Here is a 60,948-nt window from a genome sequence, read left to right as displayed (position 1 = left end):
TTATCAGAGCTCAATATCGCCTCTCAGTATTCTGGGCAAATGGTGCATTCGCCTTTTTATCAAAAGTGTGTGTGTGTGTGTGTGTGTGTGTGTGTGTGTGTGTGTGTGTGATGTGTACATGTGTGTTTTCTGAAGATTGACCAAGACCTGCTATCCCACCAGGCGCAGGAGTGTTCTTGTGCAATCATGGTGGACACCACCACCTCCATAAAGAAGACCACACTGGCCATCCAGAACCTGTTCAGCTATGTAGAGGAAGAAAACCTGTCTACCGTCAAGGCGCATTTGGATAAGTTCAAAGAGGTGGATGGCAGGAGTGATGTGAGTAACTAAAGGCAGGCTTTGCACAGGGAGCACATACTTTCCTGTAGTGTGGCTTTCAGTGGTTCCTGAACTAAATAGTAGGGATGGCTATGCCTTACCTTCCAGTACCTGAACTCTCTCTGTACCTGTGTTTTTCTAGCTCCCGCCTCCTTTCATAATTACACAGCTTGATGTAATGCACAGCATCGTATATAAAATGCAGATATGAAGTATATGTTTAAGTGGTAAAATACATGTGTAGATTCCAGATTTTTGTTCCGTATTGAAGATTTCTGTATTTCAGTATAGTTTTGTCAGGAAGTGCGTGCGTTAACAAGTAGTACTGACTGGGTCAAGGTGAATGAATTGAAAAGAAGATCAGCACACACAAACAAACATGTCACGAGAAAATCTCGTTGATGACCCTGCTTCAGTGTGCCTTAATAAAATAAATGGCTCCCTTGCTCCTGGCGTCCTGTCCGGGTTGTACCCCATCCCTTAACCTTGTGCCCAGTGTTACCGGGATAGGTTCCGGATCACCATAACCCTGCTCAGAATAAGCAGTTATTGAAATTGGATGGACTGGACGTTCCCTTGCAATGCATGTAGTAGTATTTTGGTTGTATGTTTTCATTAAACTCGCATCTTTGTGTAAGGCACCCTATATGTTAGGGTTATGTACAAAGCTATTTACCCATCTATGTAGCATGGCAGAGAATACTGATCCAGTTCAGGGTAAATACCTTTTGGAAGGGCTCTATAGTAGAAGCTGGACTGCACCCTGGGCCCTTTGACAGGAGTCAATGACCATTACACTGTATTCTGTCCTTTTTAAAAGCACAAATTAGTTGTTGGTATCGTAGCAGTAATAAAGACATGGATTCTTGTCTCATCAGAATGGACAGACTCCCCTGATGCTGGCTGCTGAACAGGGTAGCCTTGAAATTGTGCAGGTCCTCATCAGACGGGGAGCAAATGTCAACTTGGACGACGTGGTGAGTATGCCGTCACACATAGACCTTCTTGCGTTCTGATTGGAGCGTTCATGGTTAAGGCAGTTCTCCTTGTTTGAGTCTCTATGGAAACAACTGTCCGTTCTAGGTCTCTGTGGTAATAAGAACTTGTGCTCCTCTCCTTCTCATTATGCAGGATTGCTGGACTGCTCTCATTTCAGCATCCAAGGAGGGGCATGTAGAGGTGGTGAAAGAGCTGCTGGAGAATGGTGCTTATATAGAGCATAGGGACATGGTGAGAATCATATATATTGGATCGGGGGACTGTAGTGCAGCGCTCTGAGTGCCACATCATGCAAGCTGGGTGACCACTTTGGCTAGCAGTGATCACCATTCATTTAAAGCTTGAAGCAGCTGGTGGCACACTGAGTATGCCCAGTTCAGTGGGTCACCAAGTGTGAGGTGGTTTGTGGTGGACTTGCAGAGTTTTTATTGACACATAAACAGTGCAAAAAATGGATCAATTCCCAATAAACTCGAATAGTTGTCTGAGCTCTGCTTACCCATTTATACAGCTGGGTAATTTTACTGGAGTAATTGAGGGTAAGTACCTTGCTCAAGGGTACTACATCTGGAGGTGGGATTTAAACCAGCAACCTTTGGGTCCAAAAGCAGCTGTTCTAACCATTGTGCTATCAGCTGTTCCTTTTTATGTTTTTATAATTTTAGAGTGTGTAGTTTACACTTGTATATACTCATCTCTTCATTGGCAGGGGTGGTTTGGGCCAGACATCCCGCTCACCTAAGGAAAGTGCACGCACAATACATTGCCTGTCCTTCCCGGTGTAGTGAGCGCCGCGTGGCCACTGCCTCCTACACTACTGCGTCCATGGCAACACCTTCTCGTCGGTCTCCCCCGTTTTCACAGAGCTTACTACATCATGGCGCTACTGAGCATCCAGCGGTATAACTGGATGGGTAGGATGGACTCATTTGCCTTGGTTGGCAGCCAGCCTAAGAGAAGGACAACTCTGACTCCAAACCCAGGCAGATGAAACTTGTTAGCCCTGTCAGGCCATCCATCCACAAGAAGGACACTCTGATATAACACCTACGTCCCAGCTTGCTGGGCTGTGGCAGATAAACCCTAGGTATAAAGGGTGGGGCCAGTACTATGCACACTGCACTCCACCTAAAAACTCCGCTGTGCCAGCTTGAAGGGCACGCCTACGCCTATGAACAACATCATCATCAAGCCCTGCAGCGATGGGAAAGGGGTGAAATGGTAGGTGGAAGATGACACTGGAAGCTGCAGTTCCGATCCTGCAGATACGTGATCCAGCTGTAAGGGTTGTCTGTTGACCCCAGAGACGACGACATCATTTGGCAGCTCCCTGAACGACCAAGCAGCCTTCTGTAGGGACAGCACCGCTTGCTGCACATGGAGAGGAGCCTAGAAAAGGTGGCCTAACCAAAGCTCGTTTCCATTTCCCCCAGTTGGCAAGCCTTGATCAACGGGCATCTTCAAACGTGGTCAAACAACAACAAAGAACAAGGTGTGTTAGGACTAAAAAGCTCACCTGCTGGAACATCAGAATCATGCTTGATACAGCAGACAGCGGTCGCCCAGAATGACGCTCTGTTCTAGTTGACCATGACTTTCAAGGATAAATGTTGACATTGCTGCTCTCAGCGAAGTCCGCTTCCCAGAAGAAGGCAGCCTTCAAGAACATGGTGCAGGCTATACCCTCTACTGGTCAGGCAAGCCAGAGACTGAGAGATGCCTTTCTGGCGTTGGTTTCATGGTCAGGAACTCCATTGCCTCCAAACGTAAAAACCTGCCAACGGGTCACTCGGACCCCATCATCTACGTGCCTCCCACTTCGAAACAAGCAGCATGCCACACTCTTCAGCATGTATGCCCCAACTCTCCAAGTGAACCCTCCAGAAAAGGACAAGTCTTACACTGATCTGCGCAACCTTGTACAGAACACCCCTGCAGACAACAAGGTCATCATCCTTGGCAACTTCAATACCAGAGTAGGCAATGACTCAGAAGCCTGGAAAGGAGTACTTGGCAAACATGGTGTTGGAAACTGCAATGACAATGGGCATCTTCTGTTGGAATTCTGCATGGAGCAGCAACTTGCTATTACCAACAGCATTTTTCAACAGAACAACAGTCTGAAGACAACTTGGATACACTCTCGGTCCAAGCATTGATACCTCATAGACTACATCTTGGTGTGCCAGAGAGACCTTCGGGACATCTTACTCACCCGAGTAATGCCTAGCGCAGAGTGTCAGATGGACCATTGTCTTGTGTGCTGCAAAAATTTGTTTCCACTTTAAACCTCAGTCAAAGAGGGGAGGGGCTCCCAGGAAGAAGTTTCAGGTTGTCAATCTCCAGTCAGCTGAAGTGAAAGCTGGCTTCCAGGTGAATCTTCAATCGAAACTTCAGAGTCCTGGTTGTCCTGCAGACCCCTCTTCAGAAGCGCTTTGGGAACACCTAAAAACCACCATTCTGCAGACCTCTGAAAAAATCCTAGGGTTTTCTGCAAAAAAAGAACAAATACCGGTTCGGTAAAAACAGTCACGAGATCCAAGAACTGCTGGCAAAGAGGAGATGTGCCCACCAAGCACACCTTGCTCAGCCCTCCTGTCCTGATAAGAAAGTAGCCTTCCGCCTTGCATGCAGCAACCTCCAGCGCAAGCTTTGGGAGATTCAGAACAAGTGGTGAACCAACCTTGCAGAAAGAACTTAGCTTTGCGCAGACATCAGTGACTACAGAGGGTTTTACGAAGCCCTGAAGGCTGTGTATGGGTGTTCACACCAGGTCAATAGTCCCTTGTGCAGTGCAGATGGCCAAACGCTCTTCACACACAAGACGTCCATCTTGAACCGGTGGTCAGAACATTTCCAGACTCTCTTCAATGACAACCGCATTGTCCAAGACTCATCCCACGCATCCCACAACAGCCAGAGAAAACAACTGGACGAGACCACCACCCTAGAAGAGACTGTCAAGGCCATTAAGCAGCTGAAAAGTGGCAAGGCAGCAGGAGTCAATGGAATCCCACCTGAGATTTGGAAGCATGGGGTCCGGAACCACACACCAAACTGCAAAAGCTCTTTTTATGCTGCTGGGAACAAGGTAAACTACCTCAGGACCTCCATGATGCAATCATTGTCACCCTGTACAAGAACAAGGGGGAAAGTCAGACTGCTCTGTTTGGGGGATAACTGCAGGGCAAATCCTTGCAAGAGTTCTCCTGAACAGACTGGTACCCACTATTGCAGAAGAACTCCCAGAGAGCCAGTGTGGTTTTAGAGCAAACGGGAGCACCACCAATATGGTATTTGTTCTCAGACAGCTCCATGAGAAATGTAGGGAACAAAACAAGGGATTGTATGTGATGTTTGTCAACCTTACCAAAGCATTAGACTGGAATTTAGCATCTTCCAGAATAGACCGCGTTGTCATAGAGACTAATCCCAACATTTCGTTTCCTATGTTGGAAACATCCTCAGGGTTCTGCATCGTAAACCGTTAGACGTTATCTTTACGGATCATTGATGTAGTCTGTTAGGTTGGTTGAGGAGTTTGGGTATTTATAGTGGTTGGTGGGCAGGGGTGTAGCCAGTGGGGGGTGCGATTGGATCGTGTATCTGCCGGAGGGCGGGGTCGTAAGTAGTAAGGGGTCCTATTGTCAGCGTGTAGATTTCCTTGAGGGGCTGTGCCAGCCAGAAGCAGTTCGTCTATTGGCTGTTCAGCTTTGAGGTGGTTTGATGATTGGTCTGTGGTGTATCTGGTGGAGATGGATGAGATTAGTGGAGTCTATGTTTGTGACAACTTGAAACCATCTTCTTTGTTAAAGTTGTCTGGATGCTTTTCTATCTCTATGGCTTCTCTAACCAATCTGCTTCTGTAGTTGGAGACTGATGCTAGTACCCTTGTTTGCTCAAAGTTTACTAGGTGACCAGTCTCTAGTGAGTGTTCTGCTACTGCAGACCTGACGTCATTGTCTTTTGTTGCCCTGATGTGTTCCTGTAGGCGGGTGGAAATGAGTCGTCCCGTTTGTCCTACATAGATTTTGCCGCAGCTACACGGAATCTCAGACTCCACTGGTTTTTAACGGCAGATTGTCCTTGACTGTGCCTAGCAAACATCTCGTCATTTTTTCTGTGGTGAAGGTGGTCTTGATATCATGTTGTTTTAATATTCTCCTGATCTTGTCCGTCGTGTCTTTTACATATGGAAGGTAGGCTGTCCTTGACAGTTCAGCTGTTTTGTTTCGTGTGGAGCTAGTCATACCTTGGTTCTCGAAATGGTGGATGACTTTTTTTTTTTTTTAACTCCACCCGCCTGCGGCAGATACGTAGGAAACGAAACGTTGGGATTAGTCTCTATGACAATGCAGTCTGCTCCGGAAGATGCTAAATTCCAGTCTAATGACAACGGCCGCGGAAGCCTACGTGACTTGACTTACCAAAGCATTCGTCACTGAGCAGAAAAGGCATCTGGAAAATCATGGAATGACTAGGATGTCCTCCAGAATTCTTTAACATGATCATCCAACTACGTGAAGATCAGCATGACCAAGTCAGACACAGAAATGACCTCTCAGTCCTTCCCAATAGGCAATGGTGCAAAGCAAGGCTGGATCCTCGTGCCTACTTTTCATAAACTTCTTCAGCATGATGCTCCAAAGGACCACAGTAGACCTTGATGATGAGGATGGTGTCTATATCCGATACCACACCGATGGCAGCCTGTTCAACTTGAAGCGACTTAAAGCCCACACCAAGACAGCGGAGCATCTTATCCGAGAGCTACTCTTTGCCGACGATGCTGCCCTTGTTTCCCACACGGTGATAGCTCTGCAGCATATAACTTCCTGCTTTGCAGAGGCTGCAGAGCTCTTCAGGCTAGAAGTTAGCTTGAAGAAAACAGAAGTTCTCCACCAGCCTGCACCTCAGGAAGACTAGGACCCTCCCCTCATCACCATTGGCAAGTCAGAGCTGAAGACAGTCCGCCAGTTCAGCTGCCTGGGGTGCATCATCTCCTCGGATGTCAAGGTCAACAAAGAAATAGACAACAGACTGGCAAAGGCAAACAGTGCATTCAGCAGCCTGTACAAAAGAGCCTGGAACAACAAAAGTCTGAAGAAAGACACAAAGATCAGTGTGTACAGAGCTGTTGTACTGATCACCCTACTCTACTGCTCCGAGTCATGGGTCACCTACCGTCACCACCCGCAACTCCTTGATCACTTCCACCAGTGTTGCCTCTGCACCATCCTCAACATCCACTGGAATGACTTCATCACCAACACTGAAGTCCTCACACAGACGGAGGTCACCAGCATAGAGGCCATGCTGATGAAGACACAGCTGCGCTGGGCAGGGCAAATCTCCAGGAATGAGGATCATCACCTGTCCAAAATTGTGCTGTATGGCAAACTCGCCACTGGCCACTGCAACAGAGGGGCACCGAAGAAGAGGTACAAGGACTCTCTGAAGAAATCCTTTGGTGCCTGTTATATTGACCACCGCCAGTGGTCTGAACCTGCCTCCGATTGCGAGGCCTGGAGACACACCATTCACCACGCTGTCTTCTCCTTTGAGAACGCATGCAGGGCGGGTCTTGAGGACAAAAGGATATGGAGAAAGAAATGTAACACTGCAACACCAAACCCAGAACAGACTTTCCTTTGCAGCCACTGTGGCTGGACCTGCCTGTCCCGCATTGGCCTCGTCAGCCACCAGCAAGCTTGCAGTAGATGTGAGCAGCCCCCTTCCTAAATCTTTGTTCTCCAAGCCAAGCCATGATGGTGACTCATCTCTTCAGTGTAGTTTTCTATGCATTAATAGATGCTTTGTGTTCACATGTAAACATATTGGAGAGATTCTAGCATTTATAATTTTGCGGTATTAATGTAGTTTTCCAGCATACTGTCTTGTTGCACAGCCTTGCCTCCCTTGCCATGGTGACTGATATTTCTTCGCTACATATAGGTCTTCACGTCACGGTTTAGTGCCGAAGGTGTGATTGTGTTGTGTGTGTTGTGTCCTCCAGGGAGGGTGGACTGCACTCATGTGGGCTGCGTACAAGGGACGTGTGGAGGTGACTAAAGTCCTGCTTGAGAACGGGGCCAACCCCAACACCACTGGACAGGTGAGTGGTGATGCAGATGAGGCCGTGGGAGAGGTTGGGTACAGGTGGGTATCGTGCAACACTGAGAAACAGTCTAGTGCAGGTTTCCGTTTGACATTCAAATCCAGCTTGGAATTGCTGTATTTAAGTTTCAAGTTCAAGTTTTAAGTTTATTGTCATAGATACAAGTACCATGTACATGTATCATGATAATCTTCCTGAATGCTTCTCCACAGACTATGGACAAAGACAATAGAAATACTGCACAAACAAAACCATGACAATGACAGTGAGTAGTGCAATAGCAATAAATAATGGTAACAGTAGTAACAATAATGCCAGTTGACAGTCAGAGAACTCAGAATGAGAGAATGAGAATGCTTAAAGTGGCAGTGTAATTTATCAATGTGCTTGGGTGGAGCAGTCCAACTCTAGTTACTAAAGGTAGCACATTGGTTAGTGTTACATACTCTTACCGCAGTGGGGTAAAAGTTGTTCCTGTACTTAGCTGTGCGGGTTTGAATAGACCTAAGCCATTTTGCAGATGGCAGGGAAAAGAAAAGTGCCCGTGTGGGGTGACTATGATCTTTCATGATGCGCATCATCTTTCTGAGGCAGTGTGTGGTGTAGGTGTCCTCGACTGCTGGTAGCTGTGTGCCGATGATTTCTTGAGCCGTTTTGACCACCCTCTGTAGGGCTTTCTTGTCTTGTGTGGAGCAGCTGCCACCCCAAGATGTAATACACCCTGTGAGGACAAACTCCATAGCACACCTGTAGAAAGTGGTGAGGACTGTAGTGGACATCCTGGCTTTCTTCAGATGCCTGAGGAAGTGGAGGCGTTGATGGTCCTTTTTGATGGTTGATGCTGTGTGCTCAGTCCATGTGAGTCTGGCAGTGAGGGTGACCCTGAAGAATTTGAAGCTGTTGACCCTCTCTACAATGTCCCCTCCTATGTAGATGGGTGCCTGAACTGTATCCTGTTTCCTGAAGTCAATCACCAGCTCCTTAGTTTTACTGACATTGAGAGACAGGTTGTTGTCCTGGCACCACTCTGCCAGGAGCCTCACTGCCTCTCTGTAGGCCGTCTCATCGTTGTTGGTGATCAGACCCACAATGGTGGTATCTTCAGCAAACTTTATGATGGTGTTGGAGCTGTGACTGGCCACACAGTCATGTGTGAACAGGGAGTATAGCACTGGGCTCAGGACGCTTCCCTGTGGAGTGCCAGTGTTGAGGATCAGTGGGAAGGAGGTATTACTGTCAATCCACATACGCTGGGGTCTGTTGGTGAGGAAATCCAGGATCCAATTGTACAATGCGGCACTCAGTCCCAGCCCTAGTAGCTTGTGGATCAGCTTGGTTGGGATGACAGTGTTAAATGCCGAGCTATAGTCTACAAACAATAGCCTTGCATAGCAGTTTTTATTATCCAGGTGAGACAGAATGGTGTGAAGTGTGTGTGATATCTCGTCTTCAGTGGATCTGTTGTGGCAGTAGGCAAACTACAGTGGGTCCAGGGTGTCTGGGATGGTGTCCTTAATATGTCCCAGCACCAGCCTCTCAAAGCATTTCATTGCAATGGGGGTCAGTGCCATCGGGCGATAGTCATTATGGCAGCTCACTTTGTTCTTCTTAGGAACGGGGATGATGGTGGTGTTTTTGAAACAAGTGCGTACAGCTGAGCTTTTTAAGGAGGTTTTAAATATGTCCGTGAAGACAGTAGCCAGTTGCTCACTGCATATTTTTAAAACTCGCCCTGAAATTCCATCCGGACCAGCAGCTTTGCGGATGTTGACTCGGCGAAAAGTTTCTCACCTGTGCCACAGAGACGGTGAGACCGGCGTTGTCATGTACTGTGGGGAAGCACAGTGGGGGGTCTTTGTTCTCGAACTCGAAGCGGCCATAAAACGCATTCAGTTCGTCAGGGAGAGACGCAGCAGCACCTGTCAATGACCGCCTCTGTGGTTTATAATCTGTTAAAGTTTGGATTCCCTGCCACAGCCTACAGTGCGTCTTGAGTGCACTTAAACGCTGATTCCATCTTCCTGCTATATTCCCGTTTCACGCTGGCAATGGCTTTGCGAAACTTGTACTTGCTCTTCTTGTACGCGTCCGTGTCTCCGGACTGAAACGCGCAAATTCGCTCGTGGATCTTATTTCGGATTTCGGCGGTTATCCACGGTTTTTGGTTGGGGAATTAGCGGACTGTTTTATGGGGTATGCAGACACTAACACAGTGGCGGATGACGTCCGTGACCACTGTGGCATACTCGTCCAGATTGGAGGATGAGTTTCTGAACATGTCCCAGTCTACGGAGTCAAAGCAGTCCTGGAGCCTTTCCTCTGCTTCTGGTGTCCAGCGTTGCGCAGTGCGCGTCACAGGCTCCTCTCGCTTGAGTTTCTGCTTGTAGACCGGGAGCAGCAGAATCGAGACGTGATCTGACTGCCCGAGGTGTGAAGTGTAGCAGTGGTCGAGGGTGTTTGAGCCTCTGGTGGGGCAGGGGATGTGCTGATGGTACTTGGGGTACACGTTCCTGAAATCAGCTTGGTTAAAGTCCCCAGAGATAATGAACAGTCCATCTGGATGCTTGTTCTCATACTTAGTGATGATGTGGTACAGGTTGTTCAGCGCGCTGTGTGTGTTCCCTTGGGGTGGGATGTAAACTGCGGCCATGAGCACAGCCGAGATCTCCCTGGGCAGGTAGAATGGTCGGCATTTGATCAGGAGGTATTCAAGGTCTGGAGTGCAGTCCTGTGCAATCACTTTCACATTCGTGCCCTATGCGTTGTTAATAAGAAAGCATACACCCCCTCCTCTCTTTTTCCCCGATGAATCAGTCCGATCTGCACAGTAAATTGAGAAGCCCTCGGGCTGGACCGCATGGCCCGGTATGCTGGCGGTGAGGCACATCTCTGTAAAGCAGAAAACACAGCAGTTCCGTAAATCTCTTCGGAATTTAAGTCGCCCTCTGAGATCGTCCAGTTTGTTGTCCAGAGACTGAACGTTGGACAGGAAAATGCTGGGCATCAGAGGTTGTAGTCCGTGGCGGTTTCGCTCTCACCCGAACGCTGGCCCTGCGGCCCCGTTTCCGAGATCGCGTCTTCCGTGTGGTCTCAGGTGGCATGCGGTCATGTTGTTGTTTGCGGCAGAGCAAAGGTAGCGAGTTCAGCTCTCTAACTCTAAGAATTGCGTCCAGTCGCACTGTTTCACGTATTTGCAGAAGTGTTTGGCAGTCATAAGTAAAAGAGAGTAAACTGGCTGGAGGAATAGTGACACAAACAAAATAATATACACTAAAATAAGTCTGCGAGGAGAAGCTATCAACACGTCGCCTCGCACCGCCGCCATGTTTATTTAGCAGTAGGTGATGCAAAATGGAAATGAAGAAAGCGTTCAACTGTGGCTTAACACTCAAGTTTGGGCGGCACTGCTGTCTCACAGCCCCTGGGTGGTGCGAGAAAACATGGGTTCGATTCTCGCTCAGTCTGTGTGGAGTTCGCGTGTTCTTCCCATGTCTGTGTGGGTTTCCTCCGGGTGCTCTGGTTTCCTCCCACAGTCAAAAGACATGCTGTTCAGGTTCCTCTATAGTGTGTGAGTAACAGAGAGAGTGTGTTCCACTGACGTATGGATGAGTAACCCACTGTAAGTAGTGTATCTAGTAGTGTAAGTCACCTTTGTGAATAAGGTGTGTAGGCTGATAACACTACATAGAGTTCATTTGAAGTTGCTTTGGAGAAAAGCTTTTGCTAAACAAATAAATTTTAATGTAAATGTAAGTCTGGCTGGTTGTTCTGCTTTGTGTGCCACCCCAGCAGTACAGCGTGTATCCAATCATCTGGGCAGCTGGACGAGGACACGCACAGATTGTTCACCTCCTGCTATGCCACGGGGCCAAAGTCAACTGCTCTGACAAGGTGAGATGATGGGAAAGGTCTGATCCAGTGCCCTTGTGCAAGATACGGGGTGGGACTTTTCTGTTCAGTCTGTCGGCAAACTAGTGCCCTTGTCCTGGGTAGTTCCTTATAGTCAAGTCAGACTGAATGTGTATCACCTTTCCTATGCAGTATGGAACCACTCCATTGATCTGGGCGGCCAGGAAGGGTCACTATGACTGTGTGATGCACTTGCTGGAAAACGGTGCTGATGTTGACCAGGAGGGAGCGGTATGGAACACACGTGCACACACAGTTACTTCTTTCAGAATGCTCAGCAGGGCTTTTTGATGGTTTTTCCGCTCTTCATGCCATGTCGTCTCCTCTGCGTGGTCCTATAGAACTCGATGACGGCACTAATTGTGGCTGTGAAGGGTGGCTACACAGAGGTGGTGAAGGAACTGCTGAAGAGGAATCCCAATGTGAACATGACAGACAAAGATGGCAACACTGCCTTGATGATCGCTGTCAAGAAAGGCCACATGGAAATTGTGCAGGATCTGCTGAATTCAGGCGCCTACGTCAACATTTCGAACAGGGTGGGCAGGGAAGGGCAACGCCAACCCAAATTCACAGCCAGCCTTGATCGTTCTGTCAAAGGAAGTAGTTGCAATGTTCTTTTTTACTATAAATTAGTTACCATGTTTGTGGAGCCTAACCTGTGGTCTCCACATTTTTGTGTCACATATCCTTCAGAGCGGAGAAACGGTACTCATTAGAGCGGTACGAGGAGGCCATGTAGAGATTGTCCGGGCGTTGCTGCAAAAATATGCTGACACTGACATCACGGGGCAGGTAGGTGGGATGGGACTGTGGGGTGAGAGGGGTCTTGCTGTTCCATTCCTGCCCTTTAGATCCCCTTGATCAGATGGTACCCTCATCCTGTGAGCATAAGCAGCAGATGCAGTCATGGCTCTGTGTAAATAACAATGTGTAGAGAAGCTTTCATTACTGTATTTTGTAAACATACAGGGGGTGGAGAAAATAACAGAACAATCAAACAGTATATTGATATCAAGGACCTAATAAGGAGTAGGGTCATGCTTTGCCTTTTGAAAAGCTTCAGTCCTTCTTGGAATTATCTTCTCTGAGGGATGAATGATGTAGAAATCGACTTTAAAATCTTCACTTTCACAGCTTCCCACAAAGCTACAGCTGTGTTTAGATCTGGTGACTGTGGAGAGTATGGAATGCTTGTGACTTCATTCTGGTGTTCATGGGGGCACTATCATCTTTAAATATGGCAACATCATGGGGGAAAAGTGTTTGCACTATAGGGTGCACCTTTTCCTGCAAAATTACTTCATATTCTTCGGCTGTTACATGGCCGCGCAGAACAACCCGTGGACCGAATGACTCTTGCGTGATGACTGCCTGTACCATTGCATATGGTACGTATGGTCTGTGTGTTGAACAGCTGGCAATAGACATATGTTGGAGGCATCCTTTGGCTGTCTTCAAGCATAAACTCGTGGGGATGTAGGAAATAGAGTAAGGTTATTTGTCAGGCCATATTACTTTCTTCATTGCTCAGAAGTCCAGAGTTTGTAGTCCTTACACCAAGTTATGCATCTGTGCGTTGGCCTTCGATATAAGTGGTTTCCAAATGGCGTTTATGGCAATGCAATAAATTCCAACTCTGCAAAGCTGACACCAGACGTTTTTTATTGAGACTGGGACACAGAGGTCCTGTGGTAATTTTTGAGGCTGTATTTTAATTTTGGAAATTGTATTTTTTATACGTTTCTGACCTTCGACTCGCGACCACTGTTCCTCTTTGCCAGTGCAGTTTGTCCATGTGTTGAATACGTTAGTTTTTTTGAGACTGTTCCCTTGACACATTATCATTTTTGTAGTTTTTATGACCAATGCATGTGGCTTTGAAAACTCACATTATCCAAGTGATAATTGTCAGACCTGTTGTACAGCAGACACATAACTACCAATCAATCTAATATGAGTCACCTTTACAGCTACAAAATTAAGCCGTTTTATATGGAGTTTCTGTTATTTTGTCCATACCCTGTACATGACATACTGGTCCTGTTTATGTGAACTCAGCCATACCTTACAGATCCTGACCTTGCAGTTCCTCTGTGTGCTGTAGGACAACAAGACTGCCTTGTATTGGGCTGTGGAAAAGGGAAATGCCACCATGGTGAGGGACATCCTGCAGTGCAACCCCGACACAGAGATCTGCACTAAGGTGAGAGATGCAGCTGGATCATACGTGCATCTTTCTGTATTGCCATCTTTTGTTTGTGCTGGCTTGATGCGGGGACACAGCATAGATTTAATTACTTGAACTGCAAAAGAACTTGCTCACACATGTCTGACCCCTGGTTGTGCACTTCTGTATGTGTTTGTACCCTGTTTCTAGGATTGCGAAACGCCACTGATCAAGGCAACCAAGATGAGGAACATTGATATCGTGGAGTTACTTCTGGACAAGGGGGCCAAGGTGTCTGCGGTAGACAAGGTAGGACACAGAAGGCGCATCTCCGTCTAGGAGAGTGGCTGCTAAGAGCTCCAGTTCTTCTGCTTGTCCTTTCCTTTGACTCTCCAGCTGGATGGGAGCACTGATATAGCCAAAGGGAAGTGGCAGTTTGGATACTGTTGGCTCTCTTCTTTTTGCTGTTGGTAAAAGTGAATGAGAGGATGTGACTTCTTTTTCCCCTTACTTAATATTAATCTTTGTTGGTGGCAGAAAGGGGACACACCCCTTCACATTGCCATTCGAGGGAGAAGTCGTAGGCTGGCTGAGCTCCTACTCCGCAACCCTAAGGATGGACGCCTGCTGTACCGACCCAACAAAGCAGGAGAGACGCCCTACAACATTGATTGCAGCCACCAGAAGAGTATTCTCACGCAGATCTTTGGTGCCCGTGAGTAATGCTCCACCAGCCTCTCTGTTACTTCTTAGTCTGTAGTTGTGTTGCAGTGTATTAAGAATACAATTTAACTTCCGGAAATTAAGTTAAATTTAACGTTTGGTTCCTAACTGATACTGGGTTCTGCATTTCCTTTAGGCCACCTGTCCCCCACGGAGTCCGACGGGGACATGTTGGGCTACGATCTGTACAGCAGCGCCCTGGCAGACATCCTCAGTGAGCCCACCATGCAGCCCCCCATCTGTGTGGGCCTGTATGCCCAGTGGGGCAGCGGCAAGTCCTTCCTGCTAAAGAAACTGGAAGGTTAGACTTATCCACAGTGACACTCTGGAGTTTTTAATCAGACGCTACTGGCACTTTAAACGGGTTGAAAGACAACAGTTTTTGATAACCTTTTCCTTCAGCTGTACAGCGCAAGCCAAGAACATTGAAATAGAAAATTTTTAAGTAAGGCATTAAGAAATGGCTCCTTACGCTTTTGTGATGCATACATGGTAATCATTTGCTGGAAATGAGTGATCTGATTCCAGCAAGAAGCTGTGCAAATTTGACCCCAGTCTTACACGGCCGGGTGCCTTCTCTTCCTTCTCCTCCTCCTCTCTGAAGACGAGATGAAGACTTTTGCCGGCCAGCAGGTGGAGCCACTCTTCCAGTTCTCCTGGCTGGTGGTCTTCCTGTCACTGCTGCTTTGTGGAACTGTAGCCCTGGTGCTGGGCTTCACTGTGGACCCCCGGCTGGCAATCGCTGTATCCCTCAGCTTACTTGCCCTGCTCTACCTCTTCTTTGGTAACAACTCGTGCATCATTTAACTGATGTATTGATGTGTCTGTGTGTGTTCTTCTAGGCTGTTGCTGCTAAAATTCAATGTGGTGCTGAAATTTTACAATGTATTGTTTATGAGTAACTCCTCGTGGCTTGTAAAGCATGCAGAGTGGCGGACAAATGGTGATTATACCCGTTTCCTTCTTGCAGTGGTGGTGTACTTTGGGGGGCGCAGAGAAGGTGACAGCTGGAACTGGGCATGGGTCCTCAGTACCCGCTTGGCACGCCACATTGGTTACCTGGAGCTGCTGCTCAAGTTGATGTTTGTGAACCCTCCTGAGCTCCCGGAACAGACCACTCGTGCCCTGCCTGTCAGGTAACCATATCCCAACAGTACCATCGTGTTCACGTTATTAAATTTGTAGCGATGCTGCTTGTCTCATGCTTTCACTGATATTTTCAGCACAGCTGTGTGTGTTCTGCTCTCGTCATCTAACCGAATGAGGCTGAGTATGTTGTCTTCCCTGACCTCCGCCTTGATGCCGCAACAGGTTCCTGTTCACGGACTATAACCGGCTGTCCAGCGTGGGTGGGGAAACCTCCATGGCGGAAATGATAGCCACTCTGTCAGATGCCTGTGAGCGTGAATTTGGCTTTCTGGCCACAAGGCTCTTCCGGGTCTTCAAGACAGAGGACACGCAAGGTGATGGGGTGCTGGGGGCGATTTGATGGTATGGGAAACAATTGCAGAGAAGCGTTTTAATTTTAATTGAAGCTCTTTATGAATAAATTGGACATTATAGTAGCATTATGGGTCATGTTTTATGACGATTTTTTTCCCCACTATGTTGTTAAACTCTGCAGTTATAATACAATGGGGGAAATATACCAAGCTTTACGATCAGTCTATTTTAACAAGCTGTGCCTTTGCAACAAAGCAATATTGTACGAAAATGAAGCCTAAAGTAATTACAGTAATTTGCAGCAGGTGATAACTTTCTGTTTCATTATGATCAAATTCAGAGTAATTTTTAGCCTGAATCATTGTGTTGTTTTGTGCCCATCAGGGAAGAAGAAGTGGAAGAAGACGTGCTGTGTGCCATCTTTCATCATTTTTGCTTTCATCCTGGCCTGTCTCATCACGGGAATGGCGCTGCTGGCCGTCTTCAAGGTGGACGGCCGCAACAGGACCGTGAACGCGGTGCTGGTGGCCATGGCCAGCGTGGTGGGCCTGGCGCTGGTGCTCAACTGCCGCACGTGGTGGCAGGTGCTTGACTCTGTGCTTAACTCGCAGCGGAAACGGCTCCACGGCGCCGCCAACAGGATGCACAAACTCAAGAGTGAGGGCTTCATGAAGGTAAGCAGACGATAGCACAACAGCCATGTATACGCACCGTCTTAATCGCACATGTTCGCGAAGAAATGCTCCACCTCATTCTTTTAAGTAACGCACACATCGGCCGCCCCTTCATATGAGCGTTTCTGCTCAGACGAGTACTGGTGTATAACTTATGCAGTCCGCTCTGTGTTTGCCTCTGTCAGGTACTGAAGTGTGAGGTGGAACTGATGGCCAAAATGGCAAAGACCATTGATGGATTCACACAGAACCAGACGCGCCTAGTGGTCATCATTGATGGTCTGGACTCCTGCGAGCAGGATAAGGTGCTCCAGATGCTGGAAATGGTAAGCAACCCCCAAAGGTCTGATAATATGGGACAAGATACAAGGACATTCTGGAAGAGGCCACGCTCAGGCACTGTAAGTAAAGAGTCTGTACCGTCTGACCCAAGTGCTTGTAAATACATGTGGTCCCCGATTTACGATAGTTCGACTTGCGATTTTTTAGATTTTAGAATGGTGGGCTGGTGATAGACATTCAGTAGAAACTGTATTTTTGAATTTTGATTTTTTCCTGGGCAAGCCATATGCAGTGTGATACTCTCTCGCAATGCTGGGCAGCGACAGCGATCTGCGACTCCGTCTGTCATGCAGAGGTGTGTATTAAATGCATTTTCGACTTGCGATATTTTCAGCTAATGATGGGTTTCGCGGAAACCCATCGTAAATCGGGGACCACCTGTATTGTCTGTTGGAGAGTTGCTCCTCCTGAGTGAGGAAAAAGACTTTTCAGTCATTATGTGGTTGGCAGTTCCCTATTAACGGCCTCCTGCTCAAATAAGACAACTGTTTGATTCCCAGTCGTAAATAATTGCTTAATGATTGGAAAGATTTGAGAGGCACGTTTCCTTTTGTGTTTTACTTTACATCAGTGGCCTCAGCACAGAAAATTGCAGGAAAATTTTATCCTTAAATTCAGTGGAAAAAAGTTAAAATAGCAGATGGTGATACAGAATTTTAGGCCCATTGTTCCAAACTTTGAGCTTTTTTCTGGTTTTGCTCCTGTGTTTGTTTCTCAGCCCGGAATATGTCTCCTCAGGTGAAGGTGCTGTTTTCCAAGGGCCCCTTCATCACCATATTTGCCAGTGACCTGCATATTACCGTCAAAGCCATCAACCAGAATCTTAAGAATGTGTTGCGTGACTCCAGCATCAGTGGGTACGACTACATGCGCAACATGGTCCACCTGCCTGTCTTCTTCCACAGCCGGGGCCTTAGTGTCCACAAGATGTGCCCCTCTGTCCCTGCTAACGGGGGGGCTGCCAGTTCTGAAGGTACCATCGGCACCATCAAGTTCCTTGTTTTTTCTCTGTACCTCTGCTGTGTCAACATCTTTGCTCTGAGGCTTATCCTTCTGAGATCAGCATTTTCACGTATGGTGAAGCAGATTCGGTTTTTACTAGGGTAGTTTACCCTGATACTACACAGTCGGGGCATCAATTCCATTCACTTGCACTGTTGTTATACAAACATAATGAAATTCAAGTACAGGAATGCTCAGAACCATTGGCTTGCACTGAAAAGACCCTGGTTTGAGTTCCTGCTCCTGCAGTACTACCTTTGAACAAGGCAGAAATTAGTCCCGTAAAAAAATGTACTAGTTGTGTTGATGGATAAATAATAGATAATGGTAATACCTTAGTGTACAACCTAAAATTGCGGGTTGTCAGAGGTTGGAAAAAAGCATAAGCTAAATGAACAAATATTAATAATTATGTATGAAAACTTCTCATACATATAGTATATTTAAGCAAAGTGGTTTTGTGTGTAACAATAGAAATGTAGAACTTTTGTGTATATAATAACAAAAAGGGCATCTGTCCTCTCACCAGGTTGGCATGAAGACCTAGACAGGAAACTTTCTCAGCACAGCCTTGGGGAACTGACCAAATTTGGCAGCAAGACTACACTCAATAGGAGGGTAAGGGCTTGCTGGATTTCTTTTTTCTCCCTCTCTTGAGCAGATTTATTTTCTTTCCATACACTGAGTGTAATGTTAAAAACTCTCTAAACTTAACAAACTGTTGGGTCTGTTCTCTTAACTATCCAATTGTGACGTGCCAGATGTCCTTTGACCTGTTGAAGCTACTGGTGACCGAGGACTGGTTCAGCAACATCGGCCCTCAATTCATGAGGAGGCTACTCAGGATTGTGTCCATCACAGGTGACCCATCTGGGAAAGCTCTTGACCCTGCAGTGGAGAGATGCAGTGCTACTGTAGATATGTCAAGAATGCACACAAGTTGTGTCCCTGCATCGAGGGACAACCACTAGAAGTATTTATGTAGACAAGCTGTAGGTTCTGCTATGGCTTTTACTGCAGCAAGTCTCAGTAGCTGTCCTTTCAGTAAGAAAACAAAGTGGTTAAGCATCGGGGAGAGTATTGATGCTGAGCGGAGGTAGTCCCCCCCCCGCTTTTCCTTTTTCTCGACAGTTCTCACTCATCCATGGTAAACCTAAACCTTCCTGCTGTGTACTGGCAGGACGACTGCTCAGAGCAAATCAGATCACCTTCAACTGGGATCGCCTGGCATCCTGGATCAACTTGACAGAGCAGTGGCCCTACAGGACATCCTGGCTCATCCTGTTCTTGGAGGAGACAGACAGTGTCCCTGACCAGGCAACACTTAAGACCATCTATGAGAGGTGAGCCTGAGTTCAGCGGGGACTACAGTCCTTCGTGCCTGAGGGTCAGCTCTGCGTGTGTGTGTGTGTGTGTGTGTGTGTGTGTGTGTGTGTGTGTGTGTGAGCCACAATCAATTCAGAACGTATTGTGAACTGTGCTAATACTGGACAGCATTGCAGAAGCAGGCACACTGTGCTAGTATGATGCAGATAACCACCAGATAACCAGTTTTTATAGTCAGTTTACTCTTGCACGTTAATTTATGTCACTCCAGTGGGCAACTCCAAATCCACAAATATATCAGCCCAGTTCTTTTGGTTTTTTAGTTTTTACACTAGTGTCATGTCCATTACTTTATGCTGCCCCTTACTCGTTTGCTCAAGAAACCCAGCAAAAGTAGTTGTCAGAGTGGTGGGTCCTTTCAGCATCCAGTTTGATGTGGATGACTTTCTGTACAGCACAACCATCACTTTTACAAGTTTTAATAATTAGGTTACACTCTCACTGACTCACTCACTATCGATAACTGCATGTCCTCGACAAGGTCATGGTGATCGGGAGCCTATCCCAGAAGGATGGGGACAAAGCAAGTAAAGGTACACACCGGACGGGACACCAGTCTGTCGCAGCGTACAAAAGAGTTACAGAATGTGAAACGAAAACTAAAAGCTGCTATTGTTTTCAACGCTTGTGGAATTTCCTGAAGCAGTTCTTTTCTTAAACTCTTTTCAAGAGAACAAACCTATCAGAATGAAAGCTAGAAAATGATTCCTATAATTTTTACCACTGCCCCTAGATCTGCGTGGAGATATTTGCTTTAACATGATTTTAAATTGAGGCTTAACTTGATTATTCACTGTTGAGGGTAACGTTACAATGACCCAAGTCATTCCACTGTGCTCTAACGTATGTATGTGTAAGGCAAATATGTACTATGGACACATTTGAAAAATATTGAAAAGCAGTTCCCATGTGCCTTATCCACTACTGCATTTCTCTTTAAAACATGGGAAGAGTTTCAAAGAACATCCCAACAACAAAAGATGTGGAGCCATTTCTAGAGATTGATGGGGATGTGCAAAGCTTCGAAGTCGTCTTGTCTACACGGACCCCTGTCCTCACGGTGAGGGACATCAAGACCTTCCTGCCCTGCACTGTAAACCTGGACCCTAAGCTTAGGGAGATCATCGCAGGTGACGATCATGTGGAAGAGCCTCAAAATTGGAATCAAGATGTGCTTATGTTATTTTTCTAACCTTTTTTCCAAGGCATCTTACAGGTATACACAGATGTTGGGATTTCTATCTTTCTGCCAACTTAAAATAGTTTCATGTCATGGTGATGTGGAAGTTGGTGGATGGTACTTCAAAACTGTTGAGGCAGATATCCTACTGCACGACTTCTCAAACTTTGAAAAGCTTTTGAAATAAGTGTGAACGTAGTTTGACAAAGGTGCAGGATTAGTACATGCTGCAGTCCATTTAACGTACATGTGTGGGATGGTAAAATGCTTGCTGACTGAGATAATGGCGATAAGTCAGTGCGTTCCATCCTTACAAACCGGGGATTGATACCATTCGTCTGCCTCTTCGTCTCTCTCTCACTTTCCCCAGATGCGCGTGCTGCCAGGGAGCAGATGAATATTGGCAATGTGACCCGCCCCACATTGCCCCTGCAGGATACCCCTGTCTGAGCCCCGTCTGTCTACAGCCAGCATTTCTCAGCTTGCTGACCCACCGCTTCCTTCAATGGCCCTTACAACTCTGTTGGAGTGGTGTCCCCTCAGCCTCCAAGCAGTTACTTCAGTGGCATGACTGGGCCTCAGCATCCTTTCTACAACAGGGTGAGTCTCCACACCTCTCTTTTCACCCTTCCACCTCTAGATGAGTTTCTACACCTCTCTGTACCCCCTTATCATTTTTTTGCCATAGTCTTTTTTTCCTGTTTCACATGTTAATCTTTGAGTAAGATCCTACTGGCTCTGAGCTAAATGTGATCCTATCTATGAGGCTGCTATGGGTGTATTTCAAATCCATTGCCATGGTGCACATACGTGTGTTCATGTGCAACTGTCCACCCCCATGTAAGAGCTCTTTATTGTGGTTGCTTTCACTCAAGCTCAGTACCCCCTGCTCTTATCAAGAAACTAGCAATGAAACTGAAAGAGAAACACTCCTATACTGTCCTGTTCCAATCCAATGGTCGGGATGGTAAGAGTGCACAAAAGCACACCACAAATTGCAATTAGATGAATGTCCAACTTTCAGCCAGTCAGTTTCCTTCTATTTATCCTGGTGAGGGCTGTGCTGCTAGCAGGCTAAGCAGGCAGGCCCAAACCTTCCTCAGTAAGTCTCCAGGTCCTCCTGGGGGATCCTCAGTTATTCCCAGGCCAGCCAACAGATACCTCTCCAACGCATCCTGGTTCGGCCTTCGGCCTTCCTGTAGGATGTGTCTGTCATAACTCCGGGGGGGTGGTGAGGGCATTCTTATGATATGCCCAAACCACCTTAACAGACAATCCAGAGAAGCAGCAAGTTCAGTCTAAGGGACTCCTGGATTGCCAAGATTGTCACCTTGTCAGTAAAAATGAGGCCAGTGATCCTCCAGAGAAACCTAACTTCAGCCACTCATATCCACAATGAATTACCTGAAGCTGATGATAGTGCCTACAAAACTGCTGATGCTACAAAAAACGGCCTCAATCTTCTTTTCCCCTTTTCCATTACATGGCAGCAAACTGCTTCAGTGCACATCAGTCAGATGAGGTCGAAAGGACATCATCTACAAAGGGCAGCGGTGCCCCCTTTGTTCCCCCTGACTAGACACCCCCCGTGCCTTGGCTGCACCTTAATATCCTGTCCATGAACATCACAAACGGAAGAGGAGCTAAAACACAACACTCAACATTCCCAGGAGTGATCTGCACTTCCCAATCCTTATTTTGAATGCTTGGGCAAGATCATTCCCTCCCCTTTAAAGGCACCAAATGGTTTGCCGAACCAGAAGCTTTGAGGCCACCTGTCTTCCTCTGCGGCCTCTCCAATCTCCTTCCCTGCCCAAGTTTGGGGTTGACACTGTGGAAGGCACCAACTGCCTGCACCTTTTAGATGCAATTGCCACGTTCAACTGATGGAATGTAATAACTGGACCAAAAGACAATAGCTGAGTGTATTTTCCCATCTGTGATATTGGTTTGCTAATATTTTCTGATCCCTTTATCAGGACATATCCTTTCAGACAGAGGTACATTTTTGTTTAGTAGATGCTTTTCTCCAAAGCTCAAAAAAAGCTCCTTTTTTTCCCCTCACATCTGAACAGTGCAACACCCTAATTCATACATACATACAAAGTGCATATTAGAGTCAGCAGTTCCCTTTAATTCTTGTGTTTGGGCTGTGGGCAGAAACCAGAGCACACTGAGGACACCCTCAGAAACATGGGAACGGCGATTAATGGACTCAGTGAGCCAGATTTGAACACATGCCCAAGGTGCACGAATCAGGTGCTGTGAGGTACCAACATTTCCTGTTGAACACTATGCCACAGGACAGAGCTCTTTTGACTTGCTGTCCTCCGTCCTACTTTTTTTCTATTCTCATGGTTAAAAACTAACACCCTCCTGTATTCTGATATCCCAGCACGCTTTATGTGAATGTGCAATATCTTTCTGATCACAAGGATGTGAGACTAACTCATGTTCTGGAGGCAACATACTGCTTTGACCCTGACTTTACATGTGCTGTACATCTATTCATTTTGCAGATTCTTTCACCACTTGAGGACCCATCAGCAGAGGAGATATGAACGGCTGATCTGACTGTTTAGAAGGAAGAGGAGCGAACAAGAGAATTTCCTGTAGTTGGCCAGAATGGACTTTTGGATAACCATGTTTTGTTAATGGTTTTGTTGTGCCTTTGTTACATTTTCCTTGTGTTCTGCTTCAAGTGATGCCAGAAAATATGCTGCTATCATAATGCACAAGAACATTCACAATAAAAAGGAAAAAAAAAAAACTGATACTTGGATCACGTTTTTGTTTTATTTGGGCAAAAACTGATTTCTACCCTTTCACCTTTATCTCCACACTGAGGAAATTTACTTTTAAGTCAAATAACCAGAAGAAGTCCAGTAGATGTTACCTACAACTTAAGAACTCCAGTCTAATTGTACATCCTTTTGGGAGTTCGGGGGATTCTGTCATAAGTTTACAAAGCCAGCAGGCTGTTTGTTTGGCAGCAAGTGGACTTGGTGAACACCGCCGAGTTTCGCCCTTCTCAAAAAAGTCAATCCCCTCATGCAGGGATTCTATTCAATAACTCCATGATGTATATTATCCATCATTTGACCTTTACACCATGTACAACGTTAAACTTTGAACTGCCATATAACTGCATGTTACAGTTGAAATGGTACCATGGCAACCTGAGGGTATTTCGTAAAGAAAGAGTTCTTTTCATGCAAATACTGTATGGTGGCATTATTAACAAAAAGGTTTTTTTCTTGTTGAACAATTTAACATCTATTAGAGAAGTGGAATAAGTTTGTCATTACACAGCCCCTGAGTACTGTTGTAATGTTACATCTACAATGGTTATTTCAATAAATGCCAATAAATTGCAGGCAGTTGCTACAAAAAAGGGGCAAAATCTTGCAGGTTGGTTCATAGATCTCAGTCAGAAGCTGTAGGCTTGCAGCTAGTGATACCACGGTACAAGCCCCACGGGGTACAGCCCGTAGGTTCAAACTCCGATCTCCCGTAACAAAGGCCAAGTTCTTCCTGCCAGGCTTCTAGGATCCCTGTCATGTATCTGCTTGTGAATTTAAACAGCAGTTATTTCCTGAAATGCATTATTTCCACATGTTTGAAACACTGTGAAGACATGTTTGATCAGCTGGGGAGTTTGCTAAGTGAATAAATAAATGTAAGTTTAATTCCTGTGTGCACACAATTCTTGTCTGAATAGCAGAGCATATATATTTTGCTTGGAATCTTATGCAGGTGTGCATTTCAGTTGACGGGTTGTTGTTGGTTGTTGATGTTCACCAGCACAGGGTCTTATGTTTACCCAAGTCACGTTATTATTTATGTAAGACTTCATTACAACAACACCAGGCTGAAAGCCACTTTATTTTACTGTTGTAGCAAAGCTCGCCTGTAATACCGTAGTAATGACAGTATATGTAAGGTAACATCTGGTGGTGAATATATATATTTTAATTACGGAAATGTCACAATAACGCAAGAGAAAAATCTCTCGATTACAACTAAATTAATTCGTAAGGTCAAAATATATTGTTTTCAAGTCGGTGACGAAAAAAAATCCTTTTTATTAATATATGAAATTTGCACCAGGAAAGCTGGTTTTGGTGGTCGGCTATAAATCTAAGACAGGAAAATATATTATTTAGGCCGAACATTTTAAACAAGAAAGGTAGACAAAGGGTATTATGTCTCGTGCTCCTCAACGCGCACAATTTGACAATCAGGACTTACGTCACTCGATGGGCGGAGAAAAATGTGTTCGTCACAAACAACGCGAACGTTACGAGCGGATAGGCAGGCAACGCGGTTGACGTCACTTTTATGTGGGCGGAGACTAACAGCTTCCATCCCGGTAAACGGAACACGGCGGTGCTTTAGACACTTAGCCGATGTGTGTAACCCGTAATGGCTGTCGTTGGGTTTGACTAGCTAGACTTAATTCAGGTAGCGTCCTGGGGAGACTCATTTCACATCGTTTTCTTCTAGAAGGTATGTATAAAAAGGAATTTCAGTTTGTAAATTTATAATGGAAGATTATCGACGACGCGCCACAGACTGACACAGAGAGAGACAGTGGTGATGAGTAATATTTGCTCACCGGCGCAGAAATATTATATTCTAATTTCATGTTTTCACATTCATGATTGAGTTATAAGTTAATAGCTCATAAAAGAAACTGTATCGTGTTTATCTTGCAGCTACACATGTCATGTTCATGTCGTGTTCCTTGTCGTGTGATCTTCTTCCTCAAACATTGACAGTCAATATGATGTCTTACCTGGAATATCCATCCGATGATGACAATATTAAAACATGACTTTCTGGGCAGTTTAGGAGCCACAATGAAGTAGCAGACAAACGAGTCCAAAGTCATTATTGCGCCCCTTGTCTTTCAGCGCGTCCACCATGTTTAAATACCCCTAAAAACCTGTCAGCTGTTTACCCTGGTTTATCAAGGTGCATTTGGAGCATCAGACAGGCTGATGGTTAAGTGGAGTTGGACTTGTGACCTCAAGGTTGTTGGTTCTAGTCCTGTGCCTCACTGCTCTAGTGATCTTGTTTATCAAGATGCTTTAGCATGAGTTATTACAGTAAAAATATCCAGCTGCATAAGTGGGTCAATTAGAGTTTATATGGCATCAGCTAAGTTTAAAAAAAAATTGCATACAACATTTCACTGTTGGAATTGACACACCAGTGGGATTGAGTGAACTGAGTTATGTTCAAGGAACAGCTAGATGACAGTGGACAGTACTGTTAGACAAATCTGCATGTGGAGGGTGTGGTGGTGTGGCGAGTTTGGCCGGTGCCCGTTGTGTGGCGGGTCTGGGGTTCGAGCCTTGCCTGGGGTGCCTGGGGATAGCCTGGTGTCCTGTCCTGGGTGTGTCCTCTCCCCCCTCAGACTTGCACCCAGCATTGCCGGGTAAGGCTCCGGTTTGCCGTGACCCCACTCGAGACAAGCGGTTGTTAAGAATGACATGACAAATCTGCATGTGACACCATGACATGTGTATGATGGGCTGAGGAGTTTGTTATACTCAGATTTCAAGATGATGTGAAGTTTTACAACCCAAGTAGATTCGCACCGGTATCAAACTACGTAGTTTAAGATGTCACATACCTGTGTGATATCCTAATTTCTAATTGCAGGCATCTTGTACTCATGCTGTAGTTTAGTCTGTCAACTTAATGGTTTGCCAGCGGACATTTGAAGGAGTACTGTGGTCGGTGTCCACAGATTAGGTAAAATCTCAGTTTTTACTGTTCATTTTAGGAGTTGAGCTGAAGGATTTTGCTGAAAATAAGGAAAAGATGCCTCTGTTGCATGTAAATAGGTATGAGAGGTGATGGAGAACCTGAAGGCGTGTAAATGAGCGTCCATGGTACTATAGGACCTGGCTGTCTGGCCGTCGCACTGTTCTGTAAGCACCCACAAATACATTGCTGCTATTGTTTTTCTTTATTTACATTCATTAATTTATCTGACACATTTCTCCAAAGCTGCTTACAGTGTTAAGGTTACAATTATATACCCATTTATACAGCTGGGTAACTTTACTAGAGCAATTTTACAGTAAGTACATTGCTCAAGGGTACTATAGCTGGAGGTGGGGATCAAACCTGTGACTTTTGGATCCAAAGGCAGTAGCACTAACCACTAGGCTACAAGATGCAGGTGCTTTTCTCCAAAGCGACCTCCAATTTAGGTGACATCTCAACGAACGTGGCCTACAGTGTTAGATAATCAACTTTATAATGCTTTACAGACAATACGCCTCAGCTCAGGTTACCCGTACTGGAGTAATAAAGAAGTAAGATGAGATGAACCCAGTGCGTTGGGATTCAAACATGGGACTCTCAGGGTGTGTTCCTCCAACACTGTGTGGTAAATATACAGTGAATATTGGGTTAGATGATGGCCTGAATGAGCAACCTCAGTTAGTGTCCTGCTAAGCGGACCAGGAGCGGCTAGGTAGGTGCTACCAGACCATCCCCTTGACGGAAAGGAGGGAACCTTCCAGAAAACGTTTTTTTTTTTTGTTTTTTCTCTCTCTCTTCATTAAATACGCCGGTGCGTGTTGTCCATGGAAGAGCTGGGCAGCCGGGGACCCGTTTCTCTTTCCTTCAGCACCGCGTCTGTGTCTGACGTGATCCCTGAAGGGGATTTTTATCTTCGCTTTCTGCATGGCGGAGCACCTTTTTAATAAAATCGAGTGAATGACGTGCTTAGGCCTCTCTCTCTCTGTGTGTGTGTGTGTGTGTGTGTGTGTGTGTGTGTGTGTGTGTGTGTGTGTGTGTGTGTGTGTGTGTGTGTGTGTTGCGCGCGGTCCGCCCAGACACGGCGCCGTCTTCTCCGTCCTCCATTACGGCTCTGCTGTTCTCCGCTCCCCTCACCGCTGTGGGCGTCACCGCCCCCGCCGCCCCCCCTTCATTATTAATAATACACAATGAATAATTAATAAACCGCGTCTATTAACGGGCCTGGGTGTGGGGTAGAGGTGTGGGACCCCAGCCGAGCTGCAGCAGCAGGGGCGCTTTCTGGCGCTGTTCTTGTTTGTGCGCGGTGCTGCAGCGGCGGTAAGACGGGCGCCATCGCTCCTCTGCACCGTTATTGTCTCGCTCACATTTACTGAGGCACCGTTGTTGCGGTTGCTGCTGGGGTCTGTAGCGACGTGTGTGCGGTGGGACTAGTCGGGGAACTCGGCGCTCACTTTCTGTGTAAAATAAAAATGGCTGCAAGACGAGTGGTCCGAGCGAGGTGTGAGGCGTGCCGTCTCTGAACAGAACGAGTCCTCTCACTTGGCTATTTGTAATTTGTGTCGTTTTATTATATATTACACCAAGTTCTGCTGGACATTTCGCGCTCTCTCTTATCGGCTGTTTGTTCTCGTGTTTCCGCCTGACAATCTCCGTCGTCATTATTCGTATTAATAAAGATAAACAAAGACATGATGATTATATATTGTTAATGTTTGTCATAAATAAATTATCGTCATCGTAATAATGTGCCTAATGTGTTATACATTAATGGTAATATCATAATCCCTATATACACATTTTGTATTTTGTATGGTGTACTACGTCGCTTTGGAGCAAAGCTCCGCTAATGAATCAATGAATGTCAATGTAACACAGCTGCTGTGTAATGTCTTTGTTAGGGTCTTTGTGGACTCAGGGCTGTGTGGTTCCCAGTGCCAGGACTCCAGTACACTGTACCTGGCTGTGTTAGTGCAGACAGTGACACGCCATCGCTTTTTGGTCTTCGCACTACTGGACTGCCCACAGCGGGCAAGTTTTTTACCGAAGAAAGTCCAGGGCAAAATAATGCACAGCTTGCCATGAATCACATTCATTGAATGTCAGAACTGAACGTGATTCGTAAGAAGACGTTATTGCTGCAGTCTGAAATACCGTGAGCGTGAGCGGTAGGTGATGCTGGTGCCACACAGCTTACTGGATGTGGGTTTGAATCCAGCTCAATCTATATGGAGTTTGTATCTTTTCGACCACGAAAATATATGTATTTCATATCATGATGTGTGGCTATTTTGCACTCCGTGTGTTTTTCTGAGATTTACGCCGCATTGGTGAAAAGCATCTGCTAAATGGATAAATGTAAATGTCAGGTTGGCTTTCTGTGTGTGTGTGTGTGTGTGTGTGTGTGTGTGTGTGTGTGTGTGTGTGTGTGTCCGCCCTGAGATGGATTGGCTTCCTGTCCATGGTGTACCCTGACTTGCACTTTGACGCTGGTGGATTCATTTAACATATATGCTATTTACAGGTTTTAAGATTCAGTAGTTTGCATTCTGTGTTACTTTTATATCTTCAGCAGCTCAGGTGTACAGCTCTTTCATGTCTGAAAAATGATGTTTGGTTGGGAATGTGCCTATCATATTTAAATTGAAATCAGTCTGAGGTGATAAATTCAGGTGATGGTGTGGACCTCTACCACCTTTTCTTTAAGTTCTAATGAAATCTGATTTAGACTAGCTGGGGGAAAAAATTACGTTAAGCTTGACTCTTATTTCATTTCATCTCTGCTGCAAACTCACCTTCCTCACTGTAGTCAGGCTTTCACTGAGGAATGAAACAACAAGGGAAAGGGGGGAGGAAGCTTTTAAAATAAACAGATTGAAGAGGTCCGCTCGTTGGCATTTTCGGCTGGGCTCAGGCATCTGTGCCCAACGTTATCTGGTCCTCACAGCCTGTCTGACTGCTGACATTTAAAGGCCCAGATGATACATTTTGCCAGGCTCTGTCACTCATTCTGCCCTCTTTGGGGAAGTTTCATGTTTCCTACTCTGAGGATTAGACTGACTTATCTCCCTTGTGCCTGTTTGCTTATTTGTAAATGAAAGCATGTCACAGTATTCCAAATTACTCCTGATATGAAACTGCTGCAGACTGCTTTGAATAACCTGTACAGACATATTTACATTATTAAAGTTCCATATCTCTTTTGCCTGTTGTGTTAGGAGCGCTCTGTGCCAAACGCATGTTTATTCAAGGTTATCTGTGTACGCTTGTGGAACTTGACAGAACTCTCCTATCCTACTAGGTGTAGTGCTGTTGAAGTGCAATCATGGTGGACACCACCACCTCCATGAAGATGACCACACTGGCCATCCAGAACCTGTTCAGCTATGTAGAGGAAGAAAACCTGTCTGCCGTCAAGGTGCATTTGGATAAGTTCAAAGAGGTGGATGGCAGGAGTGATGTGAGTAACTAAAGGCAGGCTTTGCACAGGGTTCTACAAATGGTTGGTTTTTTTTTTTTTTTTTCCCCCTTTCAATTTAAAAATTGCATACTGGTGACTCTTTACTGGACAGGTCTATGTACACTTCTATAAAGGATCTGTTTGCACCCAAATTTTTTTTTCTAGCACCAGTCTTGTTTCTTAATTATTACCATACTTGATTGAATAGACAGCACAAAAATGATGAAACATATGATAAAACATTTTAAAATGCATATGAGTATAGCAGTTTTTTCCTTCTGTGTTCAGTGTTTTCTGTTTTCCACTGATTTTTGTAAGGGAAGATATGTAAATAAATAATACTAATTCCGCTGAAGGGAATGAATTGAAATGAAAACGGATGTCTTCAGAACATCTGTTGGACAACTGTGCTTTAATGTACCTACATAAAATAAAGTGTTCACCTGCAGTACAAGCTGTTGTTAGTAATGATGTATGATGTCTGGTTGGACTCATCAGAATGGACAGACTCCTCTGATGCTGGCTGCTGAACAGGGTAGCCTTGAAATTGTGCAGGAGCTCATCAGGCGGGGAGCAAATGTCAACTTGGACGACGTGGTGAGTATGCCGTCACACACCGACCTTCTTGCGTTCTGATTGGAGCGTTCATAGTAACCATGGGTCTCCTCTTTTTGTCTCCATGGCAACAGTTTTCAGGTTTAGGTCTCCGTGGTAATAAGAACTTGTGCTCCTCTCCTTCTCATCATGTAGGATTGCTGGACAGCTCTGATCTCAGCATCCAAAGAGGGGCATGTGGAGGTGGTGAAAGAGTTCCTGGAGAATGGTGCTTATATAGAGCACAGGGAGATGGTGAGAGTTATTTATATATATATATTGGATCAGGGGGGCTGCAGTGCAGCACCCTGAGTGTCACATCATACAAGCTGGGTTACCACTTTGACTAGCAGTGATCACTACTCATTAAAAGCTTGAAGCTGCTTTTTATCCCGATCAATAAGCTGTTGAGCTGCAGTTTTAAATACTGGGTTCCCTTGGAAAACTGGAATAAATTTCTGGTGAAAATCTCCTTGTAAGGTGAGTTGCTATATGGTGAATTGCAAAATGTTTGCCTGAACCAGCAAAGGATTATGGGTTTTTTTTCTTTAGAATTTTTTTGCTTTAGGGCTCATTATTTTGAGAGGTAATGGATTTAGACTATCACAGTTATGAGATTTCCAAAAGATGCTTGCAAGCAGGCATTTGGCTAGAAGATGACATGTGCAGCAGAGGCCACACCATGAGATTGGGGTTGAGTCACGGTGTATATGCTGCTTGCTTTCTGTGGAGTGTGACATCTCCAGTGCTCATTTTATGCTGTCTTGTTGCACACCCTTGCTACCCTTGCTTCCCTTGCCATGGTGACTGATCTTTCGTTGCTAAATATAGGTCTTCACATCAGTTTTTTGCCGAAGGTGTGATTGTGTTGTGTGTGCTGTGTCCTCCAGGGAGGGTGGACTGCGCTCATGTGGGCTGCGTACAAGGGGCGTGTGGAGGTAACTAAAGTCCTGCTTGAGAATGGGGCCAACCCCAACACCACTGGACAGGTGAGTGGTGATGCAGGTGAGGCCGTGGGAGAGGTTGGGTATAGGTGGGTATTGTGCAACACTGAGAAAGAGTCTAGTGCAGGTTTCCGTTTGACATTCAAGTCCAGCTTGGAGTTGCTGTATTTAGCAGTAGGTGATGCAAAATGGAAATGAAGAAGCGTTCAACTGTGGCTTAACACTCAAGTTTGGGCGGCACTGCTGTCTCACAGCCCCTGGGTGGTGCGAGAAAACATGGGTTCGATTCTCGCTCAGTCTGTGTGGAGTTCGCGTGTTCTTCCCATGTCTGTGTGGGTTTCCTCCGGGTGCTCTGGTTTCCTCCCACAGTCAAAAGACATGCTGTTCAGGTTCCTCTATAGTGTGTGAGTAACAGAGAGAGTGTGTTCCACTGACGTATGGATGAGTAACCCACTGTAAGTAGTGTATCTAGTAGTGTAAGTCACCTTTGTGAATAAGTTGTGTAGGCTGATAACACTACATAGAGTTCATTTGAAATTGCTTTGGAGAAAAGCTTTTGCTAAACAAATAAATTTAATGTAAATGTAAGTCTGGCTGGTTGTTCTGCTTTGTGTGCCACCCCAGCAGTACAGCGTGTATCCAATCATCTGGGCAGCTGGACGAGGACACGCACAGATTGTTCACCTCCTGCTACGCCACGGGGCCAAAGTCAACTGCTCTGACAAGGTGAGATGATGGGAAAGGTCTGATCCAGTGCCCTTGTGCAAGATACGGGGTGGGACTTTTCTGTTCAGTCTGTCGGCAAACTAGTGCCCTTGTCCTGGGTAGTTCCTTATAGTCAAGTCAGACTGAATGTGTATCACCTTTCCTATGCAGTATGGAACCACTCCATTGATCTGGGCGGCCAGGAAGGGTCACTATGACTGTGTGATGCACTTGCTGGAAAACGGTGCTGATGTTGACCAGGAGGGAGCGGTATGGAACACACGCGCACACACAGTTACTTCTTTCAGAATGCTCAGCAGGGCTTTTTGATGGTTTTTCCGCTCTTCATGCCATGTCGTCTTCTCTGCGTGGTCCTATAGAACTCGATGACGGCACTAATTGTGGCTGTGAAGGGTGGCTACACAGAGGTGGTGAAGGAACTGCTGAAGAGGAATCCCAATGTGAACATGACAGACAAAGATGGCAACACTGCCTTGATGATCGCTGCCAAGGAGGGCTACACGGAAATTGTGCAGGATCTGCTTGATGCTGGCACCTACGTCAACATTCCGGACAGGGTGGGGGATGCTAATAAGCACCAACCCTGATTGAAAGCCTGTGCTGCTCTTATCTTTTTGTCAGAATTAAATTTGCAGTATGTTCTGTTCACTACATTACTCACCCACAAATACTTACTAGTTGCTGTTTACTTTGGAGTTAATGCCACTACTCAAAAATCAGTAGCTTTAAGGAAGTTAGTATGTTTTTAACTTTTTTGTTTTGGTTTTCAGTGATTTGTTTTGAGGAAGCTCATTCCAGTGCACAAACCCTAAATTTTATGATCCTTTTAAAATGGGAAGTTATGATGTCTTGAGGAGTCACGCCTGTATTTTGTGTTTCTGTGTGACATGGCTTTCAGAGTGGAGATACTGTTCTCATTGGAGCAGTGAGAGGAGGTCACGTGGAGATCGTCAGGGCGTTGCTGCAAAAATACGCTGACATTGACATCAGGGGGCAGGTAGGAGAGATGGGACTGGGAGGGGTAGGGGGAGCTTGCTTTTCCAGCACAGTCCATTAGGATCTATTTGAGCAGATGGCCTCCTTGCCCTGTAACCATTAGCAGCAAATGCAGTCATGGCTGTTGTGTAACAAACATTGGATGGAGAGATTATTTTTTTGTCTCCTTAGTCCCCTGCATTCATGTTTCCTCTAAACATCCAGGTGACATACTATGTATCTGAATTTACCCATACCTTACACATCCTGACCTTGCAGTTCCTCTATGTGCTGTAGGATAACAAGACTGCCTTGTATTGGGCTGTGGAGAAGGGAAATGCCACCATGGTGAGGGACATCCTGCAGTGCAACCCCGACACAGAGATCTGCACTAAGGTGAGAGATGCAGCTGGATCATACGTGCATCTTTCTGTATTGCCATCTTTTGTTTGTGCTGGCTTGATGCGGGGACACAGCATAGATTTAATTACTTGAACTGCAAAAGAACTTGCTCACAGATGTCTGACCCCTGGTTGTGCACTTCTGTATGTGTTTGTACCCTGTTTCTAGGATTGCGAAACGCCACTGATCAAGGCAACCAAGATGAGGAACATTGATATCGTGGAGTTACTTCTGGACAAGGGGGCCAAGGTGTCTGCGGTAGACAAGGTAGGACACAGAAGGCGCATCTCCGTCTAGGAGAGTGGCTGCTAAGAGCTCCAGTTCTTCTGCTTGTCCTTTCCTTTGACTCTCCAGCTGGATGGGAGCACTGATATAGCCAAAGGGAAGTGGCAGTTTGGATACTGTTGGCTCTCTTCTTTTTGCTGTTGGTAAAAGTGAATGAGAGGATGTGACTTCTTTTTCCCCTTACTTAATATTAATCTTTGTTGGTGGCAGAAAGGGGACACACCCCTTCACATTGCCATTCGAGGGAGAAGTCGTAGGCTGGCTGAGCTCCTACTCCGCAACCCTAAGGATGGACGCCTGCTGTACCGACCCAACAAAGCAGGAGAGACGCCCTACAACATTGATTGCAGCCACCAGAAGAGTATTCTCACGCAGATCTTTGGTGCCCGTGAGTAATGCTCCACCAGCCCCTCTGTTACTTCTTAGTCTGTAGTTGTGTTGCAGTGTATTAAGAATACAATTTAACTTCCGGAAATTAAGTTAAATTTAACGTTTGGTTCCTAACTGATACTGGGTTCTGCATTTCCTTTAGGCCACCTGTCCCCCACGGAGTCCGACGGGGACATGTTGGGCTACGATCTGTACAGCAGCGCCCTGGCAGACATCCTCAGTGAACCCACCATGCAGCCCCCCATCTGTGTGGGCCTGTATGCCCAGTGGGGCAGCGGCAAGTCCTTCCTGCTAAAGAAACTGGAAGGTTAGACTTATCCACAGTGACACTCTCTGGAGTTTTTAAACAGACGCTACTGGCACTTTAAACGGGTTGAAAGACAACAGTTTTTGATAACCTTTTCCTTCAGCTGTACAGCGCAAGCCAAGAACATTGAAATAGAAAATTTTTAAGTAAGGCATTAAGAAATGGCTCCTTACACTTTTGTGATGCATACATGGTAATCATTTGCTGGAAATGAGTGATCTGATTCCAGCAAGAAGCTGTGCAAATTTGACCCCAGTCTTACACGGCCGGGTGCCTTCTCTTCCTTCTCCTCCTCCTCTCTGAAGACGAGATGAAGACTTTTGCCGGCCAGCAGGTGGAGCCACTCTTCCAGTTCTCCTGGCTGGTGGTCTTCCTGTCACTGCTGCTTTGTGGAACTGTAGCCCTGGTGCTGGGCTTCACTGTGGACCCCCGGCTGGCAATCGCTGTATCCCTCAGCTTACTTGCCCTGCTCTACCTCTTCTTTGGTAACAACTCATGCATCATTTAACTGATGTATTGATGTGTCTGTGTGTGTTCTTCTAGGCTGTTGCTGCTAAAATTCAATATGGTGCTGAAATTTTACAATGTATTGTTTATGAGTAACTCCTCGTGGCTTGTAAAGCATGCAGAGTGGCGGACAAATGGTGATTATACCCGTTTCCTTCTTGCAGTGGTGGTGTACTTTGGGGGGCGCAGAGAAGGTGACAGCTGGAACTGGGCATGGGTCCTCAGTACCCGCTTGGCACGCCACATTGGTTACCTGGAGCTGCTGCTCAAGTTGATGTTTGTGAACCCTCCTGAGCTCCCGGAACAGACCACTCGTGCCCTGCCTGTCAGGTAACCATATCCCAACAGTACCATCGTGTTCACGTTATTAAATTTGTAGCGATGCTGCTTGTCTCATGCTTTCACTGATATTTTCAGCACAGCTGTGTGTGTTCTGCTCTCGTCATCTAACCGAATGAGGCTGAGTATGTTGTCTTCCCTGACCTCCGCCTTGATGCCGCAACAGGTTCCTGTTCACGGACTATAACCGGCTGTCCAGCGTGGGTGGGGAAACCTCCATGGCGGAAATGATAGCCACTCTGTCAGATGCCTGTGAGCGTGAATTTGGCTTTCTGGCCACAAGGCTCTTCCGGGTCTTCAAGACAGAGGACACGCAAGGTGATGGGGTGCTGGGGGCGATTTGATGGTATGGGAAACAATTGCAGAGAAGCGTTTTAATTTTAATTGAAGCTCTTTATGAATAAATTGGACATTATAGTAGCATTATGGGTCACGTTTTATGACGATTTTTTTCCCCACTATGTTGTTAAACTCTGCACAGTTATAATACAATGGGGGAAATATACCAAGCTTTACGATCAGTCTATTTTAACAAGCTGTGCCTTTGCAACAAAGCAATATTGTACGAAAATGAAGCCTAAAGTAATTACAGTAATTTGCAGCAGGTGATAACTTTCTGTTTCATTATGATCAAATTCAGAGTAATTTTTAGCCTGAATCATTGTGTTGTTTTGTGCCCATCAGGGAAGAAGAAGTGGAAGAAGACGTGCTGTGTGCCATCTTTCATCATTTTTGCTTTCATCCTGGCCTGTCTCATCACGGGAATGGCGCTGCTGGCCGTCTTCAAGGTGGACGGCCGCAACAGGACCGTGAACGCGGTGCTGGTGGCCATGGCCAGCGTGGTGGGCCTGGCGCTGGTGCTCAACTGCCGCACGTGGTGGCAGGTGCTTGACTCTGTGCTTAACTCGCAGCGGAAACGGCTCCACGGCGCCGCCAACAGGATGCACAAACTCAAGAGTGAGGGCTTCATGAAGGTAAGCAGACGGTAGCACAACAGCCATGTATACGCACCGTCTTAATTGCACATGTTCGCGAAGAAATGCTCCACCTCATTCTTTTAAGTAACGCACACATCGGCCGCCCCTTCATATGAGTGTTTCTGCTCAGACGAGTACTGGTGTATAACTTATGCAGTCCGCTCTGTGTTTGCCTCTGTCAGGTACTGAAGTGTGAGGTGGAACTGATGGCCAAAATGGCAAAGACCATTGATGGATTCACACAGAACCAGACGCGCCTAGTGGTCATCATTGATGGTCTGGACTCCTGCGAGCAGGATAAGGTGCTCCAGATGCTGGATACGGTGAGCAAGACCCCCCAAAGTCCTGACAATATGGGACAACAGGAACATAGAGAATTGCCCTTTCTTTGGATGTTTTGGAGGAGGCCAGTTGCACGCACTGGACAAAAAATAAATGTTTTTGACTTTAATAAACAGTCCATTTCATCTCCTTCATATACTTACAAACCATTTATTTGAGTGTCAGTTTTGTTGTGCTAGGGGAGATGCTATGTTCAGAATCATTAGGTGGTTGATACTCCTCAAATTGCAGATGTTAAATTCCTCCTTAGATGCTCATGGTAAGCAGTTGTTTGATTTTCAGTCATAAATAATTGTGTAATGACTGGAAAGGTCAGCATAACATGACTTCCTGTGTTTGACATCAGCCTTCCCAGGAGTGTAGAACCTTTTAGGTTCACAGTTCGTATCAGTCAGAATTACAGGAAAATTCTAAATTCACTATGACAAAAACTTAATCTTGTTACTAAAGTTTGGGCAGTTCTGCTTGTTAGGTTTAGAGGTTTTGTTTCTGGTCTTGTCTTTTGGCTGTATTTTGCCTCCAACTATCAAAGATGTCTTTCCAGGTAAGGGTGCTGTTCTCCAAGGGCCCCTTCATTGCTATCTTTGCCAGCGACCCACACATCATCATCAAAGCCATCAACCAGAACCTGAACAGTGTGCTGCGTGACTCCAACATCAATGGACATGACTACATGCGCAACATCGTCCACCTGCCTGTATTCCTGAACAGTCGGGGCCTTAGCAGTGCTCGTAAGATGTGTGCACCTGCATCTACAGCTGCTCCTGCGCCTCCTAATGGGGAGGCCACTAACACTGAAGGTAATGTCTGCACCATCAAGCACCCTCCCCACAAGTACAGTGTATAGCAATTGTACATGTTTGCTGTGAAGCTTGGGTCTTCTAGTGGTACAGTGAGATCAGTCATTTTCATTCAGGATGATGTAAGTGCAATTATCATGGTAGTGTGTCATCTTATCTTGACATGTATTTGGCAACTCCTGTACTATTCTTGGTCATCTAACCTTAAACTTATATTGGGAATGATCAAGTTATAGATATTCTAATAAAAATGTTGAAATTCATAATAAAATGTACAGAAACAGAGTAGCAGTGTGGAACTTTTTTAATTCAGCTTGCCTTTGTTGATTATCAGTAACAAGGAAAAAGTTCTATATTTGTGGAATGAATTGTCCAACAGTTTTTAATATGAATTTTTGGAGTCAGTATACTTTTTTTAAATTAAAGCTATGTTCATGATTTTTACAGAATCTGACCTTTAGAAGCGATGTTTATATTATTATGCTTTATTAGTGGTGAATTTAGAGTTGAGGATCTAGTGTAGATATTGCATGTGCATATTTTCTATAGATGTATATTTATGCAAAAAGGAACTTTTGTGTGTATGATAACAAAAAGGTATCTGTCCTCTCACCAGGTTGGCATGAAGACCTAGACAGGAAACTTTCTCAGCACAGCCTTGGGGAACTAACCAAATTTGGCAGCAAGACCACACTCAATAGGAGGGTAAGGGCTTGCTGGATTTCTTATTTCCAGTGCCCTGTCTTTTTAGCCTGATCATGCTCTGAGATCCTCAAGTGGCAGTCTTACTAATTTGCATATTTTTGTTATGATTAGTGCTTTGACTCTGTCTTGATCTTTACTTAAAGGGTTTAAGTCCTGTTACGGAAGGTGGATGTGATATGTGAAATATGTGGGGGGCAGTATGGGAATTTCTGTACCAGGAACTTTGACACTATTATGATGCCATACTGAGGGTGAGAATGAAAGTATTAGAGAGGAAGGCAATGGTGGAGAGACAGGAAAACAAACCAAGATACTGGAACGGATAATGGAGCAAGAGATTTCGTGTTGAATCAGTATTTAAAAAGTTGCAGGTTGTGCAGATTTAATCTTGTTCCACATGCTGTGTGTAGTGTTTAAAAACATCAAAGCTGAACATAAACCACATGACCTTTTTGTTCTTACTTTTTTGAATTGTTCACATAATATGACATTTACATTAATATATTAAGCACTTCTCCCCAAATTGATATACAGTTACTGCTGTGTAGTACTTAGCTGAAACTTATGTACAAGTGACCTACAAGTGCTATATACTATACTGCATTAAAACTTATTATTATTCACCTCCTTTTCACTACAGCAGCGTGACACACATCCATACATGCACGCACTATCTGCAATTAAGAATCATTAATTCAACCGAAATGCATGTCTTGGGACTGTGGGGATGAAACTTGAGTACCCAAAGGAAACCCATATAAACACAGAGGACCTGAAACTCCATTCAGATTGAACAGGGATCAAACCCATGTCTGCTTGCACTGGCCTGGCACTGTGAGGCAGTAACACTGTCCAGTGCACTACTGTGGTGCCATAACATGATTGGATTTCCCTTTATTTCTACATGGGGCATACAGAGCCAGATGATAGAAGAAAGACTGTGAAGAGAAACTGGAAAGTAATTTACTGGGGGTGAAATGGATCAGATTATTTTTAATCTCGGAGGTTAAGACTTTGATAGGTTGCTTTGTGCAGCTCATACAGGTGAAAATTTTATACCACTTAGTACCTCCATCTGTTCTCAGGATAATGTTGACAACTAAGATCTCCTTCTATGTGGTAAACTTATATATATTTGTGTTTAAACATTTTTTGGCACGTATAAACTGGCCTCTCAAAAGATCGCTGTTGGCTGGTGCATATAAATACAATGTCTGCAATATTTCAGCTATTTCAAAGCAAGCACTTGAAGCATTGGAAATGTGGGTTGCCAGAGAGGATTTGTGCAAGCCAGAGTCTCTGGCCAGATTTTAGTGTGCTTCTATTTAAACTGATTCTTGCAATAGGAGCTCTGTTTGATGGTGCCCTTTGTACTGTGGTTCATTTTAATCTCTCTCCCCTCAGGATACGTACCGGCGTAGGCAGATGCAGCGTACTGTGACACGCCAGATGTCTTTTGACCTGTCGAAACTGCTGGTGACTGAGGACTGGTTCAGTGACATCAGCCCCCAGACAATGAGGAGACTGCTCAACATTGTGTCTGTCACAGGTGACCTTGTGCAGTTTTTGATTCTGGGAGAGCCACCGTAGATGCGTCAAGAAGATGTAAAGATACTGTAGTCTGGATGTCGCACAAGTTGTGTCCCTGCATCGAGGGACAACCACTAGAAGTATTTATGTAGACAAGCTGTAGGTTCTGCTATGGCTTTTACTGCAGCAAGTCTCAGTAGCCGTCCTTTCAGTAAGAAAACAAAGTGGTTAAGCATCGGGGAGAGTATTGATGCTGAGCGGAGGTAGTCCCGTCCCCCCGCTTTTCCTTTTTCTCGACAGTTCTCTCATCCATGGTAAACCTTCCCGCTGTGTACTGGCAGGACGACTGCTCAGAGCAAATCAGATCACCTTCAACTGGGATCGCCTGGCATCCTGGATCAACTTGACAGAGCAGTGGCCCTACAGGACATCCTGGCTCATCCTGTTCTTGGAGGAGACAGACAGTGTCCCTGACCAGGCAACACTTAAGACCATCTATGAGAGGTGAGCCTGAGTTCAGCGGGGACTACAGTCCTTCGTGCCTGAGGGTCAGCTCTGCGTGTGTGTGTGTGTGTGTGTGTGTGTGTGTGTGTGTGTGTGTGTGTGTGTGTGTGTGTAAGCCACAATCAATTCAGAACGTATTGTGAACTGTGCCAATACTGGACAGCATTGCAGAAGCAGGCACACTGTGCTAGTATGATGCAGATAGCCATCAGATAACCAGTTTTTGCAATTCAGACTGAAGCTGTGCTGCTCTTGCATGCTCAAATCTGTCAGCGTTGACATAGTGTTTTCACTGGATGTAAATCATTAATTATTTTTGAAAAATGTAACCAGAATAACCTCAACCTTTTAAATGCATGTAGCACAGTATTTTGCAGGAGACCTCACTTGTTTTACTGGGCTACTAACAACTGGCCTTGATCAACAAACGTACTTCCTGTTGGTAATGTCAGCTTCTCGATATACACAGGTATAGGGAAGGAAAGTATTTACTTATTTTTCCCTGTGGAATATGTCAGAAAACGGTGGTATTGTAATTACAGAAGAATATTGTGTAAATGAAATTCTGAGTCAAAACAAGACAACCTTATAAGTGAAAACATTTGTTGTACTCATGTAAGCAGCTGTGGAAGTCATATAGCTTTTAATGTTGTCACATAGCTTGGCTCAGGTTCGTAGTTTCATTATTAATACTTTTTTCCATGTGTTGAGGAAAATCACTTATCTAAGATTACAGTAGATATATACCATGGACACAGAATCACACCAGCAAGTTCCCCTGTGCCTTGACTTACTGCTACTGAATTTCTCTGCAAACCAACGGCAGGATTTCAAAGAACATCCCAACAACCAAAGATGTGGAACCACTGCTAGAGATTGATGGGGATGTGCGAAGCTTTGAGGTCTTCCTGTCCTCTCGGACCCCTGTCCTCACAGCAAGGGACATCAAGACCTTCCTGCCCTGCACAGTAAACCTTGATCCCAAACTCAGGGAGATCATCGCAGGTGAGGATCATGTAGAATGCCCTCAAATGCAGGACATGGATATCTTAACAGATTGTCTGTAGAATTAACTAATGTTGCAAATTTCTTTTTTCTGACAACTTGAAATAATGTCATAGTGGTATGGAAGTTTGTGGATGGTAATTTCCACAGCGCTGAGGCTGATAACACACTGCATGACCTCCTCTTCTCAGAAAGTTTTTGAAAAGCTCCTAAAATAAGTGTGTGAAAGTAGTTTGACAAAGGTGTAGGATTAGTACATGCTACAGTCCATTTAACGTACATGTGTGGGATGGTAAAATGCTTGCTGACTCAGATAATGGCGATAAGATAGTGCGTTCCATCTTTACAAACCAAGGATTGATCTTTTGTTTTAACCTCTGCCTGTTTGTCTCTCGCTTTCTCTCACTTTCCCCAGATGTGCGTGCTGCCAGGGAGCAGATGAATATTGGTGGTGTGACCTATCCCACATTGCCCCTGCAGGATGCCCCTGCCCGAGCCCCTTCTGTCTACAGCCAGCATTCCTCAGCTTGCTCACCCACCGCTTCCTTCAATGGCCCTTACAACTCTGTTGGAGTGGTGTCCCCTCAGCCTCCAAGCAGTTACTTCAGTGGCATGACTGGGCCTCAGCATCCCTTCTACAACAGGGTGAGTCTCCACACCTCTCTGCAAGCCCTTTCTAAAACTGGGTGAGTTTCTGTACCCCTCTCTTCCTCCTCCTACTCCAGAACAAGTCTCTACACAACTCTGTGTACTTTTTCCACCTGTGGGTGTATTCTTCTTCAAATTGTATACCTCTTTCCTGTTTTGTTTTGCAATAAAAAAAAAAAATCTTTCAGTGCTTTCTGGGGTAAACTCTCAAGTGCTAAGTTTCTGCCATTTACCACACAACACCTCACCTCTTTCCTTTTTAAAAACATTTTTTTACATTTGTTTCTTTTCCCTGTGTCATTTTTTAGTTTTCCAACCAGTTCTTCCAATGAGTTGCATGTGCTGCTATAAACCTATTTAATTTGGAACAATTTTTTTTTTTCTTTTGCATTTGATCCTCACTGGGTATTTTATTTCATTTTCTAAATTTGTTTTCCTTTTCCCTCCTTGGATCTCCCATCTGTAGCCATATTTCCCCCATCATGTTTATCATCTGCCAAGGCAGTACATTGGCAGCATCCATCATGCCCTGCCACGCCCTTCCATTAAAACCGGCTTTCCCAGAGATTGCAGCAGTGGACTTGTAAGTACAGTGGTGTCATGGAAAGTCACACACCACCTTAGTAGTATGTAGTGGTAATAGCCTAAGAGCACAGAATCTTTAAACGACATGTACGTGGTGGTGTTCTGTGTTTATTTTGGCATAACCTTAAATGTCATCCTATGGTGGGATGATAGTTGTATTAAACACTTTGCCCATGTAGTAACTGTTTTGCCGTAAGTAAAGTTGTCTAATTTTTATTGGCTGCTTCCCTTGTGCGTACAGTATGTGTTTATGGATTGGCATAAGATGTTCTCAGTGTTCTTTGACTACAGTATTCATCTTCTGGCGCTGGTCAGTTATGTCTAGCCAGTGTCCTTTCAAAGAATTCTCTTCAAGTTTATATTAAAAAACTTCAATTAAATGAATCATATCAGTTTTTCAGTTTCAATTTCAAGGCACCCACAGGATAAGAATTACTCTGTATAATCTAACTAATTGTTAAAACGTTGTTAAATGCTTGAACAAGTCTGTTTTATACTATAATGTTCATAACTGTCTACATCAGGGGCACGATAGTTGTGATGGCAAACTGCAGGTAGTTACTCGATTGCAACAGTAACCTGTAGACATGGCATATTCACAATTTAGATTATTATAGTTTGATTGAGAGCCTCCACATAGAAGTCACCTGAATGAGTGGATAGTCTAGTCAGAAAAGACCTGCAGAAAATACCTTAAAGTGGATTCCACTGAAAGAGAAGTTGGTTAAGGACATAATTGGCCAGAGTCTCTTCCTGTCTGATAGTTGGGGACCGGAAAGAATCTGTTTTTCAGCTTAAATGTTACTGGCTATGAAGTAAATTCAGTCTGGAGTCCTGTCTGTGAGCCTACCATGGGTGCCTTTCAAATATTTTGTCACTGTGTATGAGTGCACATGTTTCTGTGTGACTGGTCACCCCTACCCCCAGTATGACTGCATGCTCTTTGCCACTGTTGCACCAAGGCATAGCCCCCCCCCCCCCATCTTACTAAAAGGTTGCCAATGAGCCTGAAACTAAAGAGAACCACTCCTACACTTTCCTGTTTCAATCCAAGTACCATGGTAACAGAGGGCACCAGAGCACCCCCACAGTACTTAGTGCTCCTTAACAACAGTAGTTAAGAGTTTTAAATTAGATGTGGAGGTGTGCTGAATTGGAGAAACAAAATGAGCTGATCTAAAATGTTTGAATGTCTGAAGGCATCAGCTTACACATTGTATTCCACAGATCACAGACACTGGCTGAGTGTGTTTTCCCCTCCATGGTGTTTGAAATCTTAAGTGTTTCCTAACATTTTCTGCTCCCTTTCTCTCTCATTTTTCTTCCAAAGCACTTTAGGACACATTCTTTCAGACAGAAGCAGGTACAGAACCCCTCCAACGTGCTTACGCAAGCTTCTTGCCTCCCTTTTGCTACCCCCGATTCAACACTAACATCCTTCCTGTAGTTTGCCCACAGACATCCCAGCATGCTCTATGGGAAAGTGCAGTACATTGTCGGTTATAAGGAATTGTGATGATAACCAATAGTATTAGATGGAATGTCCAGCTTTGGCCCCGACGTTGAACTTTAACCTCCTGTGGGATAAAATTCAGAAGGGATCTTGGCTGGCAGTAGGTAGTTTCCTTTTGCCTTCTAGTTCAGACCCTGTGCTGTCACCTGTGCTGCGCTCCCTTCCTTTGCACCTCCTTAAACACTTTTTTTTTTTTTTTTTTTTTTTTTTTTAAATCAGCCTTGACCTCCTAGGAGCAATTTTATTTGGGGCATGGGGCAACATTTATTGAGAGCTACATGCTGATTAAATTACTGCATCTCATATCATTATGGTACCTGTAATATGTCCTTCAAATGTATTAGTATAGTATGCTGCTGAACTAGTTTAATAGATAAAAGATACATATTCATAGTTGATTCCATTGGTAAGTGATAAAGTTAAGTGTTAAGTTAATGTGTGGTGGTGCAAGTCTTCAGAATGGACTTTAACAGTGATGCTGTGCTTCCTGGCTCATCCCTGGTTGCAGTCACTGTTAGTTTGTTACTGGGTCATCTTGGCTGCCTGCCCTGTCAGGAGAAACTGGAAGTGTGTCACACAATGCCTTTTACATATTACTAGTTGATGCATCCATCTTAAATGTGATCCTGAGTTCTGTCAGTTGTACCTTAGACTAACTTTAGATATTCCTCCCCCCCCCAGTGTCACCACTTTGATACCACTGTAGCTCTGACTGGTGCTAGTGCTGTGTTCTTGCAGATACATACAAAAAAATAAAGTTTCCAGGCAACCGCTGTTGCTGGGTGATTTTCCTGTAAAGGCTAGGTAACTGTCACATCCTAGTCTGACTCTTTGTTTTATTTCATTTATGCTATATTGTTATGAATATTGTAATGGTATTCATAGGTATATAGGGGGGCGCAGTAGGTTGGACCGGGTCCTGCTCTCGGGTGGGTCTGGGGTTCGAGTCCCGCTTGGGGTACCTTGCGACGGACTGGCGTCCCGTCCTGGGTGTGTCCCCTCCCCCTCCGGCCTTACGCCCTGTGTTGCCGGGTTGGCTCCGGTTCCCTGTGACCCCGTATGGGACAAGCGGTTATGAAAGTGTGTGTGTGTGTGTGTGTGTGTATTCATAGGTATATCCCAGCTAATACAAAAGTATCAAAAAAAAAAAAAAAATTGCCTCTTTCCAAAATCTCAAAAAATGCTAAGTTTTGTAAATATCTTACGGCAGCTAGATACTGAAATGGTAACATTTAAATATTCGATAAAAGCCCTTCATTTACTGTAATTTCCACATTTGTTGCCATGAATATAGTTCTGACTTGCACTTCACGCCTAGTCTCTACTTAATGATTTATGTTGAGGACTAACAAAGAACTGGGACCTCTGTCTGGTTACAAGCTGTGTGTTTAGCCCAGCTCTGAACCAGGTCTTGGCACTGCTGCACAGCTCTATGATCTCAGCGGCCTTGCCTGTACTGTTAAACTAGCTTTGGCTCTACAGTAAGTACCACAAATGAACGATATAAATGGAATTATTCATTTTGTCTAAAAGTAATACCAGTACTTTCATTATATTCAAGACCACATTGTTCAATCAGGATGCCCCTGTACTTTCTTACAACTCTCTGAAATAATTTTCTGGCACTGTGAGGCATGTTTCCAGTGTTCTCCTGGTGTTTTGTGAAAAGATTTTAGCAGAGCTTATTTTAGCTGATTGCCTGGCTAGCAAATAATATTCTTTAAACATTGCTGCAATATTTTAGTAGTGTGATACTGTTATTTATGTGCTAACTTAATGTGCTAACCAATAATACTTGTTTTTAAAGATCATAATCCATTCATGAAGACATACCTTTATTTGCAGGGCTAAATATAGTTGTTCTGTTTATTATAGATAATCTTTGTTAGGATGCATGCTGGCTTCATTTGCTACTGTTCCCATCTTAAAGCTCTTTCTGCGTAATTACTGTCATCTGAAGAACTTATTTGAAGTGCACTGCTTGCTCAGTTTGGTTTGCTTCTGCAATTATGTAACTTGGGAGTGCATTCCATATGGATATTATTAAAAATGCTCAATCATATTTGTAAACAAAACAAACTGGCAGGTAATTAATACACCACTGTGATAGTTCAGCGAAAAACAAATATAATAAATGAAATATGAAATAATTTTAAAAGAACATGGCTGTTTTTAAATCTTACCTTGATTATAGAGAAATGACAAATTTAAAAATTGTACATGCCTGTGCAATGAAGTCAAAAGAGGATGATCTCTGCCAAGTCTTTTAAAGCCTTTCATCAACAGAGTGGAACTGCTTTTCCTCCATTAAATATAATTTGCTTAAATTATATTAAATATATGATGAATGATTAAAATCCCACTTGCCAAATGGTGCAGAACAAATGCAGCTTTATAGCCCCTTTTGTCTCTGCTCATCCGTGCCATTACTGTAATACCCTTGTTATGTAGCAGCATATTGAAACCCTCCCAGTAAAAGGACACACCTCTGACTGTCTGTCAGTGGCTCACTCAAGGGGTCACCTTATCTGCTCTGGTAACAGATTGTTTTTGGTGCCCTTTTCTAAAGCCCCAGTGCGCACATGCATCTGTAGCTGGTTCCTTGAGGTTCAGATAGGCTTTATTTCTTCTATTGCTTCCATCCATCGTTTCCATTAAAGGACTGGTTTAGTGCCCCAGACTGTGTGTGTACACTCACATACACGCATACATCCCATTGTACAGAGAAGCAAAGGACCTTGGAGAACTGCTCTTGATTTGGCACAAAACTAGACTGCAGTACTTGTTGCCTCATTTGGGTGCAAATGACTAATTGCTTGTCGCTGATGGTATTAAAGTTAACCTTTGAGCCACCTGCTTGGTGGAAACTGCAGCCCCAGAGCTGCCATTGTGTTTTATTTTCAGATGTTTGATTAAGTGCTCTGACATTCAACACCTCAACTGTAGTCTGTTGCGAATGAGCTTAGAAATGTGAAAATGAAAACCTGGATATCTTCACCAAACTAAAAATTATTGCAGCCCTAGAGTGTTTCTACCTACTGAGTGCGCTGAGTGTCACCCACTAGTTAATGGTCCTGTCTCGGTCTTCACTCTCCGTGTGGGACAGGGTCCTGCCTCAGTCGTGTCTGGAGCCCCAGTGGTTCTACTGAGCTCCATGAACACAGATGCAGTGTGTGAGCGGGTGAAGCAGATTGAAGGCATCGACCAGAGCATGCTGGGGCAATACACGACCACCATCAAGAAGGTAAGGGGAGATGGCACTTTCCCATGTTCTTAAGTTTTTGATCTTCAGCATCATCAGTATGAGGATGTTCACTTTCATCCATTCATAGATGTATTTAACTCCTTGTCCAGTGTAGGATTGTAGTAGACTGAAGCCTATCCAGGAAGCATAGGGCTTAAGGCAGGGTACATCTTCAATGTGATACAAATCCATGGCAGGGCAATCGCACACAGTCACTCATAAATAAACACACAGTGTCAGTTTTGAGTCTCCAATTCATCTGAGACACATCTTTGGACTGTGGGAGAAAACCTATATGTGGAAGCTTACAAACTGCACGCACACACATAGTCGGTTTCAAAGTTTCATCCAAGAACGCAGCCCATTAGCTATGAGGCACCATCACTATCTCCTGCTGCCCACTAACCATATTCAGTTCCATTAAATTATACCTTTAACTGGAAATCATATTTAAAATATCAAACCTTTTTACTCGTTCTTTTCAGTTTTCTGTAAAACTATTAAATGTGAGCCATAGACAACCAAGAAGGTTCCGTTTGATGCATTTAATTTAACTTGATAATGATTATTTCCAGTCAAGTACATCCAGGATGTGATATTTGGCCCATTGTGGCCTCGGTGAAACTGCATTCAACAGAGTTGCATGACTAATGTAAGCCTGCTAGTGGATAGGGTGCTACCGTCAAACAACCATCTGATCTGCGTGTTCTTGTCATGTTCCAGGCTAACGTAAATGGCCGTGTCCTGTCCCAGTGCAACTTGGATGAGCTGAAAAAGGAAATGAGCATGAATTTTGGGGACTGGCAGCTGTTCCGTGGGATGGTAGGTTACCACAGTAACTTTTTGTTTTCCAGTATAAAATGAGTGGAGGAATTATTCCACTTGCCTGACCTACTGAAGAAGCATCTCATGAAATCCATGCATTTTACCTGTTTAGTGTTGATGTGCTTAAGAGAAATATGTAGCCATTTTTCCTTAAACCTCCAGAATTTTTCTTCCTCCTCCTTACAGCTGCCTTAGGGGTTTTGCTTCCTCTCCTCTGCTGTCTTCTTGCTCAATATACCATCGCTGCCTCCTGCAGGTGATGGAACTGCGTCACACTGAGAACCAGGTGCTACACGAGGGGGCTCCCAGTGAGCCAGGAAGCAGTGCGGTGGGCCATGGTGAAATGCCTCGGCGTACCGGAGGGGTGGCCCATGACAGTTCGGTCAACCCAGATACGTCCCCCATGTACAACTTCAACCTGAGCTTTGAGGAACTGAGCACCGTTGGCCTGGATGAGCCACAGAAGCAGAGTAACTCCCACTGGGTTGTACGTACTCTCACCCCCCATTGAATATCATGAACAAATGGATTCTTGCCAGTCTGTTCTTTACTGGTTTTGACCAATAGTTTCTTTTATAATACCATTAGGTCCTGTGTTCTTGATCAGATACTTTTGATATGTTTTCATGGTGGTCAGTTGTGAGGAAATTTGTGGAAATCTTTTTCTCCCTCTCTTTTCTAGGCCACCTCTCACAGGACCCCCAGCATGTCCAGCCTGAATTCACAAGAATCTTCCAACGACATCTCCAAACTGACTGACAAGCAGCAGGCAGAATACCGTAATGCATATCAGGAGTACATTGCCCAGATGGCCCAGCTTGAAGGTACAGGAGGTGGGACTGAGAAGTCCATGCAGCCCCATCCTGGGCAGTTTATGCATCCCATAGATGATAAAGGAAAAGAGGCTGGCGAGCAGGACGGCCGCAAGCCTTTCACCAAGAGAGCGGGCAACAAAACGCCTGATGCTGTCGACTACACCCCCTCTGCTGCTGACGCTACACCGCTGGACCCAATCACTGAGGAGGATGAGAAGCCCGAACACGGCAGCTCCAAAACGCTACTGGGTCGCAAGATGTCAAGTGAAAGGGTCGGAATCTTCCAGGGTGCTGACCTAAAACTGAAGGCAGCTGGAGGGCCCCGGTACCAGAAGTTGACCAGTGACGACGAAGAATCTGAGGAGTCAGACAACACCCCGTTGCTTGGGGATGGAAAGAAGCCAGATGCCAAGACTGCCCCAGATGGTACACGTCCAGTGGTGAAGGGCAAGGAGTACCTGTCGGATGCTATGCTGGACAAGAAGGACTCCTCTGACTCCGGTGTGAGGTCCAGCGAGAGCTCCCCCAACCACTCTCTGCAAGATGAGGAGGCAGACCTGTCGCAACTGGAAAGAAGCAGCCTAATCGAGCTGGATGAGGAGAGCGCAGCCCGCAAGAGAGGACTGCCTCACAGTCTGAGCGGCCTGCAGGACCCCACCATAGCACGCATGTCCATCTGCTCTGAGGACCAATGCAGCCTTCTTGCTAGCAGCCCTGAGGAGAGCTGGCCTTCCTCCAAGGCCTACAACCTGAACCGTACACCCAGCAACACCACTCTCAATAACAATACCAACAACGCACAGCTGGGCAATCGCCAACAGCCAAGCGAAGGCACCCCGGCCAATGTCATCGTCGCCCCCAGCTCCAGCACCACCGCGACCACTGCACCCGTCGACAATGTACGTGTGGTGCACTTCAAGAGAGGGCTGAACCCTGGAGACCCCCCAGAGATCCGTACAGTCTCCTCGGAGACTGTTACGTTTGGTGAGGAGAGGGAGAGCATCCTCTGAAGGTGAAGACCCCGAAAAGAATGTCTCCCTTCATGTGAAGACCAAGAAATACCATTCCCAGAAGTGTCATAGATGTTGTTTGTAGTCGCATGCTACAATATTGCATAGTAAAATGGAGAAATTGAGTAGAGTTACAAGCATAAAGTAGATTGTAGATTGCTCATGTTTTATGTGCCCAGAACCACAACTTTTGTCCTGTATATTTAACACTGAAATTGTGATCTGTACCATGACTGTTTGGTTTTGTGGTAGAACTTAATTTTGAAGACCAGGACAAAGAATACCATGTTAAATGTATCTAAAAGTCACATGAAAGTTTTAGATTGTTTTGGTTGTATGTATCTGAACTAACAAAGTGGTGGTCAGCATAGATTTGTGGAGTTTGCTCTGTAGAACTACCTGTGTTAATGGATAGTAGTCCCCATCTATGAATTTGTATGCATGTTTGGTGTTGTGCTACAGTATTGCATGCAAATGTGGTTACTTCCACATGTGTTTATCACTACTTAAGTCAGCTAAACTGCTTAACCAGTTTTAACAGTATTTATGGGGTCTACTTCAGTGTTTGAATTTTCAGCGATTGTGTGCCATGTTTAGAATTCTCGTAGCTTTACTGTTAATTTGTAATGTTTGCTTCAAATTTGTGACGAGCAGGCCTGTGTTTGCAAGATCCAAACTTGCATGGCTTAACAGAACCAGATTGTTGTTGAGTGTGGTGCTTGTGCAGTGATGTAGCAGCATGTGTTGCAGGTGTCTAATAAATTGACAAACATTAATAGGCTGTAGTTCTTGAAATTGTCACTGTCATATTTATTGAAACAAACTTGGGAAATAAACATCTATTCTAAAACTTGACAACTGATTTGTGCTTTTTATTTACCTCACACAACAGACAACCTCAAATCTTATTCGTACTAAATAAACAGAGTTAGAAATCTGGTGTGAGCTCTGCCTTTGTGTTTTTCTTCAAATGTGGGTCCATTAACTGCAAACAAACAGAACACTGTACATGTATAGTTAACTCTCCAAGGGGTATAATGGTAAAAATTCACACATACAATGGCCAGTTTTGCCTTATCACACCCCAGTCTCTAAAACCGTATATGTATTTGCCAGATGTAGACTTCATAACATTAAAGCAGTTTCTGTCAGTCACGTTCCCATACCAATACTAGAAAACACCAGGAAGCCCCTGTCCCCCCCGGTCCTCACAAAATTATCTTAAGGTTTCTCTTGAGATAACTGTACAGCAGAAAGTCCTATCTAGACTAGAACCGATATGTGATATGGAGATGTTTACTACTATAACAAATACTTGTGCCAACTGCATGGCACATCTGAGCCCATTTAAACAAAGCAGATCCGTTTGGGCTCCTTTTTAAGTGTTGCTTTGTAGCTTTCGGGGCCTATAAAGGACGAAGCTGGTTGGTGAGACCAAAAACCTGGGACCCTGTCACTCCAACATCAGTAACTCCCATCAGCTGAGGCCGTCCCTGTGAATTAAGCCTCATCAATACTGAAACTAATTTCATTCAGTCAGACTGTATCCTTAACAGTTTGCAGCAACAAAGGCTCTTAAATATGTTTGGATGTTTAAAGTAGTTGCTTGAATATACTTCTAATTTTGTGTTTAATATCCTTAGTAGTTGCATTGAAATACAACTCTCTGTACAAGTAAATACATTCAGTGCAAATCAGTAAGCCAGAACAAACTGTTTTCCATATTAGTAACTGAAAAAGATGTTAATGGTGTTATAAGTTAAATATTTCATATTTTAGTTTTATGCTTACACATGTCGGTCAGGTAAAGACTAAATACTGTTGCCGTCAAGCCCTTTAAGAAGTGCGCGGTAGACATCTCTGTACACTAGGGTCGGGTCAGGTCAGGTCAGGTCAGGTCAGACCCACTCTGGGTACGTGACTTTCCCGAACAGTCTTCGCTTCTGCAGCGAGTTGCCACGAGCGGCTGAAAGGTCCTTCCGGTGACGGCGCGTGCCGGCCGCTGGATGGCGCGCGCTGCCCAGTAACGGCTTACGACGTTCCGCGTCGTCTTCCTTAGTTACGCTCTGTCAAAGTTCTGACATGTAACATTTTAAGACCGAATACATTAACGATTTGGCAAGTTTTACCAAATTGGTGAAAAAAACGAATTACACCGCCTAGTATAAAACGCTTAAAGTACCTTAACATTGCCGTATATTTAAATATTCCCTGTGTCTCATACTCCTCTCCTGCCTACGACACACAGAGACAGAGCAAGTGCTTCAGCTTTAGATTTAGTAGGATGCGCTGCGAGTAAGTGGAAAAACGCCCACTGGAGCACACAAGAGTATTATCTTATCTCCCAAACCACACAAAGTGACATTAGTTTGCCGAGCAACTCGTCTCGGTTCCGCCCGACAGAAATGCTCTCCCCGTTGCTTCCATCACGGGGTTCCCTTCGGGCCCACGGTGCGCGCCCACGGTGCGCACTCACGGGTGCGCGCTCACGGACTCCTGGACAACCGCGCGCGCCTCTACAGACAGTGGACTCGAAACCACATAATATCGGTGTTCTACGCGACTTCATTCAAACTTACGCAACTCTTCCTTTTCATGTAGAAAAAAAAAAAAAATCCAATTTAGCCAGACATGTTTTAAAGTGTTAAACCCATCGCTAATAAGCATGTAAAACTTAAAGAGAAAATCAAGGTTTATAGGTATGTATTTACAGGAAACATCCCACCTGCAGGGGCTGTTGGCTATGAAGTTAGATATAGTACCGCACTCTGGGCAATCCTGTCTTGTGGAGTCAGATTACACAAATGATGGACATAACATCAGTAAGCATGTTGAGAATAGACACGAGTGGCCAGTTTTAGAAAAGGAATCCAGTAATTCTGCTGGGTGGAACAACCCAGGAGACGGGGCCAGCCGCCTGTGTTTACGGTCGCCCCTCAAGACAAGTGTTCTCTACGCCTCGTGAAATGGTGCAGGACCCGGCAATCGCCGAGACACCCGGTTCCTGGCCACGTTCTCTTTCTGCAACACAAAAACAATGCACATTCTCTCTATTTTTGTCACCACCGAGTACAGCAGTGATGTAGGATCCCATTAGTTCAGTTTAGAAAATGTCACACCACATCACTTGGGTGCGTTTCTTTTTTTTTTTTTACATTTCTGGTGCTTCTTGACAGTCAAATAAAGCATTTGATTTATTTTCTATAAAAACGTACAGTTTACATTACTTTTATAAAAAGTTTCAGCATGGTGATGTACAGCCTTTCTACAGGAGTTTTTTTTATGCAACTATACAAGATTCATTCATTTTAACAGTGTCCAGTCCTTCATAAGCCCCCCAAAAAAAAAGTTTTTTAAATACTACTTTGAAAAAGTAGTAATCCAAGTGGTCTTCTGTTCACGCTCCACCTTCTGAAAAAGGCAAAGACTACTTGCGTGGGTCTCCTCGTGACAAAGTTTTGTTTTTACGTTCCCATTGTTGGGAAAATGCTGTGCCTTCCATTTGAAGAAAGGGCATAGAGAGTCTATATATATAAATAACCGTCGACTGTCCGTAATGTAACACACAACATAGACGGCAGGCTATTTAACACCAGAGTGTGAAGCTGGAACCAATTTAAGATGAACCCAGAAGGAAAACAAGAAACAAAAAAAGGTCCAGTTGTTTTTTCGGTCCAAACCAAACACCTGCAAAGGATTGAGAAAGAGAGACGTGTTTAGAGACGGAAAATTGGGCAGAAAGCCGGACAGACTGGCGCCAGAGAGGAAGCCACATTTTTTAAACATTTAACCAAGCGCTGAAGTCACTGGAGAAGATCACATCCTACATCCTAGCACGAGCAACGGATCACATCCCACATCCCAACACGAGGAACGGCTCACATCTCACATCCCAGAACCGGGATAGGATCCCATGCCACATGCCAGTATGACAAGAGGATCCCATCCCACATGTCAGCATCACTTAAAAACAGGACCAGGTCTCTTGGCCTTTCTGCCTGTCAAATTATCTGCACACATTGCCTGTAGTAGCCTAAACATACTAAATTCACAATAAAAATTCAATAACATGTTTATTACTTCCCAAGATGTATCAAAGTTGCTTCCCAGCATCTCCAAGTGTCTTCATTTGTGTTTTCCACATTCTCCAAGTCTCTCCTTCATACCACAAATGTCTGCAATCCTTTAAAGTGCAGTAAAGCACAGAGGAAAATGACAAACTAGAGAAACATGTAAAGCTTTTTACATACCAGTCTAGTGGAATGATATTTTTCTGTCATCCGCGTTTAATTCTTTCGGGAACTCCTCAGCCTGAAAACAAACACACAACTATTGACACAAATGTTTCAAAGAAAAGGAGCTGCATAAATGCACTTTGTCTCAATTTCTGTGTCCGAAACACGAGGTGTGTGCGGAACTGGGGTGCGTGCGACTGCGACGAGGTTGTGGATGGGGGGTCGCGGGGGGTCGGTTACCTGCAGACATGGGCTGTTCAGGTCTCTGTTAAGGGTCGACAGAGGGGTTCTGGGTGTCAGCTGCCCCTGCCGCTGGTGGCGCTGTAGAGCCGCCACGGAGGAATGCGAGTCGAGCGCAATCTGCAGATCCAGGATGTAGTCGATGACATGCTGCAGGATTTCCATCTTGCTGACGGACTTATTGGAGGGGAGGCTGGGCACCAGCTCCTTCAGCTTGGAGTAGCAGTCGTTCATGTTGTAAAGCAGACTGAGGGGGTCGTCCGCCGCCGGGCTTTTACTCCGGGAGATTCCCAGATCCGGGACACCAGCAGCGCTATTTTTCCTAAAAGGTCTCGTCGGGCTTATTGCTTTCATGTTGTAGCTACTGCAAGAAGAAGTCTAAAGATGCTCAGGCTCTCGTTTGCTCCTGCGCCTCTCCGCTCCGCGCTCCTGTCAGCGACGCCGAAGTGTGCGGTCCGCGGACTGCTGTCACTACATTTTTATAGCAGAGCCGGGGTGGGCTCGTCGCAAACCGTTGAAGACGACGCTCATTGGTTAATCTTGTCCATCAATCAAAAACGCAGACCATTTCTGTGCGGCGCACTTAAACCCGCCCATATTTGTAACCAATGAAGCTCTTGCGGGGTGTGGCTAAAAGTCCGTCAGCTCTTACAAGTAAATACTCATTTGAAGGCTTTCGCGAACTGAACTGTCGTCTGTCGAGTGATGCATTGATCATTAGCGCGAGGACGTTGTCAGGCTCTGTTCCCTTAATAAATTCGTTTAAATTGTAGCTAGTAAGCAAGTTAACTCTAAAATATAAAGTAAAACAGTCACTTTTTCTTTATGAACAACAGTGTGCATTAACTTAGGTCAGGAGTAAGTAAGAATGAGAAATATGCCTAAAATTGCCCGATACAGCACTGGCTTGTCACAGAACTTGTCAGTTATTGTGAAAAATGAGGGTAAAAAATGGGAGAAAAATAATAATAATAAAAAATGTTATAGCAGTATGTAATAGAGTTATACACAAATGTTGGGGGATGTCAGGCTTATTGTTCGGACATTGGGAGAACACCCCCGCGCTTCTTCTTACGCTCATTAGTTAAAGTTATTTAAATGTATGCAAATTGGATATGCTCACTACATTCATACATTCCTCAAACAGCGGGCAAGTTAAGTTTTTATGAAGAGCGCCGTGTTTCCGTGAACCTGTAAAATTGTCAGCGTCGAAACTTTCACTGCCACAGCACTAGAGTGAGAAAGAAGAAGGCCGACTGCAAGGCCGCGCCGAACTTCGGCACAGAAACGACTGATCCGATGAGGAGGAGCTTCATTATAAACATCACAGTAATTTCATTCGTGGCTCTTCTGCCAGTGTGAAAAGGGAATGAAAAAAGTCTCCCCGAAATAACGACTATTGCGGCATCCTGTCCTGTGTGAGAGCATTTTACTTCAGCCTAACAATGGGAAGTGGAAATGTAGGTTTCGCTCCGCAACAGACTGACGTTTTGGAAAACTGGGAAGCAGATGAGGAAATGCGATTACAAACAAGTCAAATAAATGAATAACCAGTAAAAATGTGTCAGAAGTGTGTAACTTCCAGTTTTTAAACATGAGGAGGCAGTGTAATATGCATACAACTAAAGAAAGCCACAAATTTGACCATTTTACTGATAAAACACAAATGTGGAGCAGGAAAATCTATTTGTAGGGGAAATATTTTTTAATCACCACGGGAGAAGACGTTAGGGTGACAAGGGGAGACTAACTCTTATGAAAAAATCCCCTTATAGGAACAGTTGTAATACAGACATTCACATATTCTGACTTCATGAATTTATACTGGGCAAAAGGAATCTGCCCTTGTTTACCTGGATTTTGTGATCTATGAATTCACAAAATCTGGGGTGAAACTAGACAGTACTGTCCTGCTAGGGTTGTTGGCTTTCAGGCTGAAGGTTCCTGGTTTGAATCCCGCTTCCACTTTGTTCAAAGTACTTACCCCTTTTAACAAAAATAATACTCAATAAATAATTTAAATCGACTTAGTGCTTGTGCCTTTGAAAATCCATAACTACAATTTAGTTAGGTGTTAACCCCATTGCATCTGTTCCTGCTGTAAAGTGGTCAAATTACCATTATATTTATGGATGAAACAATAATCAGTTTAAAAACAAAAAACCCTAACGTCACATAAAATTAATAAAAATACCAAAATTAAAAATATTTGATTGATAATAGTGATAGCAATATATATTTGTAACACAATTTATTATTGCTAGTATTCCATCCATCCATCCATCCATCCATCCATCTCCAATAACTCAGAGATACAAAACATATTCTGGATGCATGGGGCATGAGGCAGCAAAGAGCTGGGATGGAGAAATTCTGATTATTTAGCTCACAGATGTTTATAATGTAAAGAAATAAAGTTAACGTGATTACTGCCTATATCTTTCACTCTGGGAAACATGGAGACAGCATCCTGTTAGAAGATGTTCATCTGATCATGAAATTGGGCTGTGTTTCTCATAGTGTAAGGGTATTCATGTTATAATATCTTCACATGTATGGCAAACACCTGGTTCTACAGGACAGGATGTGGCACAGACTCCAGGTAAAGGGCTACACAGAAACAGCTTTGACTTCAGTTGTCAATGAGACACATGGGTTCAGATAGACCAAGGGAATCCCAGCACTGGCTCCCTTGGAGTCCACATTGAACTCCGGCTCTGGTTGTCCGTCTCTTCCTACTGCGGAGACATGTTAAATTGTCAGTGATGAACTTTTTGGACTCTGGTGTGCTCCAGGCACCAGTTCCCTCCCCCTGAAATACTTCCCTGTGCATGCCATAACTTGATTAAAATAATGTGAGTATTGAATGTGCTATTCCACTTGTAATATTAGAGTTATACTGTGGATGGAAGAGTGGCTTTATTGTTTACCAGTGTGCTTGCATAGCACATGCATTAATCACTGGTTGTAATTGAGATGGTCAGTTTCATTGGAAGTAGGAAGTAGTTCACCCACGTTGTGTCGTGCTTATACCAAAATGAATTTATAGTGTTCTTATTGATATTTATTGCACATTTACTTCTTGTTTTTGTGTTGGATGACAGTTCTAAACTGATGACTGAGAACATGAGTTGAGTTGTCTGGAATTACCACTCTGGGGTTGAGTGCTTGCGTGTGTGATTGTGCTGTCTGCTGCTTCTTTGTCAAATGTGTTTGCTGAGCATGTATGGACTAAGAATGACGAGGTAACTGGCAAATATTGAACTGACGATAGTATGAGTTAATAATACTGCTGTATGAAGCAATGTATATACTTCCATGAACTGTTGTACTGAGACTGGTATGTGAGGGCTATTGTGTGTATGTGTGCTGTTATTTAAAAACAACATAATTACGAAAATGTAAAAGCAATAAATTATCCTGTGCGTGTTCATATCTTCCCATTGCACAACTCGCTCTGCCTTATAGCTGGGAAAAAAGGTTCACTGAACACAGTTGGGATCATGAGAATTTATTGATGTCTTACTGTAATTACTATATATTTTTAATGAGGTCCCATAAGTGCTACTATGGATTTTATGAAGAGCAGAGTAGTTAAAAGACCACTGGATTCATTCATGTATCTGATGGATTCCAGTCGATTTAAATGGGATTTAAATGGCATTACGTGAACCAAAATACGCAACCTTTATGTCTCCGTTTATTTATTTCTTCTTTATTACTCAATTGCATATTCACTTATTAATTGCAAACACTCTTCCCCAGCTTCAGTTCATTGAAAATGACTCTTTAGGAGCCTTTAGGAGTCTAGCTTTGCTAACAGGTACTTAATCCTCTGCTTGGCCAAGAGGGCCCTCTTTGGCATTAAGTGGCAGTCTGTGACGTAAACAAACAATCAGACCTTATGCAGGCTCATTGGCTCTTCTGCTGGATACAAATGAAAAATCCAAAGTGGGCTAAATTCCATAAATCAGTATATGACACAGATGATTGCTTTTCAACGAATTTAGCGACAAAAGGTTTGGGGACATAAATCTTCCTTCCTTGTCAGTGTCCTGAGCTCCCCTTTGATGAAGTGGGGTTAGGAAAAAGGACAAAGAGTGACCAGTTCAGGAAAGTAAAGAAAAAGTTTGGGATCTCACAGATACAAAACACTCAATACTGTGGTGTCTTTGTCAAACAGGCTCCTGGTAAGTCAACAAGTTGATTCTTTTTTCATTCATTTACCTGGATAAAAGAATCAGTAGGTGAGAGAAACAAACAAGGTAGACAATTTAAGAGTTCTCTCAATTGGGGAGAGTGATGTAACAGCCTGATAGAGTCAAGGTGTTGCATTTCATGCACACTTGCCAAGGTCCGGCATTAAAAAGGATGTGCAGTGAATAAATAGGCTGTAAAGTGGATTGAGGTAGACTGAAAGGTCTTGTGAATGTACTTTTTCACCTTTTGTCTCTGGTATTTGTCAGGCTCGTGTATGACGTATTACTGAGGGCTATACTGGAAGTGTAGGCCTATCCTGGCTCAAGACAGAGATCCTCCTCTCAGCCCTCAGCTACCGAGCTGTGTGCTGCAATGCAAGTAGCTTTGTAAGTAGCTGCAATGCACCTTTATAGCTAGCTTTTGTGCCCCCCCAATATGTAGTGATCCCAACAGAAACAAGATTGGTGACTGGATGGGACTGAATTTCCTGCCTTTTGTTATCAGAATCTGACATACATAAAATACATACCTTAAAATAGTGGATGATTCTGGACATTGAATCTGAGCAAGAGGTTACTTTCAGTTTGTGTAAGAAATTGGATGTACTGGGAATGTCCGTTCTCCCGAACAGCAGATCTTGTATGGATCTCTGCAAAATAAAATTTCGGAACTGCACGAGAACACACTAATATTGTGCTGAAACAAGTGGATAAATGCAGCAACCTATACAAACAAGACTAAGTTTCGTGGAGTAATGTAGAGTCTGAGGTGCTCAGAAGAAAATCTGGCAGAAGAGCCAGAAGAGCTAGATGGAACTCTAGACCACCGCTCAAGATGCTGGTTGAATTCCCTGGCTGAAGTTCAGCAGCCCAATCTTCATAGTAGAAAACCAGCCATTCTTCCAGTCTTCCACAGACTCTTCTCTCCTCTTTCCTCCACTCTCCCTTGGCTCTGCAGATTTATTGCTTTTCATACTCATCTCTACCAGCAACTGGCTCCTGGGTGTGACTGCGGCAGCCGCTAATGAAGTCGTGTGGCCGTGTGGAATGTTTAGAGCGATATTCTGAGGGTTTTGAGCTCTGTCAAGGTTCTTTGTGAACATCTTGGCTAGCTGTTGAATGCAAAATATCCTTCATTCCTGTTTTGTGTGCTGTCTTGCTGCTTGCACTGACCCTCCAAATTGTGCCTCCTTTCCACAGTATAACCCAGAAGACATCCTCAGCACTGCTGCTATATGCTGCCTATCAGAAGCTGGAAGAACAGCAGCTTACAGCTTCACGGGTCACTTTTTAAAAGGCCCCTGTCCAAAGTGTCTGTAGTCAGTATGTAAAGATGGGAAGAGGCATTTTTAAGATCACTTGTGTATCACTAAAGTTAACCACAGCTGATGTGCTCATTGTTCCCACCACAGATGTTTATTTCCATGAGTGTTTTGCACATCCACATTTATATTTATCGTTGAGCTGTTGCTGTTAATAAAACCCTCACAAAAATGTGGTTGGTGCAAGATGTATGCTGAGATGTTTCTGCAGAAGTCATGCGCTTCTTTTGTTTCACACCGCTGCTTTACCCTGCTATCTAACATGTGCAGTATTCCGAACAAACGTCAATACTGTCTGGGCTCTTCTGGATTTTGCTGTACCTTGCCTTTATTGATTCATGCGAGTAAATATTTGAATAGTCCATCTCTTAAGGTTCAGGGTAGACCACATTTGCCTCATCTTCCTCACGTCATGCTATTATCATTATTATTATTATTATTATTATTATTATTATTATTACATCACAATTTCAGTCAGGTATTCTAGGATGACAGATCTAACCGCTACGCTGCCTGATGCCTTTTCTTCATTGCTACGGAGCTGTTCACCCTTGTGCAGTGTGACAGTCATGTGCTCATTAGGTGTGCTAACAATGCTGCTTGTGGGCCTTGGGCTGGCTGTGTAGTTTCCTGAACGCCCTGGGATTCCAAGCCATGCTGACAGCAGCTGATGGGCTCCTTCACTTTTCATCCTGCTGTTTCTTTCACAAAATGACATTTGGCAGACAGCAGAATCCCAAACGTTTCCAGGACACGCTGTTTGGTGTCTTCAGTGAGGGAGAAAAAAAGGTGAAATCTTATAAGCAGTTATTCAGTAAATAACTGCTTATGAGATTTCATATCATAGATACATGTGTGCATGATTTTTTCAATCATGCACACATGTATATATGATATATTTCTCTGCTGCTTGCAACTGTAAATATGCACCTGTAAACCAAAGGCACAGTGTGTAGCTGACATGCCCAGAGAACACAGCGGAGCGCTCAGAGACAAACTTTAGGGTTCTTGCTTCTGCTCTGGATCACGGAACCTGATTGTAGGCCAGGGGCCCGTGAACTGGTGCAATGAATGAGACGCAGCTGTTTCTGCTCAGCGAAGATGATGCGCTGCTGTGGAGTATCGCAGACCGTGTATCCTCACTCTGATCATCTCAAGAGGCCACCTGAGAGAGAGCTGAGGTACATTGCGCCTGAGCAAAACTGACCCCCGGTGCTGAGCCCAGGCAGGCTGGAGTCTGAGCTGGGATAATCACCTGCCAAGGTCACACTAAGGCTGGAGACATGATCCCACCTGGTACTCTCAGTAGATTACATGTAAGGGAGACACTTCTGAAGGCTGTCCAAGAATCAACTTTCTCTATCTGCGGAAGCTTTATGTCTTTATTTATTTGCATCTTACATTAAGAAGGGTTTAAAATAGGCATTTGTGCGTAGAGTCAGAAGATCAGTCTATTCCCTTTGTATTTCTCAGTG

The 60,948-nt window shown here is 44.6% G+C and overlaps 3 protein-coding genes across 10 annotated transcripts; 2 read left to right on the top strand and 1 right to left on the bottom strand.

Annotated features, from left to right (window-relative positions):
* The first annotated feature begins 259 nt into the window (after nucleotides 1-259).
* On the top strand, nucleotides 260-22,921 carry LOC108929193 (kinase D-interacting substrate of 220 kDa B). Of its 3 annotated transcripts, none has more exons than XM_029250681.1 (24): nucleotides 260-321; nucleotides 1,200-1,298; nucleotides 1,453-1,551; nucleotides 7,337-7,435; nucleotides 11,228-11,329; nucleotides 11,480-11,578; nucleotides 11,689-11,886; nucleotides 12,044-12,142; nucleotides 13,455-13,553; nucleotides 13,728-13,826; nucleotides 14,055-14,232; nucleotides 14,377-14,541; nucleotides 14,845-15,024; nucleotides 15,211-15,376; nucleotides 15,552-15,703; nucleotides 16,068-16,357; nucleotides 16,543-16,683; nucleotides 17,438-17,672; nucleotides 18,231-18,319; nucleotides 18,463-18,562; nucleotides 18,882-19,044; nucleotides 20,039-20,217; nucleotides 20,638-20,867; nucleotides 22,787-22,921. In XM_029250681.1, the coding sequence occupies exons 2-23, from the start codon at nucleotides 1,218-1,220 to the stop codon at nucleotides 20,715-20,717; spliced, it is 3,093 nt and encodes a 1,030-aa protein (XP_029106514.1). In that variant the 5' UTR covers nucleotides 260-321; nucleotides 1,200-1,217; the 3' UTR covers nucleotides 20,718-20,867; nucleotides 22,787-22,921. The 3 variants fall into 3 exon arrangements, with proteins under 3 accessions (XP_029106514.1, XP_029106540.1, XP_029106557.1); XM_029250724.1 differs by having other exon boundaries at nucleotides 261-321; nucleotides 20,039-20,147; nucleotides 22,787-22,920; XM_029250707.1 differs by lacking the exon at nucleotides 22,787-22,921 and having other exon boundaries at nucleotides 20,039-20,303; nucleotides 20,638-20,704.
* A 1,700-nt stretch (nucleotides 22,922-24,621) lies between these two features.
* Nucleotides 24,622-50,326, top strand: kidins220b (kinase D-interacting substrate 220b). 6 transcript variants are annotated; one of them, XM_029251542.1, is made up of 30 exons: nucleotides 24,622-24,776; nucleotides 29,347-29,505; nucleotides 30,004-30,102; nucleotides 30,256-30,354; nucleotides 30,990-31,088; nucleotides 31,671-31,769; nucleotides 31,920-32,018; nucleotides 32,129-32,326; nucleotides 32,668-32,766; nucleotides 33,042-33,140; nucleotides 33,315-33,413; nucleotides 33,642-33,819; nucleotides 33,964-34,128; nucleotides 34,434-34,613; nucleotides 34,800-34,965; nucleotides 35,141-35,292; nucleotides 35,659-35,948; nucleotides 36,134-36,274; nucleotides 36,838-37,093; nucleotides 37,710-37,798; nucleotides 39,203-39,347; nucleotides 39,670-39,832; nucleotides 40,659-40,837; nucleotides 41,253-41,482; nucleotides 41,952-42,068; nucleotides 43,401-43,433; nucleotides 46,690-46,827; nucleotides 47,551-47,649; nucleotides 47,909-48,139; nucleotides 48,335-50,326. In XM_029251542.1, the coding sequence occupies exons 2-30, from the start codon at nucleotides 29,371-29,373 to the stop codon at nucleotides 49,475-49,477; spliced, it is 5,220 nt and encodes a 1,739-aa protein (XP_029107375.1). In that variant the 5' UTR covers nucleotides 24,622-24,776; nucleotides 29,347-29,370; the 3' UTR covers nucleotides 49,478-50,326. The 6 variants fall into 6 exon arrangements, with proteins under 6 accessions (XP_029107375.1, XP_029107367.1, XP_029107379.1 ...); XM_029251534.1 differs by having other exon boundaries at nucleotides 31,668-31,769; XM_029251540.1 differs by lacking the exon at nucleotides 24,622-24,776 and adding an exon at nucleotides 27,272-27,365 and having other exon boundaries at nucleotides 31,668-31,769.
* A 905-nt stretch (nucleotides 50,327-51,231) lies between these two features.
* id2b (inhibitor of DNA binding 2b) lies at nucleotides 51,232-54,391 on the bottom strand. Its single transcript, XM_018743623.2, has 3 exons — nucleotides 53,953-54,391; nucleotides 53,728-53,788; nucleotides 51,232-53,164 (listed from the first exon to the last, which is right to left on the bottom strand). The coding sequence occupies exons 1-2, from the start codon at nucleotides 54,304-54,306 to the stop codon at nucleotides 53,732-53,734; spliced, it is 411 nt and encodes a 136-aa protein (XP_018599139.1). The 5' UTR covers nucleotides 54,307-54,391; the 3' UTR covers nucleotides 51,232-53,164; nucleotides 53,728-53,731.
* Between the last annotated feature and the right edge of the window lie 6,557 nt (nucleotides 54,392-60,948).

This window comes from Scleropages formosus, chromosome 1 (assembly GCF_900964775.1).
Source record: "Scleropages formosus chromosome 1, fSclFor1.1, whole genome shotgun sequence".
Lineage (NCBI taxonomy): Eukaryota > Metazoa > Chordata > Actinopteri > Osteoglossiformes > Osteoglossidae > Scleropages > Scleropages formosus.
This window is presented reverse-complemented; position numbering and strand designations above follow the sequence as displayed.

Coding starts and splice junctions, on each gene's coding strand:
- LOC108929193 (XM_029250681.1), top strand. CDS start 1,218: ATGCTGGCTGCTGAACAGGGTAGCCTTGAAATTGTGCAGGTCCTCATC. Junction 1,552..7,336: donor ATATAGAGCATAGGGACATG/GTGAGAATCATA, acceptor TGTGTCCTCCAG/GGAGGGTGGACTGCACTCAT. Junction 18,563..18,881: donor CAGGATTGTGTCCATCACAG/GTGACCCATCTG, acceptor GTGTACTGGCAG/GACGACTGCTCAGAGCAAAT.
- id2b (XM_018743623.2), bottom strand. CDS start 54,306: ATGAAAGCAATAAGCCCGACGAGACCTTTTAGGAAAAATAGCGCTGCT. Junction 53,789..53,952: donor TGAACAGCCCATGTCTGCAG/GTAACCGACCCC, acceptor GTTTGTTTTCAG/GCTGAGGAGTTCCCGAAAGA.
- kidins220b (XM_029251534.1), top strand. CDS start 29,371: ATGGTGGACACCACCACCTCCATGAAGATGACCACACTGGCCATCCAG. Junction 31,770..31,919: donor AAGTCAACTGCTCTGACAAG/GTGAGATGATGG, acceptor TTTCCTATGCAG/TATGGAACCACTCCATTGAT. Junction 32,019..32,128: donor ATGTTGACCAGGAGGGAGCG/GTATGGAACACA, acceptor GTGGTCCTATAG/AACTCGATGACGGCACTAAT.